General features: G+C 35.9%; 2 protein-coding genes across 2 annotated transcripts; both read left to right on the top strand.

The window, feature by feature from the left end:
* Positions 1-1,377: 1,377 nt before the first annotated feature.
* On the top strand, positions 1,378-24,064 carry LOC119787742 (N-acetyllactosaminide beta-1,3-N-acetylglucosaminyltransferase 3-like). The gene is made up of 2 exons (XM_038291774.1): positions 1,378-1,529; positions 22,740-24,064. The coding sequence occupies exon 2, from the start codon at positions 22,750-22,752 to the stop codon at positions 23,872-23,874; it is 1,125 nt and encodes a 374-aa protein (XP_038147702.1). The 5' UTR covers positions 1,378-1,529; positions 22,740-22,749; the 3' UTR covers positions 23,875-24,064.
* Positions 24,065-38,055: 13,991 nt separating this feature from the next.
* On the top strand, positions 38,056-43,627 carry LOC119787603 (N-acetyllactosaminide beta-1,3-N-acetylglucosaminyltransferase 3-like). Its single transcript, XM_038291563.1, has 2 exons — positions 38,056-38,197; positions 42,050-43,627. The coding sequence occupies exons 1-2, from the start codon at positions 38,163-38,165 to the stop codon at positions 43,197-43,199; spliced, it is 1,185 nt and encodes a 394-aa protein (XP_038147491.1). The 5' UTR covers positions 38,056-38,162; the 3' UTR covers positions 43,200-43,627.
* The last annotated feature ends 13,907 nt before the right edge of the window (positions 43,628-57,534 follow it).

Below are 57,534 nucleotides of genomic sequence, written 5' to 3'. Positions count from 1 at the left end.
GACATTCCTCTCAATACTTTTCAATGACCTTTTAAAGGTAGACCTGTTTCTGTATTTGTACTGTTAGACCTAAACTGTCTTTGATAAAATATATTTTTTTTTTTATAATAAAACAGACTGGTCAAATTCAGTTTGTTCATTTGATTGAAGAATCAGTCAGATATGACATTCCTCAAAGTTTAGTGTTTAGTTAAACACTTTTAACTTGTATTCTTCTGTTTGAGTACACATTCATGTCTATGTTGATCTTTAAAATACAAAGAAAACACACAATTTAATTAAAATCCTTGATTTCCTGAATTTTCCTTTCAGCTGCTCTGCATTGCTGGCTCTGATGTAGCTCATCTACAATGCTCCACAGCTTTTTATGTGGTTTTGGGTCAGATATGGGGATTTTTCAATGTTCAGAATTCTGACTTTAATCTCAGAATTGAGACTGTGGGAGCACTCAGCTTAACTGACAAAGATGTGAGCTGTTTGAGGTGGCCAGTGACACATTGGTGGAAAATGATGGAATTAGGCAACTTTTTACGTGCCTGAGGGGTCCCCTCATTAATGGAGGAGCAAGAAGGTCATTAAAACAAGAGAGCTAGTCTCTAAAACAAACATGGCTATGGCTTGATGCTAACATGTTTGTTATCTGTCAGAATTCTGAGAAAAAAGTCAGAATTCTGAGATTAAAGTCAGAATTCTGAGACTAAAGTCAGAATTCTGAGAAAAAAGTCAGAATTCTGAGATTAAAGTTAGAATTCTGAGAAAAAATTCAAAATTCTGAGAAAAAAGTCAACATTTGAGAAAGTCATTAAAACAAGAGAGCTAGTCTCTAAAACAGACATGGCTATTGCTTGATGCTAACCTGTTTGTTATCTGTCAGAATTCTGAGAAAAAAGTCAGAATTCTGAGAAAAGTCAGAAATTTGAGAAAAAATTAAGAATTTTGAGAAAAAAAGTCTGAATTTTGAGAAAAAAGTCAGAAATTTGAGAACAAATTTCAGAATTCTGAGAAAAAAGTCAGAAATTTTAGGAAAAAAAGTCAGAATTCTGAGAAAAAAGTCTGAATCCTGACTTTTTTCCCCATGTTAAACTGAAATAAAATTTAATCAGTAAACTTTTTTTTTTTTTTCCAGTGGTCCTAATCCTCTTCCGTACTAATCCTGTTCCGTAGGTTTTAGTATTCTGCTTTACTGTGATATGAAATCCCATTTTTTTCCATTTGGTGCATTTCAAAACTTCAAACATATCACTCTAACGTGAACCTACAAACACTTTAAAAATAAATGTACTCTTGAGTTGATTAAAATTGGATAATAGCAAATATTTGCAAAAACAGAATTGCAAGTGAGGAATGACGTCGGGCGGCTGTTCACAGTAAAGATCTTGCGACAGTTGACAGAGAGGAAAGACAAACAGGCGCAACTGAGAAGTCACCGCCCTGTGAGCTGCAGATTACCGCTATGCTGCCTCAGGACAGCCGAGTTAGGATTATTAATCTGACACATTTCACTGACCAGAGCGTCCAGACCAGAGCAGGTAATAAACCTTTCTAACTTTTTCCCTTTAAATATGTTCTTCTATTCTTCATCATGGGGTCTGGTGGAGCGGAGGACTTTACGCATCGCATGAAGCCATAACGGGAAATGCTTTTAGAAACATTTTCCTCTGTCAGAAACTCATTTCTCTGTATGTTCATCCCTCTAGTTTATTTGGGAACTTCCATTAATTAGGATTCTTATGACTTATAATATTTGTATTTTCTCATTAAACACTGTCTCTACATTTATATACATTTTTTTTACCTTCCGGGTTGAATTGACAAAAGCGTTTCTACAATAAACTTATGGATAAATATGTAAAAGTAAGTGAAAGACTTCAACTTTTTCAGAAGCAAAGACATATTTTACAAATGTGAACTTCCTAAGATCTTAGAAACTTTTTGAGGAATTACATTTCGATACATTTTAAAATCTCTAACTCATAAATAATCACCCAGAGTGCGTAAAGTAGTAAAAAAAAACTACTCTGTAAGAAAGTTTGAATTTATTTCTTTTCTCCATTGGCTTTAAGGGACTTCCCCTCCTGGTTTCGTTTCCTAAATGTTCAGTTATTCTAAATACGTTCTAAGGATCAATCATCTGTCCTTTTTCTGGATAAAAAGCACCAATTATTAACAGCAACTGGTAAATAATTAAGTAGATAATTCGTCACCTGTTGCTGTTACTGCTCTGTTGGTTAATTTTAAACAGAATTTAAAATGGCTTTGTGTTGAACAAATCCTTAAACGCAACTATTAACTTTTTCCATTTAAGGTTTGATATGTTTTAGTGGGTAAAAAATATTTTGTGTTTGGAAAAAAAAAAATCAATTCGTGACTCTCAGCATTAATTAAGCTGGGTGTTAATTGGGCTCCGTCTAAGGTTACACAATGCCTGCCTATGAGATGACTGGTCAATGAGGTGAGTGCTAGATGGCTGATTTCATGTCATTTCTCCTAACAGCTGAGTCTGTCATACAGGAGTTACTCTTTCTCTATAATCAAAATGGGTCAAAACAAAGAGATATCCTTCACATTTTTTGGTAATTTCATTGTCACATGCCAGGTTCCCATTCAGTGAAATATGTTCAGAAAGGGTGTGTCAAGAAACTGTTTCCATGCCTTGTTAAATACAGTATTTTTAACAGCCGTAGGGAAATATAAAAGTTAACTTGAGTTTGTGCAGATCGTTGACAGGATGCGTTTTAGCTGCCAAATTGCATGTAATTAGTTTTGAGCAACGCTATGCTCTATATTGGTTACTTCACCATGACCGTGAAAAAGAGTGATGAGTTGTAAACAGGTGTTTAAATTGTTGAGATAAGATTAAATGTTAAAAATATGTTCACCTTGTTTAATCTGTTTAGGAAAAAGTAGAATGTATATATATATATTTCTTTTTCTAGATTATAGATTTTTTTGCCGCTTAATGCCCACGTTACCCTATGTAAACATATTTACACCACTTGCGTATTGCCTAACGCAACCACTGTTGGAGAAAAACAACCTCCATCCAGGGTTTGCTATATTATTTATTTCACATTACTTTAAGCATTTTTTTTACTCTCCTTTGTAGAAATAAAATAGAATTCTGACAAATTGAAAGACTTTTTTTTTGGGTTGTTTTGTCAATTAAAAGCAAGCATTGCAATTAAGTTTAAGTCTGAATTCGGACTAGGCCACTCCTTTTTTTAGGTGGATTAAGTTTGCTTGAGTTTGATCCATAAGGATCCATTGTTGTGTTAATTGCATACTAGTTGTAAAAGATTTTAGTGATCTCTGTAATGTTTTGTGTGAGATGGGCCCTTCTGTTTTGCCACCTTGCCCAGTTTCTCTCTTATTGAAGAATTAACACTAAACTTAATTAAAGGAAGTAACCCCTTAAGGGCTTAGTTTGCTGCTTTTCTTTCTTTCACGAGTTCTCAGATAACGCATATTCATTCCTTCTGATCATGCTGTCACCTGCCTTGACTTTCAGTAGTGTGAAAAAATGCAGCTTTAATGATGCCTCAGAATTTACTTTCAGTTTAGACAGTAGGGATGGTCAGGGGGATGATTTGAGAGCTTTAAACATTTTTCCTTAAGTTTCCTTTTTACGAAGCATGCCTTAAATTAGCATTAAAAAAAAGTACAGGAAGTTCTCCTAATATGTGCTTCATTTTTCATGTCTATTTACTCAACAACAGTGAGTGAGTGGAACAAACGAACCTGATAGTCCTTTGGCTCAGCTGTAAATGCAGAATCAAACTTTCAGTTTTTCCAAACCTTTGGTTGGTTCTCCTTTGAATAGAAACTCTAAAAGGACTTTATTTTTTAATAACTAATATAAAAAAAAAATCATGCTATCACTGTCTGTATGAAAAATATTACAGTGTAATAATTAACCAAAGCATATTAACAAACTCGGAAAAAATCGGCAAAACATAACCAATAATTACTTAATTCAGCAAAGCTTTTACTGGTGTAGATCCTAAATTCAGCTAAATAAAAAAATGTCATTGTTATTATTTGTATTGAAATAAGCTGTATTCATTAGTTATATGATGATAAACCCACTTTTCCACATGATAACTTTTTGCCCTCCATTACTCTGGCGTATTTTACTCTCGTTGCTAACGTGCCATGTTGCTTTTTTAAAGATCATTTATCAAATGTTGATGATGAAACAAAGTCTTTCGTTCATGTATCTGAGCTCATTACCGTACTTCTGATAAGCTATCAGGAAAGATAGTAGTTGATAAAGAAGGCTGTAAACTATTGCCGATATGACTTGTAGTGAATTGTCAGGCTTTTGGATGATTCAGTGCTTTTAGTAATCCTAATAATCTTCTCATTGTTTCTTCTTAGCTTTACCTTCTGGGTTGGGGCATTTATTGACTTTGAAATAGATAAAAGTTTAAAAGGATAGTGACCCTGGCACGTAATCTTGTAATAAAATGTGCTATAGTATCTAAATTTAAAACCACAATGTCACTTCAAATCTCAGAAATGTTTCTGCGTATTTTATTCTTTTGTTATTATCTGACTTAAAGTAAATTAATCAAGTTCAAGCTGTGTAGTTATGCATTTATTTTTTCATCACGCAGCCCAAACATTATGGTGGTTCATGTTGTCTATAACCTCACCTGGTTGTGCTTGAAGTTTCAGCAATATCCAGAGTTATAGTGATGTTTTATACTTTTATAACAGTTTTGTCTATTGAAATTTAGGCTGCTGAATATGCATTAAATGTTTTACTGGCTGTAAAATGTGTCAGTGTTTTAAATTTGAAAAAGTCCCGGATAAAATAAAATGACATAAAATAAGATAAAACAAGATGAGAAATAACCTAAATTTAGGCACAACATTCCCAGGCTGAGGCTATTATCGGGTATTCTGAAAATGTCCAATGGTGGCAGCCTGGGAAGTGGATGGAAAGGTCTGCATTGAAGAAAATGAACAGGAATTATGCCAGCACAGTTCTTTGTGCTGCAGACCAGCCTGTTGAACACACAGCCCCCCTGTCATTACATACTATCGGTGGCCATTTATGTAGGTGATCCAGTGTCCACTGGGGTGGATGCTCGGCCACTCCAGCTTGTCTCCATGACGTGTGGTTTGCTTTGTATTCAAAGCAATCGAAATGACCATGTTTGGCTTATATAGGACTTCCTTATGATGTTCCGTGAATCTTTAAGATAAACTTTAGGATTAGAATTTATTTAACTCTTTTGGAGGAATTAGATAAATAACTGTAGCTAATCCTTGCATGCCTGTAGCCATGTAGAACAGCTGCAGTTCCTCAAGGATTAAGTTAATAAAAAATAGGCCAAAGTGTTAGGATCCAGCCATAAATATTGAAGCTGTTATCAATAAAGAAACAATAGTTTTTCATCAGCTCTTTAAAGGTTTTTAAAACACAATGGTGAAGGCATGTCCTGTTTTTTCGACATCTTCCATTTAAAATCAAAATAGACCCCCTTATCTTTATCAAAAGAATAATTGAAGTTTGCTTTCACTTTTCTGTATTGCACGTTTTACTTTTTCTTTAAGACTAGTCATAACAATGATGCCATATTAGTTTGGATTGCCTAAGATTTGTGTCTTTCTCTGATGAATGATATTCGGGATAAATCATGTTAAAAACAATGTGCAGACTTCATGTGCCTTGTTGTAACGGTTGCTAGGTAAACAAAATTACGCTGAGGTGAGAGCGCCGGACTGCTGCTGAAGGTTAGACTGTTCCAATTCGCAGACTATTACTTCCAGTCTCCATGTTTTTTTAGGTCTTTTAAGGACCCAATCTGCTTCTACTGTGTCCTTTGAAGGATGCAGCCCCTAATTTGGGATACCTCATATTATCTGATCTTTTTCATTATGTTTCTTAAATGTATTGTTGAGAAAGACAGACCAATAAAGGGGTGCTGTGTTATGCATTAATGTGAAGAGTACCACACGTTACCAGCTTTTTTCATACAGCACTTACAACATCCACAAGACCAAGGTTTTGTACACAAAGTAAAAACATCTTACATTAAACCAACATTAAAATCAAAAAGATCTGAAATAATAAAGCATCAAAGCACCAAAAAAGGATAATAGAATCAATAAAATAAAGAAAGATAGAAATAAATAGTGTGAAAGTTAATAGTAAAACCATTTAAATAAGTTGGAAAGTCAACTTCTAAGGTGTTGCTAAAGGCCAGGGAGAACATATGGGTAAAAAAAAAGTGGACTGAACAGGAGAAAGTGAGGAGGCCTGTCTTATGACGAATTGAAAGGGCCTCCTCAACTTAGGAACTGCTGCTGCAACGCCAAGGTCTCCCTTGAGCTTGCATTTTGTCTTTGGGATGCTCAGAGGCAACCGTTTGGCTGCCCTGAGGGAACCAGAGTGTTTGTAGGGATTTAGGTTTAGTTCTTGCACAATTTGGAGGTGTGGCTAGGGTCATTGTCCTGTTGTAGGATGAAATTGGCTCTAATCAAGCACTGTCCACTGGGTATGGCATGGCGTCGCAAAATGGAGTGATAGCCTTCTTTATTCAGAATCCCTTTTACCCTGTACAAATCTCGCAACTTACCAGCACCAAAGCAACCCAGACCATCCCATTACCTCCACCATGCTTAACAGATGGCGTCAGGCCTTCTTCCAGCATCTTTTCATTTGTTCTGCGTCTCACAAACGTTCTTCTTTGTAATCCAAATACCTCAAACTTGGATTCATCCGTCCACAACACTTTGTTCCAGTTTTCCTCTGTCCAATGTCTGTGTTCTTTTGCCCATCTTAATCTTTTTCTTTTATTGGCCAGTCTCAGAAATGTTTTTTTCTTTGCCACTCTGCCCTGAAGCCCAGAATCACGCAGCCACCTCTTCACTGTAGATGTTGACACTGGTGTTTTGCAGGTACTATTTAATGAAGATGCCAGTTGGGGACCTGTGAGGCGTCTGTTTCTCAAACTAGAGACTCTAAAACTAGAGACAGCTAAACTGTTTTCAGATGTGTGAACATGATTGCACAAGTGTTTTCTAATCATCTATTAGCCTTCTGAGCCAATGAGCAAACACATTGTACCATTAGAACACTGGAGTGATAGTTGCTGGAAATGGGCCTCTACTGTATACACCTATGTATAGGTCTATATCTATTGCACCAAAAACCAGACATTTGCAGCTAGAATAGTCATTTACCACATTAGCAATGTATAGAGTGTATTTCTTTAAAGTTAAGACTACTTTAAAGTAATCTTCATTGAAAAGTATAGTGCTTTTCCTTAAAAAATAAGGACATTTCAATGTAACCCCAAACTTTTGAACAGTAGTGTATAGGAAAATAAAACAGAATCAAAGCAAGTAGGAAAAAAAAAGCAGCTCAGATGGGCAGGGGGGACTAGGGTCAGGAGGAGGCTATTAAGAGGTTTAAAAGCTTGTTAAGGGATTTTAAAAGAACACTAAAATATATAGGCAACTAATGCACTTGCACTCATACTCTCCATTTTCCACTTACATGGGATGTAGCAGTATCAGCAGAGATGCCCAGATTCCCCCGTGCCACAGACATCTCCATCAGCTCCTCTAGGAAGCCTGAGGCAGTCTAGTGCCAACCAGGGGACAGGTCTCCCCAGCTTGTCCTGGGGCACATTCTGACCGATCTGCCGGAAAACCCTCAGTAGAGAGGCCTTCAGAGGGCATCCAAATAGATGCCTGAGCCACCTTGGGCATCTGCATGTGCTGGATAAACTCTTGACTGCCCCAGTACATAATGTAGGTCTTGGCTGTAGGGAACCAGTAGAATCATGTCATTTGAGAAGAGCAGAGACTAAATTCACTGGTCCCCAAACAATACCATCTCTTGCCTTTGGCTGCACAGACAGATCCTGTGTATGAAGGTTATAAATAGGACCAGACACAGACGGCAGCCCTGCCAGATGCAAATATACACTGGGAACAGGATCTAAACTTATTTTAGACAGGATTCCTACTCTGCCTGTGCAGAGGTTGATTTGCCATTAGTGAAGGTCCGCAGATCCATACACCTGAAGTGCCTCCACAGGATACTACTAAGGACATGGGTGAATAAACTCTCCAGGTTCACAAAGTATTTGCGGCCTTGTTGCACTAACAGACATGAAACCTCAAGCATCATGCAGAGTGTGTAGAGCTGGTCCAGTCTGTCATGACAGGGACTGAAACCATGAAAGCTGACTCTCCTTCCAAGGGAAACTGAGAAATTATGTTGTGGTTAGAACAAATCCTATGGTTCCCCTTTTTGTGAAAGGGGAACCATAGGAAATATTCTAACTCACACCACTATCAGTTACTGTTGATATTAAACAGGCTTTCCAGCACAGCAACACACAGAGACATTGTGCAGATCTCATCCACCCTGAAGCCTTGCAACTCTTTTGACCATTTGGATGCCTGGGTGATGAACAAATCCTGCTTCCAGCATCCAGTCTTTGCTTCAACCAAGAAAACTTTGACAGGAGATCCTCAAAGTATTCCTTCCACTATCCGACATTGTCCTTCGTCAAGGTCAGCAGCTCACCTTTTCCACTGTAGATACTTTATTGTTCCAAGAGATAAATAAATCACTGACTCATTGCTAGATTGCACTACAGTAAACCAACCAAGTGGTAACAAAGGCATAAATTACTGTTTCAAAGTACTGCTAAGAAAAAATAGTGTTAATCTTAATTAGTAAAAACTTGGCTGGACGATGGCTTTGATATGGTTTTCTAGATTCAGTCTAGAATCGATTTTGACCGCTGACTTCACAGCAACTGGCCTTAGGGTTGTCAATTGGCCTATCCAGGCTTTTATGTCTTCTAAGCACAACAAACAAGGAGGGGTACATTTCTTAGAAAACTGTGAAGTTCTGTGAATAAAAGCGAGACATTATAAAAGATAAGGAGCAGCCTGCCGTGCAGCATGTGAAACAGGGTTTGGTCAAGCCTGAGAAAGTACTGTTTCAGTTCATTCACCCAGCCCCATTCACCTGCATTATAGAAGTTCTGTTTGTGACCTCTGTTTGTTTCTTGGCATTTCCAGATGCCACTTATGCTGTTTAGCCAAATTTGGTTCACCATCTTCTTCCTGCAGCAGTTTTTTTTCTCCAATCTTTGCTTTTTTCTCACTCCCCCTGTACAGCACTCAGTTCCTCTTTGTTTCCTGACCTGATTGTCCTCTTCCATAGGTTTTTCCAAGGCTTGTTCTCAACACAGAAATTTATGTCTGTCTCTCCATCAATATATGCCCCACAAGGACAGCAGAGCTCATTGCACAGGGTAGAATTGAAATAACCCCTCAGAGCATCAACTGTTTCTTAAGACCATTTCCTCATATTGTAATTAATGACTGGTTCTCTTGGTACGAGTTGATTATTTACACACCACGATAACACCTCAGCTCCGCAGAGGAGAAAAGGGTAATGAACTGAATGCTTTTCTTGCAATTTACTTATAGCAAGTTCAGTGTTTGCTTCTCTAGTGATGCATAAATCACACTGACTCAAGGTCGGTAGGCATGATTAAAGTCCCCCGAGGTTAGAAGAAGGGCCTCAGGTTGCTATGAATGCACTGTAGTCATGGGGGTAGGTTTGCATAGGGACAATAGAGACATGTCCCTACCAAAAGTTTGGATCGACATACCTACCAATAATTTGATGTGAACAACATGTTTATAATTTACAATACAGCGTTGTTGCATAAGGAGCTATTTAAACAGTCAGACAGTTAGCAATATAGGAGAAGGATTATTATTTTATCCTTTAATATTAAAAACACACTTGTATAAAAGAAACATTATATGATTGTAGAAAACAGATATAATGATGCAGGGCAGCCTCAAGGTGAAGCAGATGCCCTTCAGTGCTGCATTATGGAAGAAATTTGTTTGGAAAGTTACCATTAAATTAGGGCTGCAACTAATGATTATTTTGTAAATTGATTAATCTGTCTATTATTTTTTCGATGACTCTGTAAATAATCAGATAGCCAAAGGTTCCCTAAAGAAGATTTTTTTTTTTACAAAATGAAACCAGGTGAAACAGAAACCTTTCCTCTTGAGGAGTTCTAGATGGAGAATATTAAAATATCTTAAATGCAAAATCTTTACATATTTTTTACAATCTTGGCATAATTCCTGTTCTCAGTGGCCCTATACTCCAGTTAATGATTAATAAATTTCTAAATTGGTTGACGATTATATAAATAATTGATTAATATGGTTAATTGTTTCAGCCCTAGATAAAATACATGTAATGGGATACACAGAGTAACTACAGCCCAGATGTACAACTTGTGTAGTGATGTTAATATTTTAAATGCTCAATGTCACTTCCTCTTATAGTTCCAGTTCACATGTAAATACAATACACTTATTTGCTGTCCCTTGAATTTATTATTTTGCATGATACAGAGAGAGCATATTAGATAAAAAAATAAATAAATAAGAGTGTGGTTTACCTCTGTTTACCTCTGCACAATTCTATATCTTCAAAAGAAAACAGAATGAATCCACATATAACAGACATATTTGGACTATATTTGGTTAAACAGGGACTGTCTTAGCACTACACATTCAATAGAGCCAGTGATGCTTTAAACATTGATAAACAGCATCTAGTGTGTGTAGCGCTTATAAGATTTGTATTAATGTAGCAAGAAATGCTGCTGGTCTCTTTAAGAAAAATGTGCCCTGATGCTCATATTTAGCATAAAAAAAGAGCATGCATATTTTTGCATCGAACCAGTGACATCAAAACAATGAAACTGAAAACCAATAGTGTCCCTACCAAAGTTGAAATCAAACCTACGCCCTTGACTGTAGTGGTACCAGTGATCAGAGGTGTCAAAAGTATTAATGTTTATTACTCAAGCAGAAGTACAAATCGTACTGTTTAAAAACACTTCTAGAAGAGAATTAACTTAAGTTTTTTACACCAGTTGAAGTGTAAAAGTATCATTTTTAAAAGTACTTAAAGTATAAAAGTTATGCAGGAAAAATTTCAAGGACAGATTCTTTAAACCTTATACTGGTTTGACACGCTACCCTATTAAAGGAAACACTTTCTATAATTCTTGATGATAACTTTCTTATACTTAATAAATTAATACTAATTTTTTAAAATACCAACAGACATAAATTAGCTTAAATGAAACAAAACTAATGAGCCTATTTTTAAAATGTAAGGAGTAGAAAGTAGAGATAATTGCAAAAAATATGTATAAGGATTAGAATTAAAAAGAGACTGAATTGCTCTGTTTTGGAAAGAATTTTGAAATTATTGACGGAAAAATAATTGAAATTCATCTCAAAAATGGTCAAGTTATATAATTTGTGTGTTATTAGTTTTCAATTTTAAACTAATAATGAAAATACAATGAACTACTGCTTTTTTCTCATTTCTGTTTTTTTTTTTTTCAAATGGAGAGAAATTATTTTTCAAGTCAACCTTTTCGGACTACTTTACACATGTAGAAAACGGATAAAGAACATATTAATTAATTTCTATGCTTCCTTTGGGATCTGAAGTAAGAATAGCTTCACAAAGGATTTCCAGTAAAAACAAAGTTTTACAAAGCTAATAAATAAGTAGGCCGGTAAATATAATGTGTCATAATGGCTGTCTTCAACTGTTTATAAACATAAAAAATATTATGATTACTATCAGTTTATTTAAATACAAGGATCTATTAAACTACTTATTGATTGATGAGAATCATTTGAAAGACTAAACTACAGAAACAGTGCAGAGAGGCTCCACTCTGCAATATTTTGGGCAACCAAAGATCCTTTCTTCAAATAACTGATCATTTTGCAAAACTTTTATTTTGATGTTTAATTAGACACATTCATCCAAATACAACTCTTAAATTTATACATGACTTTATTATTGAATTGATAGTAACTGGGAGGATTTTGGATTAAAGAAAAGATTGAGTGCCTGAACAACCGATTTCTTAGAAACGACACTGTCGTCCCAGAGTTCACGTCCATCCCTGTGAACACTGGGATGTAACTCAGTGGTAAAGTAGATTATTCTTATTACAACCGTTGCATATATTAGCTGCGACAAATGAATCAAGATGCTATGACCGAAAAAATGTGATTGACAGATGTTTAGGTGTACAGATAAGAAAAAAAAAATAGATTTTAAGACAGGATTTCTTAAAAAATACAAAAAAATTCTACATTTTGGGACAATATTGTCTGATTAAGAGTACATTTATATACAGGTTTAAGCCAGAATGATTTGACATTTTAAATTTATTTCTATGAAAATATAATATATACAGTATTTATAATATTTATATATTTTTTACATTTAAAAATCAAAATAAATTTTATTACTGATCTGAAGCAGTCTGAGAGGTAAGTATCATCACTAAAGGAGGCGAAGGAATAACTGAACATCTGACGCAGAGAGCAGCAGAGGGGGGGAAGCGAAGCATTACATCAGGGAGACAGTAATGGAAAGCATAGTTTTACCAATGCTGGGCAAGTTATCCCTTACCAAGCAAATAGGGGGAAGATGAAGAGTTCCCTTAAAGAAGAGCATTTACAGAAAATTACACTACATGGATCAACCAAATACAGAATATGGAAAAGGAAGTAATGCAACACACCCCAGTGACCACAACAGATTAATAGTCTGATAGAGCTAAGGTAACCGTAGGTCATAGATTTCAGAATATCTAATCTTTAACACATTTTGAGTGGATGATCCTGTAGCTGCAAGGTGAGAAACAAACGCTGCTTGGTTTATTTCCAAAACTAAGACTGCAGATCTGACCAGTGAACGCAGTCATTCTTACCGAACAAAGACTAAGGCTATGAGACGGGTTTTTTTTTCTCTGCCTTCTTGAGGTTGTGTGTTCGCCCTCTTCCTGCTTTCTGTTTCCTTCTTCAGCAGGCACTTTCAGGTGATTTGTTGTTCTATTCTAGCCTAAGAATAGAACAGAACAGATCTCATCAGGACCTGCAAGGAAAAGTCAAACGTATTACTATTTTGAATGATTTTGCGTAAGGGTTAACTTATTAAATGCATATTTGCATCCGCATTTCACAGGAAATATTGAGGCTGTTCAGGAACTAGACTAGATTTCTGTTATTGCAACTTTCCTTTTTGACACAACATGCTCTAATGTCAATAACTGATAACAAGAACCTAAAGTTTATTTCCATGCTTTTATCTATTTGCATATGTTTCTCCCTGCACAGGGTTGCTTCAAATATGTATTCTATATCATGATGTAATTCAAACCTAGACAATCTGGCGTCTGTCAAGTATTGTGTTTTACATCTTGAAAACAATTAGATTCAACTCTTCCAGCTCCTTAGAGAATTTAAATCATAAGCAGGGCTTTTGCTCATTTACAAGAAGAATTCTTGATGAAGTGTTAATTTATAGCTTTTAATTTAATTCTTTTTACTTTTATTTTTTTTCTATTTGTCAGGAGATTAAATTTTAGCTCAGTGAAGATCTTTAAGAACCAAGATTTTCTCACTAAGTTCTGTTAGAAATGTACTTTTAAATGAATAATCAAATGCTGACAAGTTTGGTAATTATTTCCAAGTCAATTTTATTTATAAAGAGTGATTTATAAAATAACAAAAGTAAAGTGTGATGATAAATACAATTTGAGTGCACCTAACTGTTTTTATAGCTCTATTATTCAAATAAACCCTAGTGAAGCAACTAGTACTAAAACTATAAACACATAAATCCAATCATGGCCATTTGACGAGAAGAAAAAAAAAATCTCGCCCCCTCATGAAAACAGGCTGTCAGGATTTAGAAAAGTTTAACATTGAAAGCAGTAACTGCAACACTGCTTTGTCGTTCCTGTAGAGATGCATTATGTGTAGTTAATTATGTATTTGGTGGTTTCCACATTCGGTGACAAGAATCATTTGTCTCTGTATGACATGTATTTTGCAAGCGTGTCCTTTGTTATATCCAGAAGTTCATTTTGATATATTATATAGTTGGTTCAATACTAAATACAAGATGCTGTCTTATAGAGTAAAAAAGTAAAAGGTTTATTTGCTTACAGCCTTTTTTTTCAATTTTGTTGTTGACAGTGTCGGCTCCATTCAGTTATTTTAGAGAAACACTAGAGAAACTGCTTGGCGCGTTGAAGAAGAATTAAAAAAATACTCAGTTTAAAGTTTCATTTGAGGAGAAAAAAGAGCTATTGTTAAAAATTAATGTTAGTTAATGAAAAGGCTGACCTATTTTTAAAGTCGTAGGGAAGTCATATTTAAATGTCAAATCATTCTGGTTTAAATATGTATATAAATGAACTCTTTATCAGATGATATTCTCCCAAAATGTAGAAAATTTCAATAAAAACATAAATCCTGTCTTAAAATTTGTGTTTTTTCATTATCTTATGCAGGCCAGTTAGTCAGCTTGTACGGCTAAATTCAGCCAATCATATATTGACGGTCATCTGTCAATCAAATTTTTTCGTCATAGCATCTTGATTCATATGTCGCAGCTAATATACGCAAAAGTTGAAATAAGAAATAAGAATAATTTCCTTTCCCATTGAGTTACATCCCAGTGTTCACGGGGATGGACGTCTGTGTGTTCAGCAGGCGTAGAGCTAACAGAACTGGCAGCGTTGCGAGGCAAGGGCTCAAACATGTACGGCTGGAAGCCTTCTACACCAAACCAAGCTTCTGCCACCCTGGCGTCCTCTTCCACAACATCTTCATCTCCCCCTCTAAATAAAAAATGTATAAAGGAGGAGAGTCATCCACGAACACCGACACAAAACTCTCCTCCTCTTGTATGTTTCCGCTGTCCAAAGCGTTCCTTTACCGTGTCGTTTCTCAGTAACCAATTTAGTGCTACTTGATCTCAATGTAATTTCTCATTGGGAACCTACTAGCACTAAGTTGCTAACTGGTTAGCAAGATGCTTCCGAGACACCGGCCGCAAACAATCTTGCTTGCGAAACTTCCGCTGCAAGAATCCCGCCCCCTTGATAAACGACCAATCACATTCACTTTATTCACTCGTGTAAAGTCGGGCACCACTTGGGAGAATTCGGAAATGCAACGGTTGGAACGGCCATTTCCCTATTACTTTAAAAGTTAAAGGCTACATTTAAGTAGCTTTAGGATAGCTATTTGAATTAGGCCTTTTTTGTCATGCTTCTTATTTCTTAGGTAAAACTAAACACTACCCAATAATTATCATTATCGACTGATTCAAAAGGCTATTACTGTGATACATTTTTTAGCCATATCTCACAGCTCTAATGTGTCACAATGGTTTAAAACGTTGGTGTGTAATCTCGAAAATCATTGCTTTCCTTGTTCTTCTCTCTCATGTTTCTGTCTCAAAGTCAAACTCATTTAATATTTTTCATGTAGTAAATCTACGGGTATGACATTTTTCTGATTTTCCTCTTTTCTATGTTCAGTGGTTTGGTTATGACACGTGATGAAACTGTTAAAGCAGAGTGAGTTCAGCAGACTCACTTGTTGTTGAATGAAAGGTCAAGCTGTTGATCTCTCTTCCTTTTTCTGAATATATTTGTGTTTCTTTTTCTACTCAAATGAAATCCTCTTTTCACAAATCAGCCTCTGAAAACTTTTGAGAGATAGACCATTTATGACATCACCATATCGTTTTATGTTGTATACTCCAGAAGTGGCACAGCTTTTGTAGTTTTTAGAACAAGAATAATTTTTGAAAATCTTTAAGCCAGAGAATTGGACTTATAGTTCTTATATTTCTTTTACAGTGCAACACCATGAGTAATCTACCCTAAGCTGTTGATTTGTCCATCATCAACATTTAACCAGTAGTTCCAGAGTTATCAGCCCCTTTCTGGCATGTGGTCTCATGGGGACCTCATCATGCTTCTCAAAAACAAAGACTAGTTAAAAACACGTTGCAGTTACTCTCACCAGACCCCATTATCTTAACTACATCTCTCCCGTGCAGCTGAGTCTCAGCTAAAACTCACCACCAAACCCACTCAGACAAAACTGTTTCCACTGCATTATTATTGCTTTCATGGTCGTATCTGATTAAACAGGTTTTTTTTCTAAGTCTGAGGAAGGTTGGTTCTGATGTCTGCACTACTTCCGTATCAGTATAGTGATGCATTGTCCTCAGATACTATCAGCATTGTGCTACAAAGATTATCATTAACTGAAACAAGTGACATTTTGTATTTTAAAATGACACTTGTTCATGTTTTCGGTATTTTTCTGTTTTTCTTTTGGTGAGATCTTGAATTTTTATTAGCATTTCCGGTGTTCAAAGGTTGATAACATGGTGGAACCTGTACATTAATATTGTAAAAGATATACAGGTGCTGGTCATAAAATTAGAATATCATGAAAAAGTAGATTGATTTCAGTAATTCCATTTAAAAAGTGAAACTTGTATATTATATTCATACATTACATACAAACTCATATATTTCAGATGTTTATTTTGTTTAATTTTGATGATTACAAATGACAACAAATGAAAATCTCAAATTCATCATATCAGAAAATTAGAATATTGTGAAAAGGTTCAAAATTGATGGCCCCTGGTGCCACACTCTAATCAGCTAATTAACTCAAACCACCTGCAAAAGCCTTTAAATGGTCTTTCAGTCTAGTTCTATAGGCTACACAATCATGGGGAAGACTGCTGACTTGACAGTTGTCCAAAAGACGACCATCGACACCTTGCACAAGGAGGGCAAGACACAAAAGGTCATCGCTAAAGAGGCTGGCTGTTCACAGAGCTCAGTGTCCAAGCACATTAATAGAGAGGCGAAGGGAAGGAAAAGATGTGGTCGAAAAAAGTGTACAAGCAAGAGAGATAACCGCACCCTGGAGAGGATTGTGAAACAAAACCCCTTCAAAAATGTGGGGGAGATTCACAAAGAGTGGACTGCAGCTGGAGTGAGTGCTTCAAGAACCACCACACACAGACGTATGAAAGACATGGGTTTCTGCTGTCGCATTCCTTGTGTCAAGCCACTCTTGAACCACAGACAGCGTCAGAAGCGTCTAAAGAGAAACAGGACTGGACTGCTGGTGAGTGGTCCAAAGTCATGTTCTCTGATGAAAGTAAATTTTGCATTTCCTTTGGAAATCAAGGTCCCAGAGTCTGGAGGAAAAGAAGAGAGGCACTTCATCCACGTTGCTTGAAGTCCAGTGTAAAGTTTCCACAGTCAGTGATGGTTTGGGGTGCCATGTCATCTGCTGGTGTTGGTCCATTGTGTTTTCTGAGGTCCAGGGTCAACGCAGCCACATACCAGGAAGTTTTAGAGCACTTCATGCTTCCTGCAGCTGACCAACTTTTTGGAGATGCAGATTTCATTTTCCAACAGGACTTGGCACCTGCACACAGTGCCAAAGCTACCAGTACCTGGTTGAAGGACCATGGTATCCCTGTTCTTAATTGGCCAGCAAACTCTCCTGACCTTAACCCCATAGAAAATCTATGGGGTATTGTGAAGAAGAAGATGCAATACACCAGACCCAACAATTCAGAAGAGCTAAAAGCCACTATTAGATCAACCTGGGCTATCATAACACCTGAGCAGTGCCACAGACTGATCGACTCCATGCCACGCCGCATTGCTGCAGTAATACAGGCCAAAGGAGGCCCAACTAAATACTGAGTGCTGTACATGCTCATACTTTTCATGTTCATACTTTTCAGTTGGCCAACATTTCTATAAATCCTTTGTTTTTATTGGTCTTCAGTAATATTCTAATTTTCTGATATGATGAATTTGAGATTTTCATTTGTTGTCATTTGTAATCATCAAAATTAAACAAAATAAACATCTGAAATATATGAGTTTGTATGTAATGTATGAATATAATATACAAGTTTCACTTTTTAAATGGAATTACTGAAATCAATCTACTTTTTCATGATATTCTAATTTTATGACCAGCACCTGTATAGAAAATGAAACTATTGAGTAACTCTGAGTTACACACATGAAAACCATTGTTGGTTTGTTTAGTGAAAGAAAAACCAACAATGGTCACAGAAAATAAGCTGAATCAGACAAAATAAATATTTCTATGAAAATGAAGAAAGGATACTCTAAAAAGAATAAACTAATGAAAAGGGCTCGTGTGATGAGCACAATTCTTCAATAAAGATCCCAGAGAGCTTTATGAACACAAAGTAAACTTGTAACATTCCCTTTTATAGCTTAGCTGTTTGGACAAAACACTGCCTTCTGTAGAACTTGAACTTTGTTTAGGTGTTTGCTGAGTACACTAAAGTGTACATACGCCTTACTTAGTGTTCTTGCATTTCAAACACAAACGATGTATTGGATTATGTAACATGTCAAACAGGATTCACCTAAAATTACAAAAAGTTAATTAAATGACGTGCATAAAAACAATGTAGTACTGTAAAAGATCCTGAGGAAATACAGGCTTGGATATGCCTTCCCATTTTTATATTTGCACATCTTTAAACTTCATGCATTATTAACTATTCACTTTATAAATATACATTTTTATCTAGAATGTTTCTAAGAGGGAATGAGCTCCCCCTCTTCATTAGACAATCCTTTCACTGTCTATTTTTAAATGTCCTCTTAAAACCAATTTTTGTTCTTTGGCTTTTAATGCAGCTTGGAGCTCTTTCTCTTTTTGTGTGTGTGGTTTGTTTTACTGCTTTACTATTTGTTTTTATTTGCTTTAACTTAAGTATTTTGTTCTTATTTGTTTATTCTTATGATTTTTTTTATATCCGTTTAACTTTCATTTGTGTGTACAGCACTTTGTTGCTGCTGTGGTTGTTTTAAAGGGCTCTATAAATAAAGTTGCCTTAGTTTCCTTTAGTTACCTATTATATTAAAATTAAGTAAAATACATTAAAGGTCATTGTGACTGTATCTTTAAAAGTTAAGAATAAGAATGCAGGTAGTGTGTTTAAGTTGACTGGCTGTACTCTCTGTTAGAGATGGTGGTTCTTAGATGCCAAAACAAACTGAGTCATGATGCTTTTGACAAGAACTGCTGACTAAAAGTGTTTTTCTTAGGTGATCTTAATAAAAAAAGAAGGGAGTAGGAGGCCCAGTGTTTGCCCTGTCAGCTCTTTAAGCAGCAACATAACCCTTATCACAATGTCATGCTTGGAAACACTGTTCTATGTTCTGTTTACACATTTCATTTCTGAACTTTTTGCTTTTGGCCTTTTTTTGGCTGTTTTTTTATGTCTTGCTTCAGACCAGTTGACAAGGACATATTATTTATAATTAAGTAGTTCAAAGGTATTTAACTTGAAAATAAGAACTGTTGTTTTTTGGCATTATTTATTTATACTCAAGGAGTAGGAGAGGTTAGAACAAGTTCAAGAAGCAACACTCAGTGTTTCAGATCGAACCCCCACATCACACCTAGTCCCCTTTTTGAAGAGGTGTAGTGCATCTAAATTCAGCTAGACGAGTAAAGACCTTACATGCAACAGTAGGTTGTTGTGCAAACTTGTCTGAAAGATGTCTGCGGTTTCTTAGCTATTGTTGAGGCTATTTCTGTTCAACTCCCCTTGCTGACTTCCATGTTTACAGTCTGCTGTTCTTTTGAAAACATAAAATACAAAATGCGGCACTCTGTTTCAGCAAACCTAAGAACCAGTGGCAATTTCTCCTTGAATACTAAGGAGGCTACGCCTCTCCTATAAATTTTGTAAAATAATTTAGTCAGATACACATTTTTAAGCTTCAGATATGCAGTTGTTTAGCTGTGATAAATATGCGCTCAAAGGTGCTTGGTTTAAAGAGTATGTTGCACATTTATCAGCTGTTGAGCTGATGCAATCTCTCTTCCTCTTTGAAGCAGCAGGACGCTTCCTGTCAACCTCTATGAGAAATCACCATTGAGGCCCGACCTCTGTATATTGGGGTAAGCAGCAAGAAAGAAGGCTCTGATTGGATAACACACAAAAATAGGTCACTTCCAGTGAGGCTAAAACTAGGGATGCACGATATAATCAGCACCCTATCGGTATCGGCCTTAAAACTGAATATGGGACATCGGCCACCCCACCGATATTTAACCCGATATTTGATCAGCTTCTGAGTTTCTAAAGTCTAAAAAAAAAATAAAAAATACTACTTCTTCTTCTTCCTCAAAAACTTCTTTTTTACAGACTTAAAAACTTCTAAAGACGAGGGAAAAAATATTGATACATTAAAATATCACAATATCTTCATATGCTGATATATTACCATTTAAAAACACCATATTAATCTCTTTTACTAATGAAATATTGCTATATGTCATCGTTATGCTACGAAATCCCCCGAAAATTCACAAAATTTTGCCATATTTTTATATGTTGATATATTGACGCGGTATCGACCTATTTTACTAACAAAATCTCACAAGAATTTCCAAATATCATGAGAGTTTGTAACAAAACAATGAAATTTCACGAGATTTTGAAAGTAAAATAGATCGATACCGCGTTTTTAAAAATCAATTTGATATCAGCATATGAAAATACACTATATTGCCAAAAGTATTTGCTCACCCATCCAAATTATTGGAATCAGGTGTTCCAATCACTTCCATGGCCACAGGTGTATAAATTCAAGCACCTAGGCATGCAGACTGTTTTTACAAACATTTGTGAAAGAATGGGTCGCTCTCAGGAGCTCAGTGAATTCCAGCGTGGAACTGTGATAGGATGCCACCTGTGCAACAAATCCAGTCGTGAAATTTCCTCGCTCCTAAATATTCCACAGTCAACTGTCAGCTGTATTATAAGAAAATGGAAGTGTTTGGGAACGACAGCAACTCAGCCACGAAGTGGTAGGCCACGTAAACTGACGGAGCGGGGTCAGCGGATGCTGAAGCGCATAGTGCGAAGAGGTCGCCAACTTTCTGCAGAGTCAATCACTACAGACCTCCAAACTTCATGTGGCCTTCAGATTAGCTCAAGAACAGTGCGCAGAGAGCTTCATGGAATGGGTTTCATGGTCGAGCAGCTGCATCCAAGCCATACATCACCAAGTGCAATGCAAAGCGTCGGATGCGGTGGTGTAAAGCACGCCGCCACTGGACTCTAGAGCAGTGGAGACGCGTTCTCTGGAGTGACGAATCGCGCTTCTCCATCTGGCAATCTGATGGACGGGTCTGGGTTTGGCGGTTGCCAGGAGAACGGTACTTGTCTGACTGCATTGTGCCAAGTGTAAAGTTTGGTGGAGGGGGGATTATGGTGTGGGGTTGTTTTTCAGGAGCTGGGCTTGGCCCCTTAGTTCCAGTGAAAGGAACTCTGAATGCTTCAGCATACCAAGACATTTTGGACAATTCCATGCTCCCAACTTTGTGGGAACAGTTTGGAGCTGGCCCCTTCCTCTTCCAACATGACTGTGCACCAGTGCACAAAGCAAGGTCCATAAAGACATGGATGACAGAGTCTGGTGTGGATGAACTTGACTGGCCTGCACAGAGTCCTGACCTCAACCCGATAGAACACCTTTGGGATGAATTAGAGCGGAGACTGAGAGCCAGGCCTTCTCGTCCAACATCAGTGTGCGACCTCACAAATGCGCTTCTGGAAGAATGGTCAAAAATTCCCATAAACACACTCCTAAACCTTGTGGACAGCCTTCCCAGAAGAGTTGAAGCTGTTCTAGCTGCAAAGGGTGGACCGACGTCATATTGAACCCTATGGATTAGGAACGGGATGTCACTTAAGCTCATATGTGAGTCAAGGCAGGTGAGCAAATACTTTTGGCAATATAGTGTATATTTGAGTATATTATTTTTCAAAGTGTCAGAAATGGATAACAAAACTGCTATTTTCAATGACTACTTATTTTTGTCCAGCTTTAACATCGGTATCGATATCGGTTATCGGAGGAGTTTTAAAATATCGGCATATCGGATATCGTGCGTCCCTAGCTAAAACTCTTAGGGGGTCTATGGAGCAGGGGCGGGTCGTGGAGCTGGCTGCTCGATGTTGATTGGCGGAATGCCACTTCAGGTTTTTTGACTGACAGTGGCCAGAAAATGAGGTTTTTCCTCATGACATGAGAGGAAAAAGCAATCATTTAGTAAGAACAGTTGTCTTGCCGTGGTTTCTGGAGTTTATTATTTCAGAGTGCTACAGAACAGTTATTTTTTTACCGCTTTAGTAATGTTAATGGAATACTTTACATTAGGATTCCATTAACACTACTGAGCCTTCAGTGTTTCAGAAGGCAGTAGCCGCCGCTGCAAAAAAAAACCCTCTTGTGATTGGCTCAGGAACCAGGAAGTAAACACAGGCTACACAATGCAATGAAATATATTCTGACTGTACCACTAGTTTTGAAAGGAAAAAACACTTAACTAAAACATTGCTGATAGAGAGGACCGATTGTTTATTAGTAATTCTTTGATCCCGGGTGACAAATAGGAATGATTAAGGTTATTTTACAGTACATTTCTTTCATATTGATCCTAAGGTTTTTTTTATATTCTTTTGTTGAACTGATGAATTATTTTTGGTGTACTTTTTTGGTCCTTTGAGATGTTTAATATACATTAATCAGGAACAACTTGTGGTTTTCTGTTATAAATTATAATGCATCTATTTTTTTTTTATCTAATCTAGTGTTTACACATTTTAAAATCTGGACCCAGATCTTTTCTATATGTGGATTCTTTATTTTCTGTCTGTTTTGTATTTACTTTTTTCTCATCAGTCTCATGTGTTATAATATAATCTTTTTTTCCCACTTTAGGGTTTCCAAGATGAAAAAAAACAAGGCCAGGATTATCTTAGTTGTTGGAGCACTTTTCCTGTTGGTTCTCCACCTCTTCAGGTACTCGGATCACAGAACCTTCCAACGCCAGAAGAACACAGCAGGGAGTACTAAGCTAAAAGAGACAACTATCAAAAGCAAACCTTTTGTATACACCTGGCAAAAATGCCAGCGAAATGTGAATGCTGCAAACATCACAGGCTTTAAAGACCTCCCTCAGAATATCAAAGACTTTCTCTACTATCGTCACTGTCGACATTTCCCCATGCTGCTCGACCTCCCTGATAAATGCGGAGGAGCGGCGGAATCTGGAGCCGTTTTCCTTCTGCTGGTCATCAAGAGTTCCCCTGCAAACTACGAACGGCGAGAGGTGCTGCGGAAAACCTGGGCTAAAGAAAGGTTACACAACGGTGTGTGGATTCGAAGGATTTTCCTTTCTGGAGTATCAGGAACTGGTTATCAGAAAGAGAGATTAAACACTCTCCTTCAGCTGGAGCAAAAGCACCACAGAGATATACTCCAGTGGGACTTTAATGACTCGTTCTACAACCTCACTTTGAAGCAGATACTCTTCCTGGAATGGATGGAAAGAAACTGTCCGAATGCTCGCTTCCTTCTCAATGGTGACGACGATGTGTTTGCCAACACAAACAACATGGTTGTGTATCTCCAGAGCCTTGAGAAAAATAATGGGAGCCAGCATCTCTTCACCGGCCATCTGATCCAGAATGTGGGGCCCATCAGAGCATCAGGGAGCAAATATTTCATCCCAGTTCAGGTTCAAGAATCAAATTCATACCCTCCATACTGTGGTGGAGGAGGCTTCCTTCTGTCGGGGCATACAGCTATGATTATATACCAAATGTCCAAATCCATAGAGATTCTACCCATTGACGATGTTTTCATGGGGATGTGCCTCGCCAAAGCCGGACTTGGCCCGTCTTCACACATGGGAGTGAAGACAGCAGGGCTGCACATTCCCTCTGAAAAAGTAGATGAATACAGTCCATGTTATTATAAAGAAATGCTACTGGTTCACAGGTTCCTGCCGGCTCAGATGTACCTGATGTGGCACAGAATCGAGGACCCAAATCTAAAGTGTGGTGGCTCGTAGGAAACCCCCTAACAGAACTGAACATCTAATGCTTTATTTGGGTTCTGTTGGGCTGCTTTGAAAGACTTTTTTTTAAGATCCTGTTTGCTGAATATGAGCAAAGTATTTTGCATTTAGAATTTCAGCCATAAAATATGAAATGCAAGTGAAGCCAGTCATATTTTTGTACGTTTATTAGATGTTTAATTTGTGGCATGGAGGCTGGATCTATTAAGGAAACCCTGCCTTTTTAATCATTTACTTTTTCTTTTTTCTAAACTATACAAGCAGGTGACCAACATTAGGTCACATAATGTTAGCAAAGACAACAGAGGGATTTATTTTTGTATATTTATGTATTTCATTCTAACATGACAACAATAGATCCGGTGTGAGAGAGACGGCTAAAGAAGACGCTTCCTGCCTACAGCTATAAACACCTACAACACCTGTGGGTTACTGCAATATTTAATTCCCCTTTGGGATTAATAAAGTATTTTTGAATTTGAATTTAGTTGAATAGATTGGCTTTTCATTTGTGTTAAAATTCCTAATCACCCATTAGCTTTAAAGACTTTATCTAGAGTTAAAATAAAAAAGTGAGATCTAAGCTTTTCACTCAGGTAGTTTTTCCATTCACATGTTGCAGCTAATGCTAATATATTCATTTTTGAAGATAACTTAATTGACTGAACGTCAGTTGCTGAGATGAGAGAAATTATTTACCTGTTTCTTTGTTGAGAAAAGAAGCAAAGTTTAAAAGCATACGGAGAGCAGGCTGCTGTTCGCAAACGGCCTAATATGGAGGATCAAACAAATTGACAGGCTCAGGACGGTGTGCGGCCATTTGCTTGCTTAAACAGTGAAGTTAGTCTATACAGACTCGATGGTTTCCGTTTACAGGTGTTATGAAAAAAACTTATAGTTTCAAGATTGTTAATGATTCAGTTTTTGGGGACCGTACAAACAAGAGTTTATATTTTTAAGGCTTGGCACAGGTTGGGTCTAGATTTTGTTACAAAGATGTTTTAAAAAAAGATTTTTTTAGGCTCTAGTGGACTATATTTTTGTATTTTTCAAAAGTTTGCAGACAGGACATGGGATTAGAGAGAGAAGGGAAGACATGCGGCAAAGGTCACAAGGTCGCCACTGTAATTTGTGTCGGATACGTCGAGGACTAGACTTTGGCACGTAGGTCGTGTACTGAACCCCTGCACCTCCACCGCGCCCACGTGCAAAGGATCTAGTTAATGTATAAAGCACTGATGAGAGTTTTATTAGTCATTAGTCATGCAGAAGTACTTTGTAGTTTTTACAGAGGTTCTGAAACATTGTCACAACCCTGCAGAAATATTTGATCTTTAAAATTTTAAACTACTGCAGACACATACGTTCCATCTTTAATGTGAGATATAACTGGTTCTAGAACAATCAACATGCTAAAAAACAGGTATAGCTAAAATTTAACATTTAATTTAATTTAACATTTTTTGTTTTCCATCAGTTCCAAATAACCTAAATAAAATAAATGTACTAGAAATTTCAGCCTGGTCTTTCTGACATTTGGAGAAAGATAAATCCTAGTTTGCTTAGAGGTTGCCAGATGATGTCATTGTCCGAAAGATTACAAAAAGATATTCTGGATATTGTTCAAAAATATATGAAAACAACACAATGCATGATCTGAACACAAAGGTTTTCCATCAAGTTATTGACGGTAATTATCTAAATGTCACAGCAGTCTAGTATATTCCCAGAAGGTCTGGAGTAAGAAATTTGGCTACAAGATAAAAAAAAGTTTTCTGTAGAGAAAGCGCCATGGTGGAAAGTGAAATTATGAGTTATGATCTGCAGGAACCACTCTAACTCTGGGTCACTAAATTGTTACAGAAACCACTTTGAAAATTGAAAAAAAGAACATCCTACCTACAGAGAAAGGTGCTCTGTAGTTCATTTTCCAAAGTTGAAACTGCTGGATAAAATAGTGAACAGATCCTAACATAGTGTATTATCAAAACCAGCAGCTGTCTCTTACAAACCTGAAAATATAGTTATTTATATATATATATACTTTTTCTCTATCAATCTGAGTCTGGATCAATAAAGTCATACCTTTTTAAAAAAATAACAAAACTTTGGAATGGTTTAAGCCAACATTTCAGTAGAAAAACCAATAAAATATATCTGTAATTTTAAAAAAGGAATTTAAAAAAGGAATTAGAGAAGAATCTTTAAAACTTATTAATGTTTAAGGGATGGTGGGTACCTACTACTTAGTCAAGAAGTAAAACACTGATGAATTTAATTTCAGAATTTGCTAAAGGTAAATAACAGCAAATTAGCTAGCCATCAAGACAACAGCCAATGGTTGCTCTAATAAACATTAGCAGGGTCAGCCTAAGGAAGAGAGAGCATAGGGACTTTAACCTAAGATGAACTTCAGAGCTCTAGCAATGATAGAAAACAGTAGAAATTTCTTCTTTGAGCTTCTATTTGGATTTACATCAAAATGTGGAAAAAAACTGGTCAGTGAAAATTGAAACATTTATTCCTAAAGTAACTAAACACATTGTAAGGTCCTTCAGATCCTCAAATTGATTCTTAAAGCTACAGACAGTCCAATTATACGTGTTGACAGAAAAAAATAACTAAATAACCCCAGACACTATAACATATCTGGTGCCACGGAGCTTCCTTCTTTCTGTTCTGATTCTAATCATACAGCTCAGAGATGGAGTATTAACAAGAAATAAATTGTAATTAATAAAATGTACCTCTCATTAGAGATGACATTTTACCAGCAGTGCGTAAACACTGGTCCAGCTCCATCTTAATTATCTACTGCTTTGCAAATAAGGACCAGACCTCATTGTTTTTTTTAATTTTTACTTGGGGTGACCTTTTACATTAATCTTTATAGAATTAAATATATTTGGATTCTGTTTCATTTGTTTTCTGACCCTTGCTTTAAAACAACAGAAGTCAGGCCTGATATTGTTCCTGCAGCAGATGATCAGTATCTGAGAACCATAGAGATGTAAAGATATGATGTTCAGCTGACTGTCTGCCATAAGCCAACCTTTCCAATCATTACTTATTAAATGTCATCTGGTAAGTGAAAATTACAAGCATAGTATAAGCCTAAGACTTCATAGGGTAGGCTAAGGTTACTAGGGGGAAAAATCCTTTAAAAAAGGTTAGCAATATGAAGGATCTAAAATCCATTTAAAATAAAGGCATACAGGAAACTTGTTGATTCAGTGTTGATAACAATTACTGTACAACTTTCCAAGAAGGGAAGCCAAATAAATGGTTAAATTACTATGCAGTCATGATAAAATTATTAGACCAACATTATTTTTGTTGTTGTTGTGTTTTGTCATGGTCATTGTATTCTTTCAGTAATATACCTTTTCAATAGGGAAATGTATATGTTTCTGTCATAATTTCCTGGATTGTGGGATTTTGAAATGAAAAGATGACACAGTAAATTTATGCAACGGTGTATCATGAAAGCCAGGTTATATTGATTTAACAATAAGTAAATGTTAAAGTGTTTTCTTCAAAATAACTTGCTGGAAAGGATTAACAGGTCTGTGTCGTATATCAGTGTGAGGGTGTTTTTGAACTTAAAGTTACTGATTGGAGTAAACATTCTGCGTTGTCACATTCAATTTTATTTTAATGCGTGTCTCACAGTGTGTGCATATATATACAGTATGTGTGTGTGGGGGGGGGGGATTAAATGTTATTTCTACTATTAAAATTTTTTTGAATAAGCGTTTGTCTTTTGAGTGTAAGTCTCTACCGGTTTTGAAGACTTCAGACTGAATTTGTCTTGCCCAAGGACACAACGACACTGAAAGCCAGAGACAGGGCTTGAACTGACAACCCTCCAGTTGCAGGAAAAACTGTGGGTTGTCCATCGTCACTGTCTTCTCAGATTCGTTACTGGATTTAGGTCTAAATTTTGACTGGGCCATTCTAATGCATTAATATTATTTCATTCTTAGACATAAAATTTTAGCTCTGCCTGTTTTTTTTGTTTTTTTTTTATGATTTAACAGATAAAATTCCATCCCAGTCTCAAAACTATATACGCCTCTAAAAATCTTTCTTCTGGTATTGCCCTGAATTAACTTGATATATATTTCTGTTGATAAAATTATGCTGTAAAATGATAAGATGTTTTCACCACCCACGTTGTATACTTGAAAGAAAATTAGCATGCTTAGTTGAGATTGTTTTTTCAAAATGCAACAGTTCAGTTACCAAGGCAGAACTAAGTAAATATATCTGTATTTGATTACCTTCTGTTTGCTCACAGGACTTAAAGTCCATCCTTCTCAGATAAGGAAAAGGAACATTTCATAATTTTTGGTTGGTGACAAAGAAAACACTGTTTCATAGGGTAAAATACAATTATTTCATTTGTTTTAAATTTGTAAATCTGTCTACTCAAAATTCAGATTTTACATAAAGTAAATAAATAAGCCAAACATATAAAAAGATAAACCTGTTTTTGGGTTTGTTCTGCTCTTTAGTTCAGGTACAGCTGAAAAAGGTTTATGCAATTAGGTAAACATTATTGATTTTACTAGTGAAATTGCATGTAATTTATAGAGAATATATATATATATATATGTATATATGTGTATATACATATATATATATATATATATATATATATATATATATATATATATATATATATATATATATATATATATATATATATATATATATATATATATATATATATATATATATATATATAATAGCACCATCTAGTGCAAACTTAATGCCATCACACATTTATATATAGACATATATGTTACAAAAAATCATACATATACCAATAGATAAAAGCATGCAGTTTCATTGAATACATTTGCAATACAATTATTGTATAATTTTGCTAAATAAATCTATTTTGGCTATGAATTATATCATTTTGTCCTGTTTTTTTTTTTTTTTTTTTTTTTTATGGTGTCCTTGCAGTAATAGATAAATAAAGTTGAAGAATATAACGGACAATAAATAAATAAGGTAATTATTACAAAGGCAAATAAACAAAGAAGTTTATTAAAATAGATTTATATATTTATGTCTCACTGTATATTATTTGTTTATTTTATTTTTGGGTGGCATTTAATTGTATGCTTATTTATTTTTGGAGCATTTATTTATTTCTGTATTTTTAATTATGGCAGGATTTGTCCTCCATAGTAGTATACTCATAATTATATTTTTTGAACTGTGAACTTCATCAATCAAACTCAGGGGGCGGGTTTAGGGTGGTTTCAGAGGAAACTGTGATGTCTGATTGGCTGCTTTACATTAGGCAAGGAGTGACAGGTTCTCTTGACTTTAGGAGCAATACATTTAGAGGGAAGGGAGTGAATAACTTCAATAACTCAATAATAATTGAATAATTGAAAATTGTTCACCATACACTTGGTGAGCAGCCCCAGCCTGTATATCACTATTCTGGTCTCAAATATCTTTAACCCTTTATAGGGCACTCAGTGAAATCCTTTGAAAATCCACATTTCAAGCCATTAGTGTTATTGGAATCCAGGACAAGACCTTATTATCTTTGTAAAATTTTGATGGCAAAAATGAATGTCAATGTAATAACAAGAAACGCAAACTTGTCCAAATATATTAAGAAAAATAACAAAAATAAGTGCTTCTATAAGAAAATCATGAAAAACACAAAGAAACACGTATTTTTTTTTTTTTTTTGGTAAAACATAACCTTAGAGGCATTAATGCTGATACTGGCACTTACATTTTTTAGTTTGTAAACCTAAATATAATTGTTAACTAGGCTTATGAACTTTTTAAATTTACTTTTTAACTTTTCAATTAGCTTTTTAACTTTTTTTGACTTTTTATTTTAACTTTTTACCTTTTTCCTTGACTTTTTAACTTTTTAATTAGCTTTTTACCTTTTTTTCCTTGACTTTTTAATTTTTTAATTAATTTTTACATTTTTTCTTGACATTTAAATTAGCTTTTTTCTTTGCCTTTTTACATTTTTAATGAACTTTTTACCTTTTTTTCTTGACTTATTAACTTTTTACCTTTTTTCAACTTAATTTGCGGTAGGTAATATATCATTCAGGTGTTCATCTTTTGGTCAAATGCCAAAATAAGATGTACAGCCACGTAGCAGTATCTTTGCTGAATGGCTGGATATAGATCTTGTGCTTCTAAACCTCACTGAGGGACGGAGGGGAGTCCATTTGTAAGGGCGATGCAAGTGATCAAAAATGGTAACTTGCCCTATAAAGGGTTAATAGGTTCACAACATTATGCTTCACGAATTGTGGTTCATGATCAGTGATGGGACTAACGGCGTTGAAACTAACGGCGTTACTAACGCCGTTACCTTGTTTTAGTAACGAGTAATCTAACTAATTACTTTGACTGTAACTATAACGCAGTTACCATTGCAGACACCCCGTTACTGCGCGTTACTCAGGTCGCACAATGAACCTTTTTTCATGATAGGACTCGTGCGCAGCTGCGTGAAGCTGACACCCCACCCACGTCAAAAAACTCTGCAAATAGACTGAATGGTTAGTGCAACGTTAGTGCAGATTTGTGCAGAAAAAAATATTGTTTGTGCTACTTTTGTTTAAGAGATATTAAAGATTTATTTTAGGTCATCCAGAGGTGCGCGCCTTGTCATGAGAGAGGGGAGGATGAGAATCCGTCTGTCAGTTGAATAGGTTGGTGTTTCTGCTGGTGGGTGTTAACGTACAGCACACACAGAGAGATGGAGAGTGATGATGACTCCAGCAGCAAAACAGCGTTTTCCACATGGAAATACCGTAGAGCTGCGTTTCCCCATCACATAACGGTTTCCTCTGCATCTCCACACAGCGCAGGCGGCAAGAGTCACCGCGCAAGCGACATGAAACGCGCATGCTCGCTAAAGGCGCGCAACAGTCGCTCTGTGCTCGCGCCACAGGAGAACTGTGGAGAGCGGGAACGATCAAATGAACCTGACAACAGCCAGAAATGATAGCCTATATGGAGAAAGGGAGAAATCTGGATGGATGGATGGATGGATGGATGGATGGATGGATGGATGGATGGATGGATGGATGGATGGATGGATGGATGGATGGATGGATGGATACTCTGCCTTCTCAACCTACTGTATTTTTTATTTTAAACATTATTTGATGGCCTTTGTGGCAGGGATGGAGATCCATATTTTATGTCACACACAGAGTATACATCTAGATAGATAGATGGATAGATAGATGTTGCAGTATCTATAACAACCCAAACACACAGGATTTCAGAATTAGACATCCCCAGTTATTAATTTCATATACTCACCGGATCTGAATGTCCTGTTATAAAACTTTACATCGCGTTCCCCCCTGATGTCATTTACGTTGAGTTGCAATAAATGCTTAACTCTCTGCAGGTTCTTGTCTTTGTCGTCCGCTCTATTCAGCTGGCTTTGGAAACACACGGTGAGAAGGTGGGGGCTGGGTGGTGAGGTTTACGGGGGCGAGAAACGCAAAAGTAACGCAATAGTTACTTTTACTAGTAACTAGTTACTTTTATTGTGGAGTAACTCAGTTAGTAACTCAGTTACTTTTTGGGAGAAGTAACTAGTAACTATAACTAATTACTTTTTCAAAGTAACGTGCCCAACACTGTTCATGATGCATGATGAAAGCTGTGAAGTACCTGGAGTAAAAAAACAAAAACAAAAAAACACCTATTTTAAGGTAAATAGATAAATGTCGAAGTAAAAAAAACAACATAAAAATAAAAAGAGTAATGTTTATGTTTTGAGAATCGGGTCTCGTTTTATGGTCCTCCATGCAAAATAAGTTATCAACCAGGATGTGATTATCTTTTTATTTATTGTGTATACCCTGTTTAGCTTATCATGTTCACCACTCATATTGAGCGGTGCGATGTTTGTTTTAATTTTAGGATTACTTTTATTCTATGAAACCTACATTGCATAAGAGAGGGCACATTTTTACTGCATGCAACTTATGGGCGATGAGCTCTTGCTTTTTTGTATTTTTGCAATACAATATAAATTAAGACATTTTTGTTTCTGATTCTTAACATGTGACAGAAGTTTATAAACAATGTGCAGAGAATATGTCAAAACTATCTTTTGGAGTCATCATTTCCTGGTACGCTGCTGCCACCAGCTGGGACAAAGGAAGGCTTGTCTATGTGAGGTACCTCCTCACTGGTACTGCTTGGTGTTAGAGCATTCTATCACTCTGATTCAAATCTATGACAGAAACCAACCCATCCTCTAAAACTTTAGACAGGTAGAGGGAAACCACAGAACATGCAAAGGCATTAGAACATTTTCTCTAAACATTAACTATATTTATCTATTTTATGCTGTTTTATGGCTTTGCTATTTATTTTTTATCTATTGTCCTATATTCATATGTTTTACCACCCCTCTATGCCCCTGTGAGATTGTTTTTATTATGATTGTTTTGATCATTTTTGGTTGTTTTGTAATCAATTGAGCTACATTTTATAACGTGTTGTTTGTTTTTTGTCTTCTACACAAAGATAACTGAATTATTCCTCGTGTGATGGAACATTTTTATCTCATATCTTGTCTAAAGAGCTACAAGCATGCCTAGTGTGAGGGATTACATTCGAGTCAATGAGTGGATGCAATCAACTGGTTTTCCTTAGATAGAAAACTTTTAATCAATTTGACTGTATGATCTGTTGAACTGTAAAGTGCCTGAGATGACATGTGTTGTGAATAGGCGCTATATAAATAAACTGAATTGAATTGAATTATTTCATAACTGGAGCCTAGCCAATGTGTCACAAAGCAAAGTTAATTACCTGGATCGTATGAGGCAAGTACTATCCACTCTATCTACAACACAAAGAAATAGACGAGAACAGCAAGCAGGAAACACACTGTCAATTCAAAAGTATTTAAAACCTTAGAAAACCAATTGCATGTGCTTTTACCAAGAAAGAAGTGAACATAGGTAAATTAAACTAGAAAACACCAGTGATGGGACTAACGGCGTTGAAACTAACGGCGTTACTAACGCCGTTACCTTGTTTTAGTAACGAGTAATCTAACTAATTACTTTGACTGTAACTATAACGCAGTTACCATTGCAGACACCCCGTTACTGCGCGTTACTCAGGTCGCACAATGAACCTTTTTTCATGATAGGACTCGTGCGCAGCTGCGTGAAGCTGACACCCCACCCACGTCAAAAAACTCTGCAAATAGACTGAATGGTTAGTGCAACGTTAGTGCAGATTTGTGCAGAAAAAAATATTGTTTGTGCTACTTTTGTTTAAGAGATATTAAAGATTTATTTTAGGTCATCCAGAGGTGCGCGCCTTGTCATGAGAGAGGGGAGGATGAGAATCCGTCTGTCAGTTGAATAGGTTGGTGTTTCTGCTGGTGGGTGTTAACGTACAGCACACACAGAGAGATGGAGAGTGATGATGACTCCAGCAGCAAAACAGCGTTTTCCACATGGAAATACCGTAGAGCTGCGTTTCCCCATCACATAACGGTTTCCTCTGCATCTCCACACAGCGCAGGCGGCAAGAGTCACCGCGCAAGCGACATGAAACGCGCATGCTCGCTAAAGGCGCGCAACAGTCGCTCTGTGCTCGCGCCACAGGAGAACTGTGGAGAGCGGGAACGATCAAATGAACCTGACAACAGCCAGAAATGATAGCCTATATGGAGAAAGGGAGAAATCTGGATGGATGGATGGATGGATGGATGGATGGATGGATGGATGGATGGATGGATGGATGGATGGATGGATGGATGGATACTCTGCCTTCTCAACCTACTGTATTTTTTATTTTAAACATTATTTGATGGCCTTTGTGGCAGGGATGGAGATCCATATTTTATGTCACACACAGAGTATACATCTAGATAGATAGATGGATAGATAGATGTTGCAGTATCTATAACAACCCAAACACACAGGATTTCAGAATTAGACATCCCCAGTTATTAATTTCATATACTCACCGGATCTGAATGTCCTGTTATAAAACTTTACATCGCGTTCCCCCCTGATGTCATTTACGTTGAGTTGCAATAAATGCTTAACTCTCTGCAGGTTCTTGTCTTTGTCGTCCGCTCTATTCAGCTGGCTTTGGAAACACACGGTGAGAAGGTGGGGGCTGGGTGGTGAGGTTTACGGGGGCGAGAAACGCAAAAGTAACGCAATAGTTACTTTTACTAGTAACTAGTTACTTTTATTGTGGAGTAACTCAGTTAGTAACTCAGTTACTTTTTGGGAGAAGTAACTAGTAACTATAACTAATTACTTTTTCAAAGTAACGTGCCCAACACTGGAAAACACAATGCAAATTCTAAAGCCACAAAGTGCTGCACTGCTTTCATTTGAACCACACCTGTATCTCTTTGGCCATCTAAAAAAAAGTTGTTCAGTGATGTTGTTTAAAACATTTATAGCAGCTTGAAACACCTTTATCTATATTAGTGAAAACCTCACCCACTGCCTTTTGCCCCTGGGATCTCTAAAGTTTATTGATTTTACCATGAAGTGAAGAAATATTATGTGTAATAAATTAATTTTTATCAAGAATAGACCCTATGATTTCTCTTTCAAATCAAATTTATTTGTATAGCCCTTTACAATAGCCAAATGGTACCCAAAGTGCTTTACAACAAAGCCACAAAAACAATACATAACACATATAAAACATACAAGATACAATTAAAAGCGCTGTAGTGGTGCAGTGCTGCAGGACATTAAAAGCCTTCCAGAGGTGCATAGAAAGGAGCACACAGAAAGATGACATCTAAGAGACAGTATTACCCTAGTCAGAATTAAAAGCTAATTTTAAAAAGTGGGTTTTAAGCTTTTTTAAAAAAAAGGCTGAGGTCAGTAGTGGTGCGGATGTCAGGGGGGAGTTTGTTCCACAGTCTGGGAGCAGCGACGGCAAAAGAACGATCGCCCCTCTGTTTGAGTCTTGACCTAGGGACCTCTAGCAGAAGCTGACCTGAGGAGCGTAAAGCTCTGCCACAATTGCGGAAAGTTATAATCTCAGACAAGTAAGAGGGGGCAAAACCATGAATGGCGTTAAAAACAAACAGCAGAAGTTTAAAATCAATTCTAAAACGGACTGGAAGCCAATGGAGTGACGAAAGCACAGGAGTAATGTGTTCACGTCTGGATGTGTTTGTTAAAAATCGGGCAGCAGCATTCTGCACAAGTTGGAGACGAGAAATTGTTGACTGACTGAAGCCAACGTAAAGGGCAATGCAGTAGTCCAGTCTTGAACTAATAAAAGCATGGATTGCCTTCTCAAGATCCTGCCGACTGAGAAAGGACTTGACTTTGGCCAAAGGACAGAGCTGGAAAAAGCATGAGTTGACAACGGAGCTAATCTGTTTGTCAAATTTGAGCCCATTATCAAATGTTAGCCCGAGATTTTTGACATGACATTTAAAAAGGGGGGCTCTTTCCAATATGGAGCTTATGAGAAATTAGAATCTTTGACAAAGTTGTTAGAATGTTTGCAAAATAAAATAAAAAAAAGACTGGGATTTTTCACCCAAGGGACAAGCTAACAGCTAATTCGAGGAGGGTCAAAACCAAAAATCATTTCAGTCAACCTAAAACAGATTAAGTAATAAAATTTACAGCAATTCAAGCAATTTCTCTATAATCTGTTAACCCTAATTCAAAAGCAATGGTTAAATGAAATTTAAAAGAGGATGCGATAAAACATTTAACCTAAGAGACATATTTTTGTCTTCATAGCCTAAACCAGAAATAGAAATTAGTTAAAAATGGTCAGTGGACTTATTGTAAGCAAATATTTACTGTCTGTCATACAGATTAAGAATGAAGCAGTGAATGACCTTGTGACATCTATTGGTATTTTTATTAATTCTAACCGCTTTTGCTATCCCCAAAGGAAAAAAAAGCTTTCCTGCTTGCTGCTGCATTAAGCTTCCACTTCCATGGTTCACAATTAAAATCTTGTCAAGTTGTTCAGTTTTGATGCATTTGCCTAAAATACCTTCATTCATAAGTGCTTTAACCTTCTTCTTTAAACAAATTACTTTCATCTTGTCACTTTTCCGTGAAGTCATAGAGTATATAACTGATTCTTGTGCTAAGAACAGATTTTCTACAGTGATTGTTGATTGCTGCAGCTCTTCATCTCAATGTGCCCATCACCTGCTTCAATGATTTACTTTTTTTATGGTTTGCCATGTCTTAGTAGCTTTGCACTCACGCCAGACTCTTTCCACTTTAATTATGTATTGTATTGATGTTCAATAAGATGTTTGAAGCTTGAGATATTGCTCTATCTCTTTCATTAATAAACCTCTCTGCAATATAATCACTAAGTTCTTGCTCCTCATTATGTAGTTTACTAATGCTCTCACCTTGCTGACGCCTTTAAAGAACAGCTGTTTTTATAGTGATATTATATTGGTGACCTCTAAAGACAAGTTTAGATTAGATTAGATTAGATTAGATTAGATTCAACTTTATTGTCATTACACATGTACAGGTACAGTACAAGGCAACGAAATGCAGTTTAGGTCTAACCAGAAGTGCAATAGCAGCAAGTGCAGGATAAATAATGGTTCCATAAATACAGGACATGGGTATTTCTACTGAATGAGTATAGAGATGAATACTATTATAAATAATGAATACAATATATAGATCAGTAGTGTTATGAACTAAATTTACAGCTGGATATGTACCGAATATAATTTACAGATGAATATTACTATTAAAAAAAGGTTTTTACAGTTATGTACAATAGCATAATATACAGATGGGTTTTACTATAAAATGAATAAATAGAGTTTGGACAGAAGCATCTAAATTAAAGTGCAGTGGAAGGTAATTGCATATTACAGTTAAAGTACGTTATTGCAGATGTAAATGTAAACAATTGGTGCTGTGAATAAACAGTCGGCAGTGCAAGTCAATAATCAGTCAAAGTGAGTAGTGCAAGATGCATATAAAGAGTTGTTACAATAGTAACAGTCAGGAATGCAGATGAACTTTGTCTTTAAAAAAAACAACAACAAAAAAACAGAATAGCAAAATGGTGGTAGGTGTGAGGAAGGAGAGTAGAGTCCATCAGTGGGGTTAGAGTTCAGTAAACAGACAGCTCTGAGGGAAAATCTGTTCTTTAGTCTGTTGGTTCTGGTCCGGCCGCACCTGAAATGCCTGCCGGAGGGCAGGAGAGAAAACATTCTGTGGGCTGGGTGAGATGAGTCCTTAAGAATGCTGCAGGCTCGATGTAAGTCACTGCAATGAATTTAATACATGGAAATCACAGAATAAAAACATGCAGGCAAAACTGTGAAGTTTGTTTTAATTTTCACAAACAATTCTAAAACTATTTTGATTTTGTTTTTTTTCAAATTACCAAATAACAAAACAATAACGTTTCTACTATATCATATAAACCTTCACCTATAAGTGAAGGTCCTGCTAACTAAAAGGGACTTTACATTATTTAAGTCATGTTCGTGAATCAACAATACAATTTATATGAGATAGTAAATATATAAGTTTACTGAATAAAAGTAAAAGTTTACCATCACTTTCATTCTTGAGACCAAAGTTAATTTAGCGTTTCAATTGGCAGCTCAGATACAGACAGGGGCGGAGCTAGATGGGGGGCCAGGGGTGGCCATGGCATCCCTCAGCCAATCATTGGCCACCCCCGTGGGCCTACTATTTACCCTACTATTTATTTCCCTCTAATACAGATGGTGGCAACAGCAATACACAATGTTATCAATACTAATAATTTTTCATATATTAACAATTACTTGACGAAAAAACACTGTAATTAATTATGCACATCAATATACTAACATTAAAGATGATAAGTACATATTTCAAGCAGAAATAGATTTTGTTTTTTATGAGGAAAAGAGAAAATGATGTATCTCTGTCATCTAGGAGACTTCAGTGAAATCATAGATAAAAAAAACTATTTTAATAAAAAATTAAATAAAAAATGTATGTATGAGGAGGAAATTTTAACATCAAGATTTAATCTTTAACATTGTCATTTTATACATTAAAAGACTTTTGAAGGTGAGGTTTTCCACTTCAGGTAGATCAGTCCCACTGGTTGAGTGGGCTGCAGTTATTTCATGTGCGCATGGGCATGCCTGACAGACAAGGCTCGGGGCTAAGCACCCATGCACACTCAGCATCCTGTTTGTCTCTCCTACAGAAAGCATCAGGAATAAGCTCTGTCTACACGATACCAAGATGGTATCATCAAATATTTGGAACGCTTCCCTCAGGTAAGTCTTACTTATGTATCCTATAGGTTATTGTAATCATCGTGTATTGCAAACTTTACATCTAATTGGCACTTCCGCAATATTCTGTCAAAAGGGTACCTTGCGTAAAATATGTGTCTATAATGGGAGACATTGACTAATCGTGAGCAAAAAAAAGTGGCCTGTTTAAAATCCACTCTCTTTAGTTCTGTTATAATTATAAATAATGTATTTGCTGTCGATTGAAGTTGATCCTGATTTTTAGGAACCTATAATCTATATGTCCTCCAATAAAACGCAAAACTTCCGGAATTTAAACGTTTTATTTGAGTGATTTTGGAAAAATGGCTGTGAATTTGTTTTAATTAAAAACGTGCTGAAAAAGGCTACAGGAATCTATTTAAAAGATCAAATATAGATCGATGATAACAGATTCGGGGTTTGTGGATCAACAAGTCAGTAGCGGAACATTGGCTCTGAGCTGCGATCAACCAGCCAACCACCGCCTGGCGCTGGCCCCTATGTATGCATATGGAGAGATAATTTATGGAGAGATTTTGCACAGCTACGGCAAATGCGCAGGAAGTGTCTGCAAAATGCAGAACCACAACACTTAGATGTAGAAATATTAGCTTCACGAACAAGAGATGTAAAACTATTTATGTACAGGTGGTTTCACGTCTTTTATGCTTCATTTCTTGGACTGGAAAGCAGTAGCTACTTTTAAAAATACCCTGGATTTAAGTCTCACTGAAATATGCAGCTTAAAGAATGCAATACCACTACAAAAGCCAATAATTCAATACCAAATTCATTTGAAGTGCTGGAGTTTAGAAAATATATCTATATGTGTGTGTGTGTGTGTGTGTGTGTGTGTGTGTGTGTGTGTGTGTGTGTGTGTGTGTGTGTGTGTGTGTGTGTGTGTGTGTAAGATATTCCACACACACACACACATAAGATATTTAATTAGATAATTGTTACATTTTATAATTTAAAAGATAAATAATAATAAAATGATAACAAACCCTATCTGCAGAACAGGCCTCATTACAATCCTGTCATTAGTTTATTTTTTATTTTTTATTGAGTGCCAACAGTCCATCTATATATATACATACATATATGCACATATGCACACATATATATACATAGCCTTCCCAATTTAGAGGATTCTTCTATTACCTATTCTATTTCTATCACAGCTAATAAAGTTAAAAATGAGGTGGACAAAGGTGTTGGCACTTTTTTTTTTTTTAACTAATGACAGGATTGTAATGAGGCCTGTTCTGCAGCTAGGTTTTTTTTTAAATTGTTTTAATATTATTTATCTATTAAATAATAAAATGTAACAATTATCTAATTAAATATCTTATTTGAAGTTGTGTAAGAGTTATCTTATTTGTTTCTTTATGCCTGCTTAATAGATTTTAACTTCAGTATTATTTAAACACTAGGTAATAATCCTAAAAAGGAGCATTATCACCTTGGGTACAACGCAATCGACTTTAGAGTACTTTGATCTAGGACTGCAACTAACGCTTATTTTGCAAATCGATTAATCCTAAAAAAATTTTTGACCAATCGATTAATCATCGGTTAGCCAAAGGTTACCTAAAGAAGATTGTTTTGCGAGATTAAACCACTTGACACTAACACTGGATAGAGCATATTGACAGACAAAAAAATTTCTTAAATGCAAAATATTTATATACTTTTTTAACATCTTGGTATCATTACTGCTCTAAGTGGGTTGCTCTGTCAGCTAAAGACATGTTTTAAAGTCTCTATACTCCAGTTAATGATTACTAAATTAGTTAACGATTATTTAAATAGTCCATTAATCATCCATTAAGCCGATTCATTGTTTCAGTCCTACTTTAGTCAGATGAGACCAAAACAGAAATTCTAGGCCTACATGTAAAATATTTGAAGGAAAACTAATAATGTACATTCCCCTGAACACTTGAGCGCCATAATGGAAAATGATGTTGGCAGAATCTAACTGTAGATTTACTTTTATTCAGCAGGTACTAAAAAGCAGGTCAGATGGAAATGATAGAGAGATAGATGTGCTAAAGGTAATTCTGAACAACAACAACATAAAAAAACAGTTATAGGCTGTAAAATACTTGAGTGAAGAAGTTTAAATTCAGGTTTTAACTCACTGCTACGTTACCTGCAACATTACAAGAACATTTCCAACCAAAAACATCCAAATAAAAGCACTTTTTTCTGTTGATAAATAGCACTTGTTTGTTTACTTACTATACATAGCCTCGTTGTTTATATTGTAGTTTATGCCTCTATTGGAATATCTATACTCTTTAGAGTTAAGAACAAAGGTTTTAAACAAGGACTTCACAATATCATTTAAATATTCTTCAGCTCAAAGCGGGGAGAAGTAAAGCCTCCAAACCATGTTTAAAAAGATGAATAACATGAAGACATGGATTAACGGGTGTCAATTTGAGTAATTGTTAATTTAAAAAGTAAATTAAATTTTTTTCATTTAATACCATCAGGTTTTAGCCAGTTTGAATTATTTCTCTTTAAACACTAATGCATGTTTATATTTAAAGGGTAGATCTTAAACGTGATTCATTTTTAAAATTATGTAAAGCTACCTTTTGATTAATTAAATTAAAAATATTTAAGTATTGACACAATATCCAGTCAGGTATATTCTGTGTTTGTAAACCAGAATTTGTAGCTGTGAATAAAATTGTTTTACTATTCATCTACAAATTCATCTTTTTGAATCCATATAACATAAATATATATATATATATATATATATATATATATATATATATATATATATATATATATATATATATATATATATATATATATATATATATATATATATATAAACTAATCACAAAACATACACATTTTTTATGCAATTTGCACAGAGTACATATCTAAATGCGAAACTTAGGTTGCTTAGGTTCTCTATCATGTAGCGACTTTCACCTCACAAGAAAAACCTTTGACCAATGTCTCTTCCTCTCAGCTGGTTGGTTAATCACAAATTTAACAATCCAATCCCAGAACAGATGGGCAGTTTGCCGTTGGGCTGGCACACTGCCGAGCTGCAGGTCCTGCATTGCAAGCATTTCTGTAAGGCATAACTTTAAAAAAAACAAAAAACCATTCGAAGGAGCAGAACAGGGCGGTGACACGACATTAGTCAGCTGAAAGGAAGAATCATGGGTCTAAATTCAGATTTGCATGTGGAAACCCACATGCAAGTTAGATGATTTGCAGTTTTACAAGTGGACTATTACTTTCTATTTGCAAACAGATCTCAATAAAATGTGACTTGTGTAAAAATAAAAATAAAAGTCACAGTAAGAGAAATGTATTAATTAGTTCTCAAGGGAAAAACAGATATTCCCAGCTACACATTCTGACTTATAAGCATGAAATTTATATCACTGACAGATTTGACCTGGTTTCATCATGTGCAAAAGCAGCAGGAACACAAATCAACCATATGTAATTCAAAGCTTTGATGGTTGTCCAGCTATTGCATAAAACCGAAAATCACAAAACACACGGAAGTTTATTATTGCAGGATCAGATCATTTGAAGTGCTTCTAAGGGCATGAATAGTTTAACCTGATACCTTTGTGAAATGAAACAAAGAATGAGTTGCTGAGAAAAATTCAGTACCAGGAAACAGTACGTTAATTTGTCAAACAAAGATCAAATAAGAAAGATAAGTAACAGAGAGAAAAAAGACAAGATTTTTATCTTTCGATTTATCCCTGCAAAGAGATTTATTTGCACCGGCATTAAATAACTTTAAAGATACTTTTATCCGTTTAATAGTTTTACAATGTTATCTATATTTTCTTTGTCTTCCAGGATTTTTAGAAGAGGAAACATTGCAGCTGTCTTCTTAATCGGAGCTTTTCTTTTGCTCATTTACTTGTTGCAGAACAATGCTGACATTCTTGACTCTTATGCCCCCTACCCTTCAACTGATACAGCTGAAGATTACAGTAAGTTAAAGTCAGCCATAAAATACCGTAATCCAGTATTTCCAGAGCAGAAATGTAAAGCAAACATGTCGGTTACCAACATGAAGGATTTCAGCTCACTTCCTGATGCTATAAAAGAGTTTCTCTACTACCGCCATTGTCGGAAATTCCCCATGCTGCTGGACTTGCCAGACAAATGTGGGGGGGTTAATAAGTCCAAAGAAGTCTTCCTTCTGCTTGTCATTAAAAGCTCCCCTTTGAATTACGACCGCCGTGAGGTTCTGCGTAAAACCTGGGCTAAAGAGAGGTTACACAATGGTGTGTGGATTCGACGGGTATTCATCTTAGGAACGACGGGTTCTGGTGAGGAGAAGGAAAAAGGAAACAATCTGCTAAAGGTGGAGCAAGAAGACTTTAAAGACATCCTCCAGTGGGACTTTAACGACACATTTCACAACCTCACCCTGAAGCAGACGCTCTTCCTTCAGTGGATGGAAAGAAACTGTCCCAATGTTCGCTTTCTGCTTAATGGCGATGATGATGTGTTTGCCCACACTGAAAACATGGTGAAGTATCTACAGAGCCTCCCAGACAACGATGGAAGCAAGCACCTCTTCACCGGCTACTTGTTCATAAACGAAAAAGTGGTCAGGTGGAAAGGAAGCAAATATTTCATTCCAGTCCAGATACAGAAATCAAACGCATACCAACCTTACTGTGGAGGAGGGGGTTACCTTCTGTCCGGATACACAGCACTGGTGATTAACCGGATGTCTCAGTCGATACCCATTCATCCCATCGATGACGCTTACATGGGGATGTGTCTGTCCAAAGCAGGACTTTCCCCTTCTTCTCACATTGGTGTGAAAACATTGGGACTAAACATGCCTTCTAAAGGAGAAGATCATCTTAAACCGTGTTATTTAAGAGATCTTTTATTGGTGCACAGATTCTTACCAATTGATATGTATCTTATGTGGAAACAAGTGCATGATCCCCATTTGAAATGTGGCCCCTCACAGAAACTGAGATGATAATGCCCAGTTAGAGGGGACATATAGATTATAGCCTAAAGTTAGGCTGATGACCTGGGCCGTACGCCGTACGCCGTACAGTTTCCCTCACAACAAGAAAGTCTGCGTTCAAATCTCTTCTAAGACTTTTTCAGCATGTATTTGTCATGCTCTACCCATCCCTGTGTTGGTTTTCTCTGCATACACCAGTTTCTATCTGATGTTCAGGTAAAGAAGGGGTTAACTGGTCTTTGTAATTGCATTCAGGCGTGACCGTTTTTTATTTTTATTTTTATTTTTTTACAGTTGTTGTCCTGTGTCCCTGTCTGATCTTTAATTAACTTGTAACCTGTTTAGTCTAACCTGTGCAGCTCACTGGCTGTAGGGAATAATAACAACTTCCTTGTTCCTAGCAATGATTAAAAGGTATGGAATGAATGTACAGATAATCCAGTCGCCTGTAGCTGTAACTTACTTTTTTGGGTTCAATATGCAAATGCATCACCAGCTGGATGCTCCAAGGTGTGTTTAAGCTCAAGTCCTACATAGGATACTGCAAAATGTCTTCTACAAGATTCCTGCAACACTTTTAACAAAAACAACTATTTAAATTTCTTGACTCTTTAAGGAGAAAAGGTCTAGTTTAGAAACATTTTGCAATCCGGTCTCCTTATATGTGTTGAACTTTGCCATCACACTCCTTGGTTCAGATGGCTCTTTTTGTAAGAGGATATAATCTTTGGAACTGAAGACCATCAATGCAAAAGTTTTGTCATTTTTAAAAGACTCAAGAATAAAGAAAAGCTCTATTAGTCCTATACAGGGTGATTCAAGCCAAATGCATGAAGGAATGAACTAATGCTGCCTTCATGTGGTATTGTAAATATGGTAAATACCAGAAACCAGTATGAAATTGGACATGAACACACACTCATGCTGTAATTTACACTGGAAAGCTTGAACATTTTTATGATGCCGGAGTTTTCAAGATGAGGTAAACTTTGACCAGAAAACAGAGAAACTATTCTGCATGATGAGTACTGCATTGTTAAACATTCACGTTTGTTGTGTTTGTAGCCTACACAATGCTGTTGCATACTTTTCTTTTTACAATATCGTCATTTTAAGTTGAGTGGTTTTTAAAAATAACTGTCTACATTTGATGCCAGCTAGCAGTCCATCGAGGAGAGCAGCCAGTAGGGTACCAGGCACTGTTCAGACTTAGACAATTTTCTCATTTGATCTGTACTGTATACTGAGCGTGTGATTTACTGGATCTTGGAGATAAGCCTAACTATCTCGCCCAAGTAGTATGTTAGGATAATCTGTGGATCCTCCATGTTCCTCTTCTCTATCACAGCAAAATCACTTGAACACATTGCTTTAGTAATTTCCACTTAACGAGGCCACACGAAGGGGGCATAAGTTACTCCAACTTGTGTTTAAAGTGAATTTTAGAATTGTTATTCTTTTTTTTGTGTGAAAATGATGGTGCCCTTTATACATGGAAATTAATGTGTGCTAAATGTTATATTACATGCATACTCCCATTAGGTTTTTATGCTCTAAAGTAGGGGTCACCGACGTGGAACCAGGACCACATGAGGTACCCTAGGAGCCTCCTGAAAATAGAACAACTCGCCATTGCTCTTCTTTTTTAATCATTTATAGAGCATTTCAAAATGACAATGTCTAAAATAAAATTAGAAATTAAAAGAGAAAATAAAATGTGTTTATATTAAGTTTAGGTGAACACTGACCCTTGCAGTTTTTGGGTCTGTATTGGTAGCCCTTCCTATGAATCTGTACCCTTAAATTGGCCCTCAGCCTTAAAAGAGTTGGTGACCCCGGCTGTAAAAGCAATAATTATTCCCACCAAAGCGGTGCCAAGAAATCCTGAGAGTCAGGGCTAAGAGTTGGGGACCGTTGGCAACACGGTGACTCTGTCGCTAGATTTAGACTTTTCAAACTCCTCTAGAGATTTTTTTTTTTAAATTTTGTCCAAAAAAAGCAAATAGCAACAGATCTAGAGAATTTTTTGTGTTGTTGGAGTCTTTTAGTACATCATTAAAGCACTGATTCAGTAGGCACTGAGGGCTTTTGCCAGCTCCTCCAAAGCACTGAAACACAATGAGGTTCTGCAGGAAGTTGTGCCTGCTGTTATCCTATTAAACATAAGCTACACCAGTGGTTCCCAAAGTGTGGGGCGCACCCCTATGGGGGGCGCAATGCCATTGCAGGGGGGGCGCGGGAAGCGATATAGATGAATGAAGAAAATTTTTTTTTTTATTGTAATCCAAAGGGGGGCCCAGAAGAAAATCTTTGGGAACTACTGAGCTACACATTGACAAAGATGGAATATAAGAGGATATAAATATAACTTACATTTGTTTTCTTTGAAACTGTTAAACTAAGATACCTTTGTCAGTGCATTTAATTCATAGACATCCTCATCCACTTTGTGTGCTGTTGCTAAATGTCTTTAGGTTGAATTTGATTACATAAGATTGATTTCTGTATTTTTGGCTCTGGTAAAATATAATTGAATACTTAGAAATTATTTTATAGAGTTGGTTTTTAGTTTTAGTGTTTTTAAACACTTTCTGACTTTGCATTGTTGATTTTCATATCTCCTAGGCTGGATTGAAACATTACCAAATATGTAAATTAGGTGAACAGATTATTTACAGTAGTGACTTCTAGCAACTTTTAGAACAACAAATATCGTGACTCTCCTTGCTGAAAAGTAGGGAACATTAGAGATAAAAAGAGCAGTGGCAGTTTATGAAGTCAGGATGAGAGAAAGTAGGATCTAACTTAGCCTAGTTTAGCCTTATTAAAGCATGGAGAGTGATTGGAGGAACTCTGATGAACATATGCAGAATACAGGCCTGTCTCTGAGTTAGTTTTTGTTTCCTCAACTGAGGCTCTAAACATGAAAGCGTGTACTAGCATGTACTGTTTGAACTAAAAGAAAAGCGCAACTGCGGTAGCAGCTTCCAACTACTTAGGGCAGCACTAAGACTGTTTTTAGATTAATATTGTAAAAAAAATCTCAATCATAATACCCCATAGACCCAGTTTTAACTGTTTGTCTAAAGAAATGTTGACTTTTGGAGTTATACTTTATGAGGTGTTTTATTTGTTTAACAGCAAGTAGCAACATGATTTAAAGTGCTGTTCAAAGCTCATACCATCTGCCATTGACCAACTATTGGCACAAAAGTTAGGAGATCTAATTTAGGTTTTCTATTCAAGAGGTTTATTGATCAACCTGAAATTTTTTTTTGCCATAAACTCAATGGATAAGTGATGTTTAACTGCACTTCTTAAGCTATCAAATGAAAGCAAGTATAATTCAGGGATGTTTGGACTTAATCTGAACCATTTTACAGCAAGATAGTCCTGCCGACAGATCGATGCTTTCTTTGGAAGCGAATGGGGAAACTGGGAAAACCGGACAGTTTGGTTTATCAGATTATTCCAATCACAATGACTCACATATGACAAAAGAGCCTTTATACAGGAGCATAGGTGGGAACATGACATTGGTCAACTGAATGTTGACTTTGCAGCCAGGAATGCTACAGCAACCTGTTCTTTACATTAAGTCACAACCAGTGTTTTAATTTTCTTTTTTTCTTTTTCTTTTGAAGCTCTATTTATCAACTATAATTTATTGTAATGGGAAAAAAAAACAAAAAAACTTGCAACTTAACTTTGATAGACTTGTAAGATTTATGGTGAATGGATACATGTTCAATTCTAAATATTTTATCACACCAAGAAAAAATGTGGTTTATTTTTTAAAACTTTTCTAATCTGGAAAATCCTTTATAACTAAATTTATAAACAATGATGTGGATAAAAAATGTTATAAGTTTACAATAAAAAAAACAGCAGTTATGATCTGAAAATTAAAAAGAGATATTAATGTCATAAATCTTTTAATGAGACTCAAGAAATTATGGCAAAAATATTTTAACATTTTAATTGTACTCTCTGCTGCTACTCTGCTGATTCAAAGCTGTAAAATTTATCCTCCATCTCAAGTGGGCAAATTTGGCTCTTTGAAAATTTTTCATTATATGAATAGTATATATTGGAAACATTTTAAACCAAAAAGTGCATCATAATTACAACAAATCCCATTTGTTTGATGCCGTCGTGTTAAAATGATAGATCTTCTTTGTTTAAATAGCATAATAAAGCTAAATGACACCATATTTACTTAATTTTATCATATTTTGAGTATTTTACTGCCTGGTTTCAAGTAATTCTCCTTTTGCCCCAACCTCTAGTATGAGGCATTTAGTTTTCCATTTTAGCCGCCATCACAAAAAGAAACCTTCCAGCTTTCCCAAGTGCATAGTATCACTGGCTTAAGTCAACATTTCACTGTCAACACCCATTTTAAGCAGAGCATGACTGTTGTGAGATTGTCCCCTTTGTGTGGGTTGTTTAAAAAACACATTTCTTTGGCATACATGAGATCTTGTTTAAACAGGCTATACTGGATAGTTCTAACAGCAAAGCTGTAGCTGTTTGACCAAGAAGTTCTTGGTCAAAAACAGTTCTTTGATGATTTGATGATTCTAAAGAAATAAATGCTAGCGAAAGCAATCTGAGGTATTATTAATTTTTTGCATGTGTTCATGATTTCATTTATATAATAGTCACTGTACAATTAAATTCCTGGTATAGAGACAAACTGTGGTACACAAAATACTTTTTGGGTTTTTGGTGATTTAGCGGAAGTCTTTCTCTTCCTTTTTGCCGTGTTTAAACATCTATGAAATGCTTTTAGAAGGAAGAGTGTTAATGATGTGTCCAGTTGATAAGTATAAACGTGGGTGTATTATTACTCCAATATTACCAAAGAAGGTCCAATTAAATTCTCTTAAAGTTAAATCTATGACTATATTCCTCATTTTTCATCCCCACATCTGAAAAGTTTTTTAACTTGATAGGTTTAATGTTGATAAAATATACAATAGGGTTGGGTATAAGCAGTATAATGAGCTGTTGGCTTAATATTATGTAACCTCTAACCATCCTGTTCTTTTTTTCTTTCTTTGTGTTTTAGTGTGTATGTTATGGATGTCCTGTTTGAGCAAGTCACTAGGGACTGCAGTTGTTACATCATTTTTGTTGTCTGATGCCTGGTTTCCATCTAGGGAGATAAAAAAAATAGATACACTACATTAGAAGACACAGTGAAGAATCTTAAAGCTCCAGTGTGTTATTTCAACCTGGAGAGACAAAAGGATGCAGTTAGAAAGATTTTTATTGTCATGAATGAAATAAGTTCAGCAGAAAACTGGTCGTGTATTAGACCAGAGGAAGAATGAGACTGAAAATAGGATGACAATGAGGGAGGAGATGGGGTAAAATTTCAGATGGTATACAGGAGAAATGCTGGATAAAGGAGCTTATGAGGATGATGTTGGATGAGGATTATTTACAGATATCGGTCCTGATGTCAATTCTCTGGAACTTGAGCGTGGCTTATCCTGGTGAGGCTGATCTGAGTCTTCCAGGTTAAATTTGCGCTTTGTGTCTGAGTAAGATTACAACTTCAGTTATGTCTCAGTTATTTAATACATATACTGTACATTATGAATTGTTATCTAAAGTGTTTGTTCTGATCTCTTCTCAGGAAAGAACCAGATAGAGAAAGCTTAGAGATTTAAACACAGAACTTTACTTTCCTTTAATTACAATGATTTACTGACTGAAATATAATATATTGTACATAAGTATGATATTTATTATTATCTATGAATTGAAAGTCTCAATCTTTATGTTTTTATTGCTTAGAAATTGCTACTTATAATCAAATAGTGTGTTGTTCTAGCATATATAGAGGCATTCATCTTTGTGCTATGCAAAGAGATGACGAACTAGTGACTGTAGAGATCACCATTATGACTGCGGCAAGTATACAGTAACTTTACTGCATGGATTGCTCAGCACTGTAAAAAAAAACACATTTAATGAGGATTATTTACAGTATATCTCACTGAAAACATACATAAAAACCAAAATAGTTTTGCCACAGCAATCTCTATTGTAGAGCTTTATGCAGAAAAAAAAACTACAAGCTCGATTTTGAATAATTTTTTACTCCAAAACCTTCAGTTGAGTTAAAACATTCCTGTTCTGGAAAATCCTTTCTGATAACTAAAATAATAATGTAGGTAAAACTGTTTTAAGTTTCTAAAATGAAAACAACCATTTAAAAAAAAAATCAACAGTTATGGTTTAAAGATAAAAAAGAATGTTATATTCTTTAATGGGATTCTACAGGTGCTGGTCATAAAATTAGAATATCATGAAAAAGTAGATTGATTTCAGTAATTCCATTTAAAAAGTGAAACTTGTATATTATATTCATACATTACATACAAACTCATATATTTCAGATGTTTATTTTGTTTAATTTTGATGATTACAAATGACAACAAATGAAAATCTCAAATTCATCATATCAGAAAATTAGAATATTGTGAAAAGGTTCAAAATTGATGGCCCCTGGTGCCACACTCTAATCAGCTAATTAACTCAAACCACCTGCAAAAGCCTTTAAATGGTCTTTCAGTCTAGTTCTATAGGCTACACAATCATGGGGAAGACTGCTGACTTGACAGTTGTCCAAAAGACGACCATCGACACCTTGCACAAGGAGGGCAAGACACAAAAGGTCATCGCTAAAGAGGCTGGCTGTTCACAGAGCTCAGTGTCCAAGCACATTAATAGAGAGGCGAAGGGAAGGAAAAGATGTGGTCGAAAAAAGTGTACAAGCAAGAGAGATAACCGCACCCTGGAGAGGATTGTGAAACAAAACCCCTTCAAAAATGTGGGGGAGATTCACAAAGAGTGGACTGCAGCTGGAGTGAGTGCTTCAAGAACCACCACACACAGACGTATGAAAGACATGGGTTTCTGCTGTCGCATTCCTTGTGTCAAGCCACTCTTGAACCACAGACAGCGTCAGAAGCGTCCTGCCTGGGCTAAAGAGAAACAGGACTGGACTGCTGGTGAGTGGTCCAAAGTCATGTTCTCTGATGAAAGTAAATTTTGCATTTCCTTTGGAAATCAAGGTCCCAGAGTCTGGAGGAAAAGAAGAGAGGCACTTCATCCACGTTGCTTGAAGTCCAGTGTAAAGTTTCCACAGTCAGTGATGGTTTGGGGTGCCATGTCATCTGCTGGTGTTGGTCCATTGTGTTTTCCGAGGTCCAGGGTCAACGCAGCCACATACCAGGAAGTTTTAGAGCACTTCATGCTTCCTGCAGCTGACCAACTTTTTGGAGGTGCAGATTTCATTTTCCAACAGGACTTGGCACCTGCACACAGTGCCAAAGCTACCAGTACCTGGTTGAAGGACCATGGTATCCCTGTTCTTAATTGGCCGGCAAACTTTCCTGACCTTAACCCCATAGAAAATCTATGGGGTATTGTGAAGAAGAAGATGCAATACACCAGACCCAACAATTCAGAAGAGCTAAAAGCCACTATTAGAGCAACCTGGGCTATCATAACACCTGAGCAGTGCCACAGACTGATCGACTCCATGCCACGCCGCATTGCTGCAGTAATACAGGCCAAAGGAGGCCCAACTAAATACTGAGTGCTGTACATGCTCATACTTTTCATGTTCATACTTTTCAGTTGGCCAACATTTCTATAAATCCTTTGTTTTTATTGGTCTTCAGTAATATTCTAATTTTCTGATATGATGAATTTGAGATTTTCATTTGTTGTCATTTGTAATCATCAAAATTAAACAAAATAAACATCTGAAATATATGAGTTTGTATGTAATGTATGAATATAATATACAAGTTTCACTTTTTAAATGGAATTACTGAAATCAATCTATTTTTTCATGATATTCTAATTTTATGACCAGCACCTGTATACATGTTGGCAAAATTATTTATTTTCTGAGTGTTAGAAGCATAGACTTAAACAGTAACTTGTGCTCTATGCAGTAACAACTATTATTTTTTTAATTTATTTATCAACTATTATTGAATGTAATGCAGAAAAAAACTTGCAACTTAACTTGGATGGACTTGATTAATGGTGAATCGATACATTCTAAATATTTTTTTTACAAGAAAACCTTTGGTTTAAATGCTAAAACATTTCTTTTCTGGAAGATCCTTTATAACTAAGTTTAAAAACAATAATGTGGATAAATGTTATACGTTTACAAATAAAACAACTGTTCAAAAACACAGCAGTTATGGTTTGAAAATGAAAAAAAAAAATGTCATATTGCTTCAAGACTCAAGAGATCATGGGAAAATAGTTTTCAATTTTAATTGTAGAAAATATAGACTTAAACAATTCCCCATGCTCTCTGATGCTAGTCTGCTGGCTTAAAGCTACAAATATTTGTCCTTAATCTCAAGTAGGTAAATTTGCCTCTTTGGAAATGTTTCATCTTATAAATAGCATATACCGGCGGCTTTTTAAACAAAAAAAGCATCATAATACCAACAAATCGTATTTAGGTGATGCTGTCACGTTAAAATTATGGATTAAATTACACAATATTTACTTTATGTTGTCATATTGTATTTTACTGCCTGGTTTCAAGAAATTCTCCTTTGCCCCAATCTGTGGTTTGAGGCCATAGGTTTTTTAGTCACAAAAAGAAGTCTTCCAGCTTGACTGTTATCAGATTGTTCCTGTTGTGTAGGTTGTTTTAAAATGGATTTCTTTGCAGTTAGTCGGACCTTGCTGAAACGGGCTACACTGGAAAGTTCAGGAGGTTGCTGTTAGTAGAAGACATAATTCTTGTTTGACCAGTTTCTTGCCTGATGGAGGGGAAACAATTGTCACTTTATTGCATAAGTTCCATAGGAAATAAATGGGGAGAGCAAAATCGCTTGCCTTGTATTTGTATTAAACACTTAAATCTATGTTTTGCCTTAAAGGTTAATATATATATACTCATATATATATATATATATATATACATACACACATATATATATATATATATGTGTGTATGTATATATATATATACATACACACATATATATATATATATATATATATACATATATATATATATATATATATATATATATATACACATATATATATATATATATACACATATATATATATATAACATTATTAGAGTTGTTCTATTAGGTTGAATGCATGAATCAAGTGATCCTCGCCTCTCTGTGTTTTTTAGGGACTTAGCATCAGCATGTTGGAGCTCAGGAGGTGTTTCCCAAACTGTCTCCACAGCATCAGGCCTATAAAATTATCTTAAACACATATAGATTCTCCAATCCAATCTGATTCTATATTTAGATTCTGCAATATCAAAAGGTCATTTAACCGAAGCAAAGGAGATGAATCTGCAGAGGATGTTTCTGTCATTCCTAAAATCGCGCGCATGCGAGTTCACGAGTCTACGGAAACCGCGGCAGACCAAACCAGATGAAAGTGCGCATTCAGCGTCTGCTCTGCCGATAATGCAAGTGTAGAAGAAGAAATGTGCTGTTTACCTGTGCAAAGAAAGAAACAACGAAAGAAAAATGTCTGAGGACTTCAGTGTTGAGGAAGAGCATGAGTTCTTTGCCGAGCTGAATGCGCACTTTCATCTGGTTTGGTCTGCCGCGGTTTCCGTAGACTCGTGAACGCACTTTTAGGAAATCCTATACTCTACTGTTTATGCTCTAAAAACATTCTAAATGACTTCGTTTCGAGTAAATTATGGAACGCTACCCACTCAGGACACTTGGAATACATTGGACAAGCAGTATGGAGGAATATTGACACGTTTTTTGTGGACTTTTATGGACCTTTCTGCCTCGGGCGCCATGGACCTCCATTATTTGAATGTCAGCAGACAGCAAGAAGCCTCCCAGATCTCCAGATGCATTTGAGATATCAAAAAAGTATTCCAGAGTGTTGTTCAGCATGGGGGTGAGTAGAAAAATGAAGGCTAATCATGTTTTGGGTGTACTATTCCTTTAATGTAATTCGAATAACAACTAAATCCATTTAAAGTGGGTATATTTAAATATTAATGTTGTACTGAACAAGCATTGATAAAAGGAAAGTGGACAATTTGTTTTCCAGAAATGATGGTAAGAAATGATGATGGATAAGATATTCCCCCCAGAAGTCAAAGCGGAAAGAAGATCCACTATACCTTTAATTCAGACAGCATGGGTGTGTAAATATATGTGTCTATTTGTTAGAAAGGACTTTAGCAAATATACTTTGTCTTTATTTGGAAAATTTGAAGGTTGTTGTCAGGTCTAACACCGTAAAACAAGGAAAGAAAGGCACAGAGTCAGAATAATTTTTACTCGCGAGGAGAGTAGGAAGAGACCGTGCAGGTACATCTCCACCCCACTCTGCCGGTCTTCAGCTTTCTCCTCGCTATTTATTTAAGTCAGGGGGGGGGGGGTCCCTAGTTACACAAGCTGAGGTTGCGCTAAAAAAATAGGAAACAAGAAATACAATTCAATTTGAACAGGTCAGTGAACAGGTCAATTTGCATTTAAATGTCTTGCGGTCAAATGGTCCGAGAACCTCCTGGTTTCGTTAAGCTTGAGCCAATTTCCTGAGAGTTGACCTATACTGCTTGTGCAACACTTCTCTGGAACAGTAATAAGTCACACATTATACATCATCATAGTTCATTGGTACACAACCCAAGAAACACAAACAGAGTAAGAGTATAAGAGAAATATTTCTAACAGTCCCCTCCTGTTTATGGTGTACAATGTGAATATAGCAAAACATTATCAAACTTCACCAAATAGTCACTTCAAAGATGATTTCCGACCATCAGCTCATACTATAATGTAGATACATTCACTTACACGTGGAGGAGCTACAAGTTCACTCATGGCGGGCAAAAAACTGCCACATTCTGATCATCATCATCATTACCTTCGTCACCTGCAGAGTCTATATGGGCAAGGAGCGGATACATCTGAAGCTGCTGCTGTGGAGAGGAAATGGCATTGAAGATTAGTCTTTGAATGAGGCCTCAAATGCAGGGGATAAGGCAGCAACCACAGAGGGTCAAAATGGTGGCAAAACCAGCTATGGACACCAGGACAGAGGACACCAGGGTGCGGTACTTGCCAAAGGCGTCCAATCACGAGTCCCACATGGATGTGTCCACGCCAGAATGCTATTTCAGTTTACCATTCAGTGAACTCTCTGGAACAGTAATATGTCACACATTATACATCATAATAGTTCATTGGTACACAACCCAAGAAACACAAACAGAGTAAGAGTATAAGAGAAATATTTCTAACAGTTGTGCTTTTTAATTTTCCTTTGAGTCCATAAATAAAAAGTCCAGTATGTTGTTTCATTTAAAAAAAAAGTTGGAACAAAAGGTCAAATGAAAGACTAGCAGCCACATAAGATAAGGAGAAGCAGTGATACAGAGACTGGGAACATTTCTATCAAAGTGCAAATTAGAGGGAAATCTTTGTGAAATCTTTGTGATCATGTGTGCTTCAGATTTGTATTAATTCTGGTTAAATATATAATTCTCCATTTATACTATAAACCAAAATAATAATTAAACTAATCCTAGTGAGACCTTTAGATGGCAAAATAATTAGCATACATAATTATCCTACATAAAGACAGTGTGGAGTATAATGGTGATTATGATATAACTCCAGTCTAAAGTATAAGAGGATTAGGGAAAGAAATGAGAGGGTTATTGATTAGAGAGCAATGTTAAAAAATGAATAATTTTTAACCACTGAGGAGATTTTCAGAGACAAAGGTAAGTCATCCTTAAACAAGACAATCCCGTTTCATATTCCAGAAAGTTAAGAATAGATGAAGCGATAAAGCTATTACCTACAATTGACTGATCATGGCAGAGAGCAAAAAATGTGCATAGAAACAACTTTTTTTTTAAACATATTTTACTGTAAACCATTTAGAACAAAACTGACTGTAAAACAGCATCTTGTGAATAATTGGTTAAAATAGAATAAACATCACTTTTGAAAATGGAGAAACTACATTTTATCTGTAAATCTGTTTCTGGTAAGCTAGAGTATAGGAATGAGTTATGACATTTTCAGTTTGATGCTACATTTTTTCCACTCAAGAGTCAAACATAGGGTGTGTAAGAGTTACCAGGTGAGAGCAGGAAAGAAAGGAGAATAAACAAAACGGATGTCTACAATTACTGTTTGAAACTCTGAAAAATATGGCGGCTGTGGAAACAGAGACTTGACAGAAGATCTTTGATCAACAACAGTGAATCATTTAGGCTTTCTGGAAGTACTGTAGTAAATGAAGTGCAGGAAGTAAAGATGACATGAGGGAACAAGCAGAGGAATATGAGTTCCCACACCATTTCTCATAGTATCATAAAACCAACCTATGAAGTTTATCGTAATACACTGAGCAAGTTGAACATAAACCTGATAAGATTTCAGCAAATGAAAGAAGGAACTGGTTTAAGAAGCTGATCAGACACAAATATGAACACCTTTTCTGTTATGACAATCCTATGTTAGAATATTTCTAGATTATTAAAAGCAAATGGTTTGTTTTTATTTAAAATTACGTTTCTTTTAAAAAGTTGATTAATTCAAACCACATGGGGAGGGGGTTATGGTGTCCTTGCATCTAAGCCACCCTGGACTCCAGTGCATACACTGCCACTTACTGGCAAATCCATGCTAACGCATGCATATTTCTTCAATCGAATTCAGAAGCATCTCAGGAAAATTTTTACTTTTCTGCTTTACCTGCAGATATTCCATAATTTCTTATACGTTAGACTATTGCTAGAAAATCAACCTATTTCAGGACTAAAATTCACAATATATTCATCCATTCAGGTGAAACACAATAATAAACAATAATATATATATACAAAATAACTGACTGTTTTTTTTGTTGTTGTTGTTGTTTTTTTCTTTCTGTTATGATGGTTTTCTACTTGGATTATGTTATAAATGAGCAATAAAGGAAAAAAAAACATTTTATACAGAAATCCTACCTTTAATCAAATACAATTCACTTCCATTTATATAGCTCCAGTTCACAATATGTCATTTTAAGGCGGTTTATAGAGATAATTCAGGCAAATCATACAGATTGTTTAAAAGTTTTTAGCAGTAACTTAACATGATGTGATCCTCTTGGATAAACATGTAACAACAGTAAACTTGCACTTCTGTTGTGACTCATTGCAAATCCAACAAAAACAAGTATGTTTACTGCCTTATAAAAATATATAAAAATAAAATATACATCCATTATAGTTTAATTTAGATTGCTAACCTCGACATGCTTTTGTTTGATGATGGATTGAATTTGTTTGACTCTACTTAATTCAGTCACACTGGAAATCCACACGTTCAAAGGTACAAAGTGCTTTAGGGTCCAATCTTTATGCTCCCTAGCAAATTGAAGCCTTTTTTTCCAGTTAGCCTCACTGATTAGTGGTTTTCTTACGGCTACACAGCTGTTAAGTCCCAACCCTTGAGTTTCCTTCGCATTGTGCGTGTGGAAATGCTCTTACTTTCAGTATTAAACATAGCCCTGCAGGGGTTGACGTTAAGGATTTTTACCACTTGCTCTTCACATTTCATTTGCCCAAAAACTATTTTTATTTGCCCAGTATAATGTTTGATAAATATAGTTCCTAATATGTATTTTATATATATATCAATGAAACATCTTTGTTTATTAAATGTTTTTTGTAATTCAGTATTTTTTAAGTTTACAGGTTCCTGGTGTGTATATGCATGCGACAGATAATGAACCCAAGCCTACATTACCGTGTTAACTTGCTTTTCAATCCTTCCTGCATATTCTTTTTAAACTAAACTTTGCTTCCAACTGTTGTGTGTTTCAAAAAATATAAATTGTAATGTTAGAAATCTAAAAAAAAACTTCACAGGTTAAAAACTTAAGATAAATCACAAGACAGAAGTCAATGTAACAAATGAATAACTTTCATTTTAGAGTCACGGTATGTTTATACAAGATGATACTATTAATATATTGTGACTTTTCTAGAGAATCATTATACATAGTTATTTTATACAGGGTTTCCACAGTCTTACATAATTTCAGATTTCCCTGACTTTTAACAGACTCAGGATTAGTTTTCCACTGACAAAATAAATGCAGCAACAAGACAATAATAACATAACAGTCTCATGTTAATTTAACATGTTTAGCTCTATAACATTTAAATGCACCTCTCCAATGTCTAAGAGAAAAAAACTTTATTAACATTTTTTTAATGTATAACCCGCATCACTGTACAGAAGACTGCCATATGATAGCCATATTTACACTGTGCGCATGGCAT

This window comes from Cyprinodon tularosa, unplaced genomic scaffold, assembly GCF_016077235.1.
Source record: "Cyprinodon tularosa strain WSP-4 unplaced genomic scaffold, ASM1607723v1 ctg30, whole genome shotgun sequence".
Classification (NCBI taxonomy): Eukaryota; Metazoa; Chordata; class Actinopteri; order Cyprinodontiformes; family Cyprinodontidae; genus Cyprinodon; species Cyprinodon tularosa.
Note: the sequence above shows the minus strand (reverse complement) of the source record. Positions and strands in the feature narration are given on the sequence as shown.

Bases quoted from the DNA above. Each gene is read 5' to 3' on its own strand.
- LOC119787742 (XM_038291774.1), top strand. From the start codon at position 22,750: ATGAAAAAAAACAAGGCCAGGATTATCTTAGTTGTTGGAGCACTTTTC.
- LOC119787603 (XM_038291563.1), top strand. From the start codon at position 38,163: ATGGTATCATCAAATATTTGGAACGCTTCCCTCAG. The intron at 38,198-42,049 runs GTAAGTCTTACT...TTTGTCTTCCAG, and splicing joins ATTTGGAACGCTTCCCTCAG to GATTTTTAGAAGAGGAAACA.